A 71,721-nucleotide genomic window follows, 5' to 3' on the forward strand; every position below is an offset into this window, starting at 1 on the left:
GTAATTTGTAGAAGTTTAGAATTGAGCCATATGTGATGAAAGTGAAGATTCGGAAAGATTTTAGGGTCAGAACGTAATTATGAGAAGAATGAGTAAGAAACGAAAATTGTTGGGGTGAAACTAGAATTATGAAAGATGTGGGGGTAGAAGAGAATTTAAGAAAAGGAAAAGGGGGCACACGAAAATTTACACAAAAAGTAAAAAAATAAAAGGAAAAAAAAAATACCTCTCCCCGGCAACGGCGTCAAAAACTTGACACGGCTTAAAACTATTTGATTTACTTTCAAGTATAAGAGTGCCTAGTTATAATATATCTCGGTGAGTCTGAGGTCGATCCACAGAGAAAAGATTTAATTTGTTTTTTTTTTATTTTATCTAAAATTTGAAAATAAAACTTAAATATAAACAACTTAATTTAAATAAAACTATGAAATTGAATAAGTTAGGGTTGTGGATTCACTCTTAGTAGTAAATAAAACTTAATAAATTCTTTTTGCCATTTTTTAGATTTTTTACCCAAAAGATTAATTATATAAATTATTATTTTTTTCCCTTTAATTTTATAATGGATTAAGTATTCATTGTGCCAAAATTTAATTTGTCTACAATAAGTCAAAATACCATTTTACCATACCTTATATTTAGATAAAAAGAATTTATTGTGCCAAACTCCCTTGTTTGTCTATAATAAATCAAAATCTCATAATATAAAATATGTATAAAATTAAATAGAAAATAATTTAATTTATAAAATTAAAAATAGAATTTCATTAAATCATATTTATTTCCTAAGAGTTTCACCTTCCCCTAACTATTAATATTTAGCTAAACATTTTTTTTTATAAAGGAAATTACTAAAATTGAAAAACACATAATTAAAAATGGAATTTGAAAATTGAAATAAAACTAATTTTATTGATTGAAAATAAATTACAAAGAGAGATGAGAAGAAGAATTTGGCGGAAAAGAAGAGAAGAAAAGGTGTGTAGAGGTGTCTTCACCCCCCCCCCCCCCCCGCCTCTATTTATACTAATACATGGTAAATCCACACCACACAAAAAAAAAAAAATCTAATTACATCTTAACCTTACATTTGTCCCACTAATAAAACATAAACCTAACTTATCCACTCAAGCATATCCAACACATTCCACTAAAATTACCATACCTAATATGATAAAAACTTATAATTTTACAATTACAACATTTACCGTGGTAAAAACGTAAAAAAATATAACAAAAGTCTTGGATCCTCCTCGACAATGACATAATTTCTCGGACTTCCGGAATCCAAATTTGACATCCATGCATTTGTTCGGAGCCTCAAATTGCATGAAATTATTATTTTTACCGAATAAACACACAAAAATACACAAAATCAAATATTTAGAAAAATAATTAGAAATTCACAATATGTTACACAATTACAAATAAAAATTACATTAATAAAACAAAATAACATTTTTATCCCTTAATAAACATACAATTTTTAACACTAATCAAGAAGCTCAAACCCTCACTCACGATTAAATAAACTTCCTACATTCACAACCAATTAACCTGAGTAAAAGAGTTGACTTTCAAATCCCACCGATAGGCCATAGAGTCGACGTCCTGGTAGTGGTTCTCGTCAATTCACAAGAGTTTGATCGAAATTATGAAAGAGCTAGTGTTGATTCTTGGCTTCAATTCCAACGAAAGGTGAAGCGGCAGGAAGAGGGAGGAAAGCAGATAGATACAGGTAATGACAAGTAATGTGTTGTTGGTGGTGGCTTGTGAGGTTTGGATCAAGATTCTATCACATCCTTCTACCACAGTGATGTTACTTTCTAGAAATCATTAACTAAGGTAATTTAATTAATTAACTATATTTAAATTTGTTAACTCTCAATATAAGATTTACTTACAAAAATGAACTCAAATTTGTCTTTTCATTTGATCACATTATGACCATTATTTTTTTTTTAGCCACCTAAATTACGTTGCCCGTGATTTTCGGACACAAAGCCATTAGGTAATTCAATTGATCAACCTACTTGTTTTTTTTTCTTAAGTTCATTTGCTTAATTATTCACTTTATTGACTTAATTATCATTAGTGGCGTCCGTGAGATTCTGGAGATTGCAACTGTATACACATGCATGACCCAACAATCAAGTGATCAACATAATAAATAATAGTATGAATAATCATGAAATAGGTAGGAGTCAGTTACTGAGAAATAATGTGCCATAATATAAGAAACTTTGCATCTTATAACTTTTCCAGCCTTTTATGATGCAGAATTTTCTAAAAGTTGAATTGCAATTCAATGTTTGCTTTTCCGATTATTTATTGGACAAAAAGGAATTTAAAAATCAAATTTTAGTGATTTTAAAATAATTGAACATGCTACCAACTCTCTTGTTAGAAGTTGTAATTTCCTTGATAGATTCTAGGCTTCCATGGACTTGTGAAGTATTAAGTTATCTCTTGCAAAAAAAATGTATTCACTCTACTAAGGGAACTAATTATTATGGGAAAGGTAATGTTTCTAATTCTAGATAATTTCTTTTTCTTTAATGCAGATAGTTATTTTAGCCTACATTTCTTTGTTAGTTGGATAATTCACATATATGCAAATGAATTATTTATTTCATTTACATATCTTTGCCAAAAAAAAATAACAATAAAAGCAATTTAATAAACTGATGTAAATGCTATTATTATTACTAATTTGCAGGCTATTTGCTATGACTTCGACAATGGTGTCTATCATAGATAACATTATTTTCTTTTCTAATTCTTTTGAAAGTATCAATTGAGAATTTATGCAAACTTTAGCTATTTTGCTATAGATTTGTTGTCAAAATAGCTGCTGAAAGTTTATAGGGACCTTTTTTTTTTTGGCTTTTTTGCAGTAAAAACAACCCTTGGTAAATTGCAGGGGTTGTTTTCACTATAGAACGGCAACATGACAACCTTTGTAGATTTTTAAGGGTTTTTTGCTGTGTTCTAAAGTCAAAACAACTCCTAGCAATTTTTTGGATTATTTTGTTTTGAAATTTTTTTTGAAAATTGTTGACGAAAGATGGGAACAACAGTATTTTTTTAAGAGGCTTGATGATGAGTTTGATAATTTGGCAAGTGTTACTAGACTAAAGTGAAAAAAGTTTATGTTGAGGTTGAAAGTTTAGGTGAGCAAATGCACATTTTGGTTGCTCTCGGGGTAAAAACTAAGAAATTGGAAGGAGTTATACAGGATTCTGTACAATTCAAGCCTGAAGAACAAAAGCATGAAAGCGGGATGATTTTGTAAATTCTTGAATAGTATATATCTCAACTTGCTTTTATACTATATCTGTGGCATTATTTTTGAAGTTTGACAATATTAATCTTGCGATTAACACTTTAATGCAAAGAAGGAATATACTCAGGATGAACTTAATGAGGTTCTTTTGGAGTGGGCTAACCATTTTTTCCACATCCTTGTCGCATTTGCAAAATAGTTAGTATGAGTATGAAACTGTAGATGCACCTTGTTATTATTTGTTACAATTTGTTGAAATTAAAGTTTTAGTGTTAAACTATAATGGTTGTTGTTAAGGATTGCAGTATAGATGTTTTACATTTGATAATATTAGGTATTTTGATTGATTTTGGTGTAGATTGGGTTGTGGGTATAGGTCGGAGTGTTGCTCTGTATATCGCTAGAATTAGAGTGCTGTTGGAAGATGGTGGGTTGTTACGCATGATTTGGAGTATTAGTTGGAGTGTTGTTGGGTATGTGGCTGGAATTATGATCAAGATGCATGAGCCTTAAGTGAGTGAATTTGAGGTTGGATTTTAAAGTTCACTGAAGCACTCAACTACTTACAACTTCTAAATGCATATGAAGTAATTACTGCCACAATAATGGAGGTATTGTTCAAATTTTTATTCTGAGACAAAGTCATCTGGGTTTTAACTATAAATAAAATCTGCATTTGCATATAGTCTTAGTGTCTCTAATGTCTGATATTTAAAAACTATGTCTAGCTCAGCTTAGGTGTTGATGCATTGATCAATTAAATCAACGATAAATAGACTACTAGCAAGATTAACATTATGATATCCCAGAAAATAATCTTCTGATGATTATAAATCCATTAGAGGTTTCATTTCTACTGATAGAGACGTTTCCAAGGAAACTGAGTTCATCTTTTTTTTTTCCATCAAAATAAGTCCTTAAAAAGAACTTAGTACCTTCGCTTTAGAATTGACATTTGTGGATCAGGAATTGGCTTGGAACACAAGAGAGGGGTTTAGATAATTAGCACTTGCAAATAATACAACTTGTGTTATTGAAAAAAAAATAATAACTCGTATTCTGACTTTAATTGTTTACAAAGTGAATTTACAAAAGTTATGTATATAATGAAATAGCTAGCTATCAGAGATTTAATTACATAACTACAGAAATATAGTTGGACTACATAATCTGCTTTCCTAAACTACAAAATAGGTAATGAAATACTTCCTTTTTAAAGATACATGATATTGCAAAAACCTTGATAGTGAAATTCAATGATAGCGTTGACTTGTGCAAGCTATGTTGTATGTTTTAACCGTTGGTGAATTTTCTTCTGTTGACCATTTATAGCTTGCTTATTACTCCCCCTCAAGTTGGCAAGTGACATACGATCTGGATGCTAAGGTTTTGTTAGAAATTGCGAAACATGACTTTCGAGAGAGCTTTGGTGAATACATCGACAATTTCCAAGGAAGAAGGAACTATTTTTGTCACCATTGAAGGAACTAATTTTTTCACCATCTCACCTTCTGCAACCTTTTCTCAATGAAAGTGATAACCAACCTCTATATCCCTGGAGAAAGAATGTAAAACAGGATTAATAGTCATATATAAAGCACTTAAATTATCACTAAGCAATTGAGGAGGTTGAGCAAGAGAAATCCTTATTTCACGAAAGAGATATGTGACCCATGTTAGCTCAGTTGCTGTCAAAGCAAGTGCCTTATATTCAACCTCTGCATTGGGTCTAGATACTATAGGTTGCTTTTCGAAGGACCAAGAGATACATTTAAGGCTTCGGGGTAACTTACTTTCAATTCTCTCTCTATGGTGTTATCTCGTCACATGCAATTGGGAGATATTGGAATTAGTGCCCATGATGGGCTAGATAGGCCTAAGAAAAGAAACATCTAGAAGCTTATTTTATAGAGAGTTTAATATAATTATTGCATGTCTAATTAGGCTTTGAGTGTTATGACGTCTTTTGATTGACTTCAATCACTCTTATTAGCTCCCATATAAACATACCTATTGTACTAAAATAGAGGTGCATGATGCTTGATTTCTTCAAGCGATGCTTATATATATTTAAAAATTGAGAGCTGCTTGCTTACATTTGATGGCCGTTCGGTGGCTATATAAAATGCAAAAAAATTTAACAGTGCCTTCATTTACCAAATTTGAGAATCCAGAGCAAACAAAGGAAAATGGAAGAGAAATAAGAAAGTGGAAAAGAGAAAAGAGAAGAAAAAGAAAATAAGAAAAATAAGAAAGAAGTCAAATGTGGGGAAAAGAGAAAAAGAAAGGAAAATGAGAAAAAATATTAGGGGAAATAGAATTGGATAGTTAGATCTACATTAAGTGAGTTAGTGGGTAATAAACACTACTAGAAAAATGGTCTTTACTGACACTTGGTTTGTGACACTTTATTACAAAGTATCAGTATTTGTATACATATGGGCCATTTTCCGTGTTTAACACATAAGTATCACAAATTAATGATACTATGGTGTCTGAAATTTGGACATCAGAAATCGCTCACACTAAAGTATTAGTAATAAAAATAAAATAATCATAATCATGTAACGGATGGAATTCGAACCGGGGACCTCGAACATCGGAACATTTAAGTTTAAGGTATCAGTAAAAGAAAATAAAATTTGAATCTCGTTCCAAACTGATATTCGAACCTAGGACTTTTCAAAGCCAAAGCTTTTAAGTTTAAAATTGAAACCGTTCTGACTTTTTGTTAGTTATGCTATTGAATTAGTAGAATATTATGTTTCTACTATAAAGAACTTGAAATGTATTGAGTGCGCCTGAGTGAAAATTTTAGCAGGTTTTGGCTGAAATTTTACTAGTAAATAATATATTTTCAGTTAGAAACGGTATCGTTTCACTTAGAAAAAATAAAGATAAGTAAAACGCATCGTTTTATCCTAACCCTAAGACCAAAATTGAAGCTAATTTTTTTCTAAGTCATTCACTCATCATTATTTCACCACTCGGTTCTCCTTCTCTGTCAAAGCTAAGTAAACCAAACCCTAAAATCATATCCCCCACTGTAATCAAACTTCACGTTGATCCCAACCAAGCCTGAAGCAGAGGAATTCATTTCTATCACGATTTGGTTCTCTCTCTCTCTTCACTGCGATAAATTCGTTTCTGAAGGTGCCATTTATTCATTTTTATTTATTTTTAATTATTATGTTTCCAATTTACAGTGCCTATTTTCCTCATGCATGTTGTTTTGTTGCGGTTTAACTATAGAATGGGTTTTAAAATTCTTAGTTTTTTCTGTAATCTGGATTGTTTATAATTTGGGACCTGGGAAAACCTAACATAGAGGTAAAGGTAACTGAAGTTCAATTATTATACTAGAGTTTTTAACTAAGAGTAGTTTTATAAGTGCCTGATTCAAATCAGTTTTCTTTCCTCTCTTTCTTTAGTTGCCATGTCACTGGACTTTGAATTTCATGTACACTTTAACTTGAATTGATGGATACAATGTCAATGCAGATTTGGGTTTTTCTCCTTTTCCCCATTTCTCGAAATTGCATTTAAAATTTTGCATGATGCTTTTAATTTTGGGCCTAACTTGTTCCATTTAATTAGAGCCTGATAAAGATACATATTCAATTCGGGTCAATTCATCTATCTTTTCCCTGTAATGCACTTGCTAGACTTAGTATAAATGCAATATCTCACATGCAAACCCTTCAACAAGAGATCAATCTTCTTTGATTTAGAATATTGGGAACATTTGTTAGTTCGCCATCAACTAAATGTGATGCATATTGAGAAAAATGTATGCAAGAGCATCTATGGCACATTACTCCATCAACCGGGGAAAACAAAAGATGGAATTAATGCTAGAAAAGATCTTACATATCTAGAGCTTAGAGAAAAAATTAACAAAGCATTTATTGCATTAGCTCCTGATGAACAAAACAAAGTCTTGCCCCCTGCCCCATACACTTTAAGTAAGAAGGAAAAAAAATGTTCTGTGAAACCTTGCAAAGTGTCAAAGTTCCTGATGGCTATTGTTCTAATTTTTGAAATATTGTTTCAATGGATGATTGTCGTCTTCATAGGGTTAAGTCTCATGATTGTCATACCTTGATGCAACAACTACTACCATTAGCAATTTGAAATTGTTTACCTCAAAATGTCAGATCTGTCATAATCAGGTTGTGCCTCTTCTTTAATTCTTTGTGTTCTAAGGTAGTAGAGCCCAATTCTCTAGACCAATTGCAAAAAGAACTTACAATCACCTTATACAATTTAGAACAATCTTTCATACCTGCCTTCTTCGATATAATGGTCCATTTAACAGTCCATCTAGTTGAAGAAGTTAGATTATGTGGCCTGGTTTACCTTCGATGGATGTATCCATTTGAGAGAGAAATGAAACCTATAAAGGGTTATGTACGCAACCAATATCGTCCTGAAGGTTGCATTGCAGAGTGCTATATTGCTAAGGAAGCACTTGAATTTTGTACTGAATACCTTTCAAACTGTAATTCAATCGGACTATCTATTGGTTGTGTAATTGATTTTACAGTCAAAAGGCCACTCAGAGGTGCAAATATTAAGGTGGTTAATGGCCCTACATTGGCGCAAGCGCACCGATGTGTTTTGGTGAACACCCCCGAGATTCTACCATACATAGAGTATGTGACTGAAAATTTGAACCTCTTTTTTATTTATTTTTTTTTCAATTTTATTAATTCTGTTAGTATAATTTTAGGGAGCATTTGGCCTTATTGCAATCAACTCACCCTCATCAATTAAAAAAGTATTTATGGTTGCCAACCGAGAACTCCCGTACGTTTGCTGATTTGCTAAAACAAAAGGTTAGATTAACTTCATTAGATCTAATAAAAGTATCCAAGTAAAGGCACACAAACTTTTCTCTTTAAACTAATTATTGTGATTTTATTAATTAAACAATAGGTAATAACTGATAAAGCAAATAATGTAGCGATTGACGAAAAAGTATGGTGGCTGGCAAACAAACCCCACTCAAGCGTGGTTACATATGATGGCTACAGTATTAATGGTTTTAATTTTACTACGAGAGATCGGGACAACAACCATATAACACAAAACAGTGGGGTTTATGTGGTTGCTAATACTTTACAGATTTCAAGTTCGAAAGACAAAAATCTTCATTCTGGGGATATGCCTTTTTATGGGGTTGTTAGTGAAATTTGGCAGCTTGATTATCTGGGGGTTAAGAACTTACTTTTCAAGTGTGATTGGGTAGATGATAGAGGGGTTAATGTTGATGAGTTAGGGTTCACTGTAGTCAATTTAGATCGAATAGGCTACAAATCTGACTGTTTCATTGTAGCTAGTCATGCAAAGCAAGTGTTTTATGTGAAAGATCAGTTAGATAATAGTAAATCAGTTGTATGTTCAGTGAGCTCAAAATGTAATTATTCAAATGAGGTCTTGTGTGATGGCATCGATGAGTATGCACCATTATCCAATAATTTTCCAGAATGTAAGTTAGGTTTGAGTGATGAGGAGTTTGTGTAAGATTAGTTGTTGATGTTTTTCTTGTAAATATTGGTGCGGAAAATGAATAATCCAACTACTATGCCTGATTACCACTACTTCCCGTAAGTCACCAACTAATTTGTTTTTTTTATTATTTTATTATTATATTGGGATATTAGATTGGTATCTGGTGCACTCATCCACTTTTATGTATTTGTAGGTTTGTTGGAGACATGACAGAAAAAGAGGAGCCAACATATGATCCAGATCTAGAAGGAAGACCAAGACGAAACCTTACAAAGAAGAAAGACCTGCAGAGAGGAGCTAGTGACCAGACTGAGGTTATGTACAATTCCTACGAAGTTCTAGTTGGAAAAAAGAGAAACGATCTGAGGAACTACATTGGGGTGATTGTACAGGAAAGAGTTCTAATTATATATGATGATTGGAGGAAAGTGCCACTAGACATCAAAGAGATGTTATGGACTCATTTTCAGGAAACGTTTAAGTTGAGTCTTAAGGCAAAAACCCAAGTATTCAAGTGGATGAGAATTGCATTAAGGGGCTTTAGATGTAAGTTGGCCAATGAATATATTTTGCCCAATGCAAACAACTTGAGTTCACTGAAAAAGCCTCCTCTTGAGTATGAAGGCATTAAAAAAGAGGACTGGTAGAGCTTTGTTGATAAGATTTTATCCAAAAACGTTTAGGTATGTTTAAAATTTCTATTAGTTAGATAATATTATTGAGTTCCTGTAACCATTTTAATCAATATCCGCTTTGTGCAGGAAAAAAGTAAGGCAGCAAAGGAAAAAAGAGCAAATAATATGTACAATCATCACTTGGGCAGCGCAGGATATGATGGGATGTTGCATAAAAGAGTAAGTATAATAACCACTCTATACAAACTTATGACATTTTCAATACAAATAATAGGATGATTCATAGCAGTTTTCAATTCAATTTTTGTTGAATTATTACAGTAGTTGGACCTCTGAGTTACTGAGCGCGAGATTGATTGCAGTGAAGCCTGATTATTGGCTCACAGTAGAAAATATAGAACTTATACACCTGAAGTGCAGCAAGTGGCTGAGAGAATTGTAAGTTTCCACCACCACTGTCATTATTTAACTTATTTGTTTTTTTATTCCTAATTTTGATCAAATATTTTTGTATTTATTTTGTAGAGTGAGCTAAGAAGTCAAGTTGAGCAGGGAACGTTCCAATCCCAAGGACCGAATGATATCCTAGGTGAAGCACTTCAAAAGAAGCCTAATGGAAGTCGGGTGCAAGGATTGGGTCAATTCATAATCCCATCCATGTATTTCAATGTTCCTGACCCCATGGAGTTGGCGCGAGAACAGAGAATGTATCAAGAGAGTTTTCAGTTTATGCAAGCTCAATTAGATCAAATGAATGCAAGGATAAACGCCTGCAACAACACTGAAGTTGGCAGTTCCAACTTTCCTAACTCCAAAGGTGGTTGCAGTGTTAAGATGGAGATAGATCGTCGATGACCTAGCAAAGTTACTCCAAAGTCAGTGACCAACAACCCCAAAGCTACCCCCAAGTCGGTGACCAAAGTTACTCCAAAGTCAGTGACCAATGACCTCACTGTTTGTCCAAAACTTGACAAAAACATCAACACACCTCCCCTGCCATCCCCTGCACAGAATCCACCCCCAGTAGATTGTGAAGCCACTTCAAAAATCACCCCAAGAAGATCTCCAAGATTAACTCCTTCAAAGAGAAAAGTGGATGGATTAAAGTCTCCTACAAATGTCGCGGTATATCTGTATGAACATAAACGAACAACAAAAGAATATGTTGTTGTAAAACCAGTGACAGCAAGGAAACTACTTCTGAGAAAGAATACTCGTGGAGCTGTGAAAGCAAGAAAAGAGAACAAAAGTTCACAAATGAATATCTTTTATTTGATGATTGAGAGCTCCCTGTCACGGACGATTATGATTGCCCATGATTTGAAGACTTTTGGTGTCTACTGGGAGAGTAGATTGGACAAGCAGATTTACAATGAAGTCATTGAGTTTACAGAGCTCTCAAATTCTATTTTGGAGATATGGATCAAGTAAGAAATAAAAAACTTGATTTATGTTTTTACTATGTTTTCTGATTTTGCAAATTGTCATTAATTTATTTCTTATATTCATGTCATGAAAGTTTCTTTTTTTAATAGACACTTGTATGAAGAGATGGATAATGGCAGTGGTGTTATTCCAATTCAATTTGGATGCATAGTTAAGTTACAGTCAAGTCAAGCAAGCTACCCAAATAGGTGTTCCTATATTTCAAACCTTTTGGACAAGATTCAAATAGCCCAAATAATTGTCTTCCCATATAACCCAGGGTATGGTTTATTTATTGTCTATTTTATTTTTTAACATAAATGATTTAAATTTATCTTGTAATCTGTTTTTTTTTTTTTTACTTGTTTGTTTAGTGACCACTGGGTGCTAGTAGCAATTGATATGGTGAGGCGAAAAATTTATTATCTTGATCCATTAGGTGATAATCCTGATGATGAGTTGAAGCAAATGGTGAATGAGTAAGTTTAATTAGTTTACTTAATTCTTTGTTAATTTTTTTTGTTGTAGATTAATTTGTTAACCATCAGGCAATTTCAAATCTAACAATCTTTTGCAGAAGATTTGTGTTTTTACCCTTGATAATGTATGTGGTGTTGGTGGAAGAAAAGTACTCTTCTCACGCACATTTGGATGTAAATCTTTCCTTATTTTTAATTCCTTCAAATCCATACGAGAATGAAGGCCATCCTTTGATTTTCCCTTTATATTGAGCAGAGTCCCAACTATGCTATCACATACATTCTTCTCTATATGCATCACATCCAAATTATGACGCAACAAAAGATGCTGAAAAATCAAGAACAATAAGAGTATCATGAGGAATTTATTTAGGCATTATCAACATAATTACAAAAAATTTATTCAATAGAATCATACCTGCCAATATGGTAAGTCAAAAAATAATGACTTTTTTTTTTCACACCGAGTATTTTTTTATATTCCTTTTGTTCTTTCTTGAACTTTTTCCCCAATCATTTTTTATGTCTTTTACCTCATTTAAAATTTGTGTTCCAGACATTATTCTAGGTCTTTCCTCAAGTTCTTCATGACCATTAAACCATGACTTTTTGAATCGGAGGGAATGGCCAGAAGGAAGGAAGCATCTATGACCCATATATACAGTTTTTTATTGTATTTTAACCTTTTTGAGCATGTATTAGAACTGCATATAGGACATGCTGCCTTACCTTTTGTGGCATATCCTGCCAAGTTGCCATATGCAGGAAAATCGTTAACTGTCCACATCAAAATTGCTTTCAAGTTGAAAACTGTCCTAGTGAATGCATCATAAACCTCTACACCATTCTCCCATAGCTGTTGTCGATCATCTATTAGCGGTTGTAGATAAATATATACGTCATTACCAGGTTGTTTAGGCCTTGGAATCAACAATGTCAACATTATAAATTCTTTTCTCATTCACAACCATGGTGGGAGATTGTAAGTTACTAACATTATTGGCCAGCAACTATATGTTGAACTACGAATACCAAAAGGATTAAACCCATCCGCTGCTAGACCTAACCTTAGGTTTATAGGATCTTTGGAGAACGAAGGCCATTTTTTTATCAATTGTCTTCCAAGCTAAGGTATCCACTAGGTGCCCCATTTTATCATCATTACTTTTATGATCATAATGCCATCTCAATTGTTCTGCCATTTTTGGTGACTCAAACATCCTTCTAAACCTTGGTATTATGGGAAAATAAGTCAACACTTTTGTTGGACTTCCTTTATGAATCTTTTTATTTCGACCATCTAACTTCCATCTAGAAGATCCACATTTAGGACACGTTTCACTTTTCTCTAGGTCATTTCTAAACAAGCAACAGTCATTATCACAAGCATGTATCCTTATACAATCTAGTTGAAATGGTTTCAATAACATTTCAACTGAACGAGTAGAATTCGGAATAGTATTTAATTCGGGTAACATATCACACAAAATCTCCAAGAGGTTATCAAAACTCTTATTTGAGTATCCGTACATAGTCTTGTGCTTATTTAAGACAGCCGCTGCAGATAACCTAGTGTACTTTGAGCAACCTGGGTACAATGGGATTTCAACATCTTCTACAAAATTCATTGGGCAGTTATCTTGCTGCTCATCAACATTTTCATGAATACCTCTATAATGGTCATCTACATCTCTAGACATGCTATATGTATTAGTCATTTCCACATCAATACCTTTTTTCCCTAACTGTTCCCCATGCCATACCAAGTAGTGTAAGACATATCCATCTCGTCTTTCAACAAATGCAATACAATTGTTTCACCATTTTGATGACATAGGTTTTGACATTTTTTACAAGGACATCTCACTAAACTTTGGTTTTCTACATTTAATGTTGCATTTTCCACAAACTTTTTTACTCCTTCACGATATTCTTTTGTATTTCTACAAATAAACGTAAAATATCAATTAAAATTAATAACATTATAAGAAAATAGGAAATATATAATTGTTATTTGGCGAATTAAAAAACCTTTTAAGTTGAACCCAAGTTTTGTCCATCATCTTAAAGTCCTCACTTGACCTGAGACCATAGAGCCATGCAATATATCAAAAAGAAAGGATATTTTTATTATTTTTACACCTAAAAGGAAAAAAAATGCAAGTAATAGAAAGCTTAAAGCTTTGTATTATTTTTATTATTCCTTTTGACCTTTTAAAGCACGTAACAAGCTTAAAGCTTTGTACATACCTGAGGGATTGATTTGAGAAGATGAACTTTAACTCAGCTACTTTTGACCGGTTAGAAAAAGGGGAAAGAGAAAGTTTAGAGCTGCAAAGAGAAAAAGATGAAAGGGATTTGGGGAAAAAATAATAAAATGCTTTTGGGGTTTTTCTTGGGGTGGGAAGAATGGGCGCCAATGTAGAAAAGTTAGCGCCACTTTAGAGATTTTTTTATAATAAATTCTATAACACTTAATAAAAAGTTATAAAGTAACTTTTTAATATTTATTTTATAACTTCTTTACAATTACGCTATCCTAAGTGTACATTTATTTAGCACTTTTAAAAAATGTCATAGTAAAATGTTATAATATGGGCGCCAATCTAATGAAATTTGGTGCCTAAAAAAGCATTTTTTTAACGATTTTTTTTTATTTCTATAGCATTTTAAAAATTTTATAATTTTTTTTCCAATAGCTTTTACAAAAAATGTCATAAAAACTATTAAGTAACAATTTATTTTATAACTTTTTTTACAAAACGCTATGCTAACTAACGTTTTTATAACTTTTAAAAAATATGTCATAATAGTAATGTTATACATCTAACAAAATTTCAGTTTAATAGCAATTTTTATGAAAAATGCTATAAAATGTATGATTGTGATGATATTCGATATAAAACGCTATAAATTAGTGCTATAATAAATCATATTTGTTGTAGTGGAATAACATGTTACATACCATGCATATCACATAATATTTTAGTGTGTATTATTTTCTCTTTAATGATTAATTGTATTGTGGGCATTTAAAGATATAATATTGTAAAATTTAACTAAAGAGTTGGTGTAACAAAATATTTTGATAAGGATATCAAATGAAATTTCAAATAAATTTCATTTTCACCTTAAATTTCAAGCGACCTGAATATATGCACTATGATTTATTCAGAGCAATCCGAAACCGAAATAATATGAGCTTTCAGTTTGATTAAAAGTTTTTCCCAATACATTCAGATTTCAAAACGTTTCAAAAGAAAGCTGAAAAAATATACCAATAATTGAAATGAAAAAAAGTTGGAAGGAGGTATCTAAAAGTCAATTTCAACGCCAATGATGTGTAATTCCACATGAGCAAACTAGTTAATTGCCATGAGAAAACGAAAAGAAAAGAAAAGAAAAGAAAGGTGCATAAAATTTAATTTGACAATAACAGCCACGTTCTCCCACCCCCCCCCCCCCCCAAAGCATAAATTTCATTTGACAATGATATCCTGATATCCATGACCTCAACTTGGGAAAGGAAAAACAAAAAAAAACTCCATCATAAAGAAATTTCATTTGACATATTATCATTTATCTTGCTTCGCTTCGTATCATTTGTGTATTTTATTGTCTTTGAAGCATATGATTTTTTTTGTTTGGTACTATGTTGGTGTTGTTTTAATTTCTATATTAAGAAACGTGATTGTTATATGGAAGACATATTTTGCAGAAATAATGGGATTCATTCTAAACCTAGACAATGACTAGCTAGTCGTACACTACAAGAAAATGGGACATTTCCGAGGGCAAGTTCCCTTGGAAATAGACAAAGACTCTCGGAAAAACTCATTTTCAAGTGGGACATGCCGTCGATCATCGTCGTATTAAGTTTTATCGGAAATATTGAGTTTCAGATGAGTCGTTGGAGAAAAAAAAAAATTTCCGAGGATGTTGCCGTCGGATATGGAATTAAATGCCCTCCGAAATAAGATAAGATAAACCTAGTTATTTTTATATTCAACTACAACATGCCCTCAGAAATAAAAGATACACTGTCGGAAATAGACTTATTTCATTAATTTTTTTTTTATTGTTGAAATATCTATATTAGGGAAGTAATGTAACAAACATAATAATAATATACGAAATATACTAAATGTAACTTCATTAATTGCAAAAATTCATAAAATCACATTCGTCATTCAAAAATGCAACAAAAATATCAATTTTATACTATCTTTTACAGAAAAAAAAATATATATATACCCAAGTATATACAAAATGATATCACCATATCTTAGATATGTTCAATCATCCTCTAAAACAACTTCAGTTTCTGAATCATTTACCTCAACTTCATCATCCTCATAACCATCATCATCTTCTCCCGTCAAAACAATGTCTTAGGTGAAAGAAGGAATTTTAATCATTATTATTACCAAAACAAGAACTTGTATGAAATATATCAAGAAGCTGAGACTAATGAGAAAAATATTGTAATAAAAACAACTTTATATCGATGCATAGTCTTCATTTCAAAAAATCTAATAATTATTCCATCATTCACCTATATTAGAAGCTTGTCCATAATTACTTAAGTTCATCAACTAATAGAGCAATGACAAGTCACCAATCATTTTTCATGAGAACTCAAAATATAGAACACTTCATTCACTTAATCTATTAATAAAATGAAATAAACAACTTATACCTTCTGAGATGATTCTTGTGCAGACTTTCCAAGAACAAGTTTTATCATTCTTTTCAACTTCTTGATTTCTTTCTCTAAGTCTTTTACTTTTACTTCCAAATTACTACATTGATGCTTGTTACCTCCTTGACTTGGAGAACCATACACATCCTTGCCTTTGATGCCTGCTCCCTAACCAACAACACGACCATGTGCTGCTTCTCTTGTCACTTCTCGAGATATTTTCCATTCATACACTGGCAAGCCTTGATCTATAACAGTGGATCTCATTGATTCCATTGTTTCCTATAATAAATACAAACATTTGTGTTAGTGCATATAGTAATGAAATCATGCAAATAAATCAGGAATATTATGAAAATTTAATAGCAAATACACACATGCATTCCTTTGCCTTGTTACTTGCCCATGTCCCCTTACATGAAACTTCTTGAATAAATCAAGGGGACTAAGTTAAGTACTTATTTGTTACTGCAATAAAGAATTGAAATTCAATGAGATCATAATAAATAAACACACTTCTTTTATGATCAAAGTCAAACATGTTCTCTCCCCATTTCTTTTCTATGCTTGGCCATTGGGATGAACTTGTAGTATGAATAAGTTTGGACTTGGTTCAATTCCTCTTGCTCGTTGTGCTTGTTTTCTATATATAATTTTTAAAAAAAGCATAAAATCAACTTGGTTATTCTAAACTCATTGTTGAGTACTAGAGCATTCATATGTATAAAGGGTAAAATTATCATTTTATACTCCAAGTCTCACTAACATTTTCATTTTTATGGGTTTAAATCCTCTAAGCTTTTATTAGGTGTGTTTTATATAAATTTAAGTATATTTTATGTATTTGAGGGATATTTTGGTCATTTTATGACTAACGAGAAGTCAGACAACAAAACTAATGGCATTTTTGAACTCATAATGGTTGAAAACCTTAGGAGAAGCATAAATAGATATTCGGCATAGGGTATTGTTCACATATAAGGTAATATTTACAAGTACAACACTGTTTCACATATACGGTATGATAATGTGGCATTGACCGATGATGTGGCAGGATGTTATTGGACTAAAATACTGATGTGGCATTGACTGATGATGTGGCAGCATCTTATGGGACCGAAATGTTGATGTGGTGTTGACTAATAATGTGTACCAACCAATCAAAGCTTGCCATGTGGCGCAATCCTGAGCGTACGAATTTTTTTCATTTGATAGCCATGATTTACCTATTGTATCTATAAATAGAGGGCTCCTCCGCCTAATTTGACACCCTTGAATCCATTTTCGAGCTCCATTTTTTATAATTCTCTCTCCATCTTGTATTTTCTACATATTTTAATAAAATTATCATTTTACCCCTCGTTCAATTATAAGTGGCTAGTTTATTTCAAGCTTGGGTTGAAGGTGAAGGCTAAACATGATCCATGGACTTAGGTAAGTTTATTTTCTTTTTCTCTCTGATTTATGTGGTTATTTTGACTCATTGTTGATAAACAGTGTATCCTATCTAGATTTTGCACAGTATACCTGCTCCCTAGTGAAGGATCGTTATTGTTTGGCACAATGAGCACTTAGCATCATAGTAATTAGAGAGAAAATTTCCCTATAATATTTTGTGGTTCGTCTTGACTCAGTATTGACAGAGAGTGTATCTAAGCTATTTAGTGGATGGTTTTGCCATGTTGTTGATTATTATCATCTGGCACAGCGTGTTCTTGACACCACACTTAGTGGAAGATCATTACCCCTTGCACATTGAGCGCTTAATGCCATATTTATTAGAGTGAGGATTATGAGGAGTTGAAATACCCCCTTCATGAATTAATTGGAACTAAAAACATAAATATTAAGCCTATGGTGAAATGTTGAGTATGAATTTAGAGACTCAAGCTTTTCATTTGCATTATTTTCATCTTTAATTCATTCTCGCCATTTTTTTTAAATCTTAAGATAAAAAAATTCACTCCCAACCAACTCACATATACACCTAGAAAATTAACCCTATGCATAATTAAATCTACATTCTCGTGGGACCGAACACAAAATCTATTTATAATAGATTCGTGCCCTTGCGAGTACAATAAAATGTGCACAACACCCATAAGAACAACTCATGTATAAAGTACATAGACAATATTTATAAGTTTCTTATTCCTATAATGATTCTAGCAACTATAATTCACTGATGAATTAAAAGAATAGCGAAACTTAAGAAAGATAATGACAGAAAAGTATTATGCTAATAGTCATTATTAGTACCTTCCACCCCTCATCCATCCATTTGTCAACCATTTGTCTCCATATTATCAGAGGCACATTAACGCTCTCCAACATATGGATACTAAATGCCCTTCCTGAACTCTAACATCTAATCAGGAAAATAAATTTCCATATGAATTTCTACGACATCTTTAAGCTTCTGCTCTGTACATGTATAACAAAATTGTGCTTCCTTGAAACGAGCAAATAGTGTTTCAAATTCTTCCCTTTGATATTCAGAATATTTAATATATGGCCTACTGATGCTATTGTTGAAGATGACACCAATTTCACGTGCAGCTTTCGATGTTATAATTCTTGCAATTTTTGAGAAAACGTATTAAGTAAATTTCCAGCTATTAGAACAAAAAAAAAAATTAAATGTAAACAACATACAAAACCAAGACATGAAGTTGATTTTACCTACCATCATATATCTTTAAAGTCATAACATGCCCTTGAGCAACTGCTTTGGCCTTTCCTCGACCATTTTTTTCTTTTTGCTACTTGAAGCTGGTACAAAATCAAATGAGATACAAATTAGCCATTAATTAAAATTTAATTGTGCATTAAACATTAAGTTAATACCTTCATCTATTGTAGTAAAACATAAAGCTTCACCACCAATTATAGAGCTAATTCAGTATCCCTGTTATGTGTGCTAGCTTGAGACTTTCCTTTGCCAGCAGCTATGTCATTTGATCTTGTAATTTTCATTTGTCTTTTTCCCTTCGTTAGTAGCTAAAGACTTCTTTTTGTTTATAGTTGGAGACTTTCCATTTTTAACCATTCTATCAAACCTTATCTTGAAATTCTTGCAAGCATTTTAAAGAATAAAGCATCATTAGAAGCCAATTAAACATTCAACAAAACTATTTCAAACAAACACAAATGGTAGAAACGGTTAGATTAATAATAGTTACAAAACCTACATGATAAAAAAATAATGCAGCATGCACGGTACAGAGTCATAATAAGTTACCATTTTTAACTAGCAAAAGGAAAAAGGGAATATTTTTTCTAATTTGCAAAGTGTTAAGCTCATTTGTTTTTCAATGCCTAACCAAATCTTATTCTTTCAAAACCTTAGCACATGATTCTCTGAAAAAGGTGCTAACTTCTATAAAAGCATCACAAATTTCTTTAAGTAAAACCTCTCGTATTGTAAGAGACAATAATCTCTTTGAGAACACATGACAATCATGAGTCTTCATGCACGGAATTTTATGCTCGAGTATATTCAGACATCTTAACAAATTAGCTGAATATCCATCTGGAACTTGCACATTCATAAGCCACTCACACAATCTTTATCTCTTTTCATTTGTCAAACTACAAGAAGCAATGGGGAAAATAGGTTTTCAATCATCATATTTTGGGTGAAGCTCATGCATTATATTCAAGGATTCTATATCAAGGCGACATTTAGGTTATCTTTTGTTTTGCCATCAATATTAAAAAGTGTGCCAAGTATATTATCCCGCATATTTTTTTTTCAATGCGCATGACATCTAAATTATGACACAGCAAAGGCGTTTCCAGTATGGTAACTGAAAAAAAAAACTATGTTTTTTCTAATTCTTGTGCTTTTCAAACCCATGAATGACTTGCTTTTTCCCTGTTTTACCAAATATTATTGGCCTTAAACTTTCAAGTTCATTTATCCCTTGCTCACCAGATGGTCTTTTCGGTGTAGCTTTCTTTTCTATCATACCATCAAATTGGCTCTTTTGAAATCTCTACTTATGTCCCAATGGCAAAACTCGACGATGCCTCATATAATATATTTTTGAAATGTGATGTAATCTATGATGAGCAGTCTTCTTAGCACAACATGGGCATGCCAACTTTCCTTTTGTGCTTCAACCAGATGTAAGATCATATGCAGGAAAGTCATTAATTGTCCACATAACAACTGCTTTCAATTGAAAATTTAAATGTGTGGAAACATCATAAGTATTCACTCCATTTTCCCACAACTCATTCAACGCATCAATTAATGGCCTTAAGTACACATCAATATCATTACCTGGGCCTTTTAGGCCTGGGATAAAGAAAGACATGAACATATGCAACTCTTTCATACACATCCAATGTGGAAGATTGTATGGAAATAAAAGAACAGGCCAACAACTGTATCCAAAATTCATATTTTCAAAAGGATTGAAGCCATCAGTAGCTAAACCCAGTCGAACATTACGGGGATCGCTATAAAATGACTCATAAATGTGATCAAAACTCTTCCAAACCTCATAATCTACATAATGCCTCAACAGCCCATCTTTAACACACTTTTCAGAGTGTCATCTCATGTGTGCAGCTATTTTAGATGACATAAATAACCTTTGAAGTCTAGGAGTAATAGGAAAGTAACATATAACCTTCCAAGAACATTTTTGGCTTTCCCTTCACCACCTTACCTTTTGTCTTCCATCTCGAAAGCCCACAAGTTGGACATTGAGATGCATTTGCAAATTCTTTATAATAGATTATACAATCATTCATACATGCGTCAATTTTTTCATAATGCAAACCATTATCTTTAACTATCTTTTTTGCATCATAATTACACTTAGGTAATTTTTCACACGAAGAAAATGCATCCTTCAAAATCTCCAATAATGTGTCAAAGGATTTGTTACTCCAACCATTAATTCATTTGACATGCATTAATGTGACAAAAAAAGATAAGGTGGAATATCTCATACAATTTGAATACAATGGTTGTTGTGCCTCTTCTAATAATTTATAAAAACTTAATGCATCATTTTTAGGATCTTGGAAAAACTTTCTTTGACTTGGCCAAACATATCATTATATCCACCATCACGACCATCATCACTATAACAGTCAGCATCATCATTATCACCATCACTATCACTATCACTATTACTCTTTCTATTAGGGTGGATGATTGATACACCCTCAAAGTGTTATAATATTTTTGATAACAGAGCATCTATAAGGTATACGGATAATAATATCCCATAGTATCAAGTAGTGTAGTCCAATCTCATCCCTTTATATAAAAGATGTCTTTCCACCTCGCTCTGAACTAATCTATACCTATTGGTACACTTAACGCATGGATATAGGATTTTTTTATCCTCATATTTAATGTGCTTTTTTTATCCTCATATTTAATGTGCCTAAAAGCATAATCAAGAAAATTGTTCACTCCACTAACATATTCACTTGTTGACTTTTCTAATTACATCCATGATTTATCAACCGACAACATGTCTGAATCAAAAAAACTATATGAAAGGCAAAATCATTATGCAAGCAGCAGCCACAGTAGCACTCAAGAGATATACTACATCATTTAAAGAAACAAAACCCTTTGCAGACTTTAGAGAACAAATTCTAACCTACAGAATATAATTAGAGAAGCAGCCACCACAAAGCACAGAAGCTTCTTTGTATAGTGGTACAACAATCGAAACCTTAAACATGTCCATTAGTATTAAAATTGTTGACATCAAACAAAAATGAAACTGAATATCATTTTTGCTGAGCTCTAAATATGACTATCACTAATTTTATTTTATTTTATTTTTGCTAAGCACTAACACTCTTGGATTTCCTTTGAATGTTCCTAAATATCATCTTTAATAACTAATCAAAGTTGACTTTCTAAAATAGTGTTTTTTAATCCTATAAAACAAAGCAAATAAATGCAAACTCGATTAACCAAACAAGACATGGTTGTGCACCCTGTGCTCCTAAATTATGCAAACTCTGTAGTTAATTACACATTAACTACACCATCGAGAATTATCACAAAACATATTTATTACAAATTCATGTTAATGGATAAAGTAATTACCAATTAAGTTTTAAGGAACTTGGTGAAATTCAAGTCATTAAGGCCCAAAAAGTAAAACTTTAATAAGATTGAAATGCAAGAAACGAAAGTAAACAACTGAAATAAGAATAAAAATTACAAGTATCAAAACTATAGATCAAGTGATGCCTACAAAGAGTTGATGAGTTGACTCAGAGAGACACATAAGATGCACAAAGTTGTGAATCTACAACTCTAAAACCCTAGAAAATTTATGATATGAAAGAAAAATCATGAAGAGGGAGATGGATTGGAGAAACTGTAGGAAAAGCTAAAAAGAGTTAAAAATTTGCAAGCTAAAAATTCTAAGTAAATTTACTTTGAGGTGCTTCTACATGCAAACAAGATACAGAGAGTGAGAGAGCAGCAGATGCTAAGCTAAAAATAGTGTCCCCATTTGTTCGTTTGAATTTTCTTTTAATCAATTTGTATTAATTACAATGTCTTATTTTGTTTAGGGGCTTTATTTACTACCAAAGGGTTGGGCTTTATTTAATTGGCTTTGTTACTTTTGTATGAACTAATAATATCTTATTTTTGTTTTATTTATATATTTTTTTTATATTTATAGGAGTTATTTATGTTTTATCTTTTTTATAGGAGGTTCAAGATTTTATTTTAATTTAGTATTATATTTCCTACCACAAATTCATTATTATCAGGGGCAAATTACCCTCTGAAAACTTTATCATTTTTTTAATGATTTTCCAACAACTCCTTTATGTCCTTGTAAAAAGTGCTTATTATCAAGGGTAAACAATGCCATTGGAAATATTTGTTCGATAATACAGCTTTTTGTTGTAGTGTGTTGGAAATGTTATGAAGAAAATCTAGACTTGAATGATAGTTGGCTATCTTTGTTTGGTGAGTTTGCACGTTACAAGATTGTGTGAGATGATTCTATTGTAAGCCTTTGGCAAGAGCGATACAGATTGGCATATTTGTTTCCAAAGGTTTGTTACTTGCCATGTTGATGTTGGATTGTGTTGGTGTGTTGATCTTTTCCATGTTGGTACGTGATTCGTGTGGCTGCATATGGTTCATGCACTGTGACTATTTGAATTCCGTGAATTCCACATGTGGTGGGCAATGTATGTTAACAGCCCCCTTGAGATCAGTTGGGTTATAGAGTGAATGCCAAGCTTGTGCTGAAAGAGGAAGAAAAGATCTTTACCCAGTGGTTTGGTAAGCAGATCTATAGTTTGCAACAAGAAGGGAACATGCTTGGCTTCAAGAAGTCCTTGAATGACTTCTTCACGAACGAAATGGACATCGATTTCGACGTGTTTGCTATGAGCATGAAGAAGTGGATTATGTGTCATGTTGATGGCGCTCTTATTGTTGTTGAGGAGGTGAGGAACATGTAAAGTTGAGACCCCGATGTCCTAAAATAAAGTAAGAATCCAAGTTAATTAAGCCATTTTGGGAGACAAATTAAGCCCGATATTCTACTTGTACAATGGATCATGCAACAATTTTTTGTTTCTTGCTACACCATGAGATTAAATTTGTCCCAAGGTAAACACAAAAGCCTGTTGTGCAACATTCTATTTCAAGGTAGGGTTGCCAAAAAAGTCCAAGTCGAGCTGCATGGATTGGGCCTGGATATGGGCTGAAAAATATGAAGCCCGTAGAAAAAGCCCGGGCTTTTTAATTTATAACTAAAAAATATATCAAATTAAAATACTATATTAACATTTTTTATACTAGTATTTACAGGTGGGCATGTATTGGTTTTGATTGGGTTTTAAGTAAACCCAAATCAAACCATAAAAGTTTGGGTTCGATCCAAACCAACTCAAATAATTTCAACCCAACCCATTTGGATTTGGTTTGGGTTTGGTTTGAATTTTATTATCAAAATATTTTTTATTTTGATAAATTTAATTATATAAAAATTATAAAAATTATAAATTGTTATTAATTATTAAATTGATACTAAAAAATGAAAAAATATAGTGGATAAAAATTATAAATAATGAATTTTACAATAACTGAATCCTTAAATTAAAGAATACTAGAAAATTAAAATAAAGTTTAATCACAAAAATCATTAATTCTCAATAAATAAGAACATAAACACTAATAATAAACTTCCACAAACATGACATCAACAGGTAAATTCAAAGAAAGCAAATAAAAAAAATTATGTGAGTGCCATTTAGTTAAAATAATAAAATTTCTTTAAGTAAAAAAATGTATCCTTTGACTTATAATTATTGAGATGATAATTTTCTATCAAATGGTGTTTTTTGTTTTTCAATAGGTTGATTGCTCATTAATTTCAAGATGGAGGATCAATGTCAATAAATCCCATCAAAATAAAAAAACGGAGTATTATTTATGCTACAATATCAATATAGCACACAAAATGTTAATTTTATTTATAACAAGGATTTATAATTTCTGTCACAATAATATTTTATCAGTGGCGAAATATTATTTTTCATAATTATTAATTATTTCCTTCCAATGGGCTAGGTAACTATGCCCTCAAAAACCATCCTAACATTATTACTATAATTTTCCTTAATTTAAATACAAAAACAACAATATGGATTTGGTGTTTTTCTTATTACAGTTAGAAACATAAAAGCGGTAATTATGTAAGTATAATATGAGTTCATAAATTAAAAAAAAAATGATTTCATTTCATCAAACACTAATTTCATCTCATTTAATTATTTACAGTAGCATTTATTTAATTCAGATTTGTTTTTACATGTTGTTTTCTTTTTCTAACTGTTAACAATTGATCACGCCGTGAACAATTTAATAATAACCTTTCACTTATTTTTTTTTTCATTTATTTCATTTGACAAGTTTGAGTTTTGGGGTTTTGTTCATGACTCATGGGTAAACCATACCCAACTCATAATGAAATGGTTTTTTTTATATATAAAACCCACATTTAACCCATTTTCATAATTTACCCAACTCAAACCATTTAATTTGGTTTGGATTTGGTAAACCCATGAATTGTGGGTTTATGCCCACCCGTATTAGTATTTGTGATTTATTATGTTGTGTTACTAATATCAAGCCTGGACTTTTTAATTTATAAGTAAAAAAATATCAAATTAAAAACTCAAATATTATATTAATATATTTTTTTATTTAAGCATATATTATCTATTTTGTTGGGTTACTAATATTTTAAATATTTGACTATTATTCTATTATGTATAGAATAATTATCTTTAATTTAATTTTTTTTACTTCATTAAAAATTTATTTAAAAAATAATGAAGGCCCAAGCCTGCCCAGTCTAAGTTTGGATGGGCTTTTGAATGGCATGGGCTTATTCTCAACAAGTTGGGCCTTGGCCTAGGCTTTAAAAGGCTCAGTTCAAGCCTATAGAATGGCAGCAAGACAGCCTTTGTAGATTTTTAGGGGCTTTTTGCTGTGTTCTAAAGTCAAAACAGCTCCTAGCAAATTTTTGGACTATTTTGTTTTGAAAACATTTTTTAGGATTGTTGAGAAAAGAGGAGAATAACATTAGTATTTTTTTAGGAGGCTTGATGATGAGTTTGATAAATTTGGCAAGTTTTACTAGACTAAAGTGAAAAAAGTTTATGTTGAGGCTGAAAGTTTAAGTGTGCAAATGCACATTTTGGTTGCTCTCGGGATAAAAACCAAGAAATTGGAAGGAGTTCTGCAGGATTCTGTACAATTCAAGCCTGAAGAACAAAAGCATGAAAGCAGGATGATTTTGAAAATTCTTGAATAGTAAATATCTCAACTTGCTTTTATACTATATCTGTGGCATTATTTTTGAAGTTTAACAATATTAATCTTGCGATTAACACTTTAATGCAAACAACGAATACACTCAGGATGAACTTAATGAGGTTCTTTTGGAGTGGGCTAACCATTTTTTCCACATCCTTATCACATTTGCAAAATAGTTAGTATGAGTATGAAACTGTAGATGGACCTTGTTATTAGTTGTTACAATTTGTTGAAATTAAAGTTGTAGTGTTAAACTATAATGGTTGTTGTTAAGGATTGCGGTATAGATGTTATGCATTTGATAATATTAGGTATTTTGATTGATTTTGGTGTAGATTGGGTTGCTAGGTATAGGTCAGAGTGCTGTTGTGCATATCGCTAAAATTAGAACGCTGTTGGAAGATGGTGGGTTGTTACGTATGATTTGGAGTATTAGTTGGAGTGTTGCTGGGTATGCGGCTGGAATTATGATCAAGATGCATGAGCCTTAAGTGGGTGAATTTGAGGTTGGATTTTAAAGTTCACTGAAGCACTCAACTACTTACAACAACTCCTAAATGCAAATGAAGTAATTACTGCCATAATAATGGATGTATCGTTCAAATTTTTATTCTGGGACAAAGTCATCTGGGTTTCAACTATAAATAAAATCTGCATTTGCATATAGTCTCAATGTCTCCAATGGCTGATATTTAGAAACTATGTCCAGCTCAGTTTCGGTGTTGATGCATTGACCAATTAAATCAACGATAAATAGATTACTAGCAAGATTAACATTATGATAACCTTGAAAATAATCGTCTGATGATTATTAATCCATTAGAGGTATCATTTCTACTGATAGAGATGTTTCCAAGAAAACCAAGTTCAGTTTTTTTTGGTGAAAATAAGTCCTGAAAAATAACTTAGTACCTTCGCTTTAGAATTGACATTTGTGGATCAGGAATTGGCTTGGAACACAAGAGAAGGGTTTAGATAATTAGCACTCGCAAATAATACAACTCGTATTATTGAAAAAATAATAATAATAACTCGTATTCTGACTTTGATTGTTTACTAAGTGTGAATTTACAAAAGTTATGTACATAATGAAATAGCTAGCTATAAGAGATTTAATTACATAACTACAGAAATACAGCTGGAGTACATAATCTGCTTTCCTAAACTATAAAATAGGTAATGAAATACTTCATTTTTAATGATACATGATATTCTAAATTCTTGATACTGAAATTCAATGACAGCCTTGACTTGTGCAAGCTATGCTGTGTGTTTTAACCGTTGGCGAATTTTCTTTTATTGATCATTTACAGCTTGCTTATTAGTCCCCCTCAAGTTGGCAAGTGACATATGATCTGGATTCTACGGGTTTGTCAGAAATTGCGAAACATGACTTTCGAGAGAGCTTTGGTGAATACATCGACAATTTCCAAGGAAGAAGGAACTAGTTTTGTCACCATCGAAGGGACTAATTTTTTCACCATCAGACCTTCTGCAACCTTTCCTCGAAGAAAGTGATAATCAACCTCTATATGCTTAGAGCGAGAATGGAAGATAATATTAATAGTCATATATAAAGCACTTAAATTATCACTAAGCAATTGAGGAGCTTGAGCAAGAGAAATCCTTATTTCACGAAAGAGATATGTGATCCATGTTAGCTCAGTTGCTGTCAAAGCAAGTGCCTCTTATTCAACCTCTCCATTGGGTCTAGATACTGTAGGTTGCTTTTCAGAGGACCAAGAGATACATTTAAGACTTCGGGGTAACTTACTTTCAATTCTCTGTCTATGGTGTTATCCCATCACAATCAAGTGGGAGATATTGGAATTGGTGCCCATGATGGGCTAGATAGGCCCAAGAAAGGAAACATCTAGAAGCTTATTTTATATAGAGTTTAATATGACTATTGCAAGTCTAATTAGACTTTGAGAGTTATAAAGTCTTTTGATTGACTTCAATCACTCTTATTAGCTCCCATATAAACATACCTATTGTATCTAGAATAGATGTGTATGATTCCACACACATGCAATGTTTTAGAATGAGCCAACTATATGCTTGATTTCTTCAAGCTATGCTTATATATATTTAAAAATTGAGAGCTGCTTGCTTACATTCGATGGTCGTTCGGTGGCTATATAAAATGCAAAAAATTTTAACAGTTGCTTCATTTACCAAATTTGAGAACCGAGAGCAAACACAGGAAAATGGAACAGAAATAAGAAAGTGGAAAAGGGAAAAGAGAAGAAAAAGAAAATAAGAAAAATAAGAAAGAAGACGAATATGGGAAAAGAGAAAAAGAAAGGAAAAGGAGAAAAAATATTAGGGGAAATAGAATTAGATAGTTAGATCTACATTAAGTGAGTTAGTGGGTAATAGATTTATGAAATTTAAGTAGTTATGATTTAATTTGTCTTATACGTATAAGTTTTTATATTAGTTCTAATAGTTAATTTTGAATCATGTATTTTAGGAGAAATCCAAGAATCTAAGAACCCACAGCAGCCCCAACGAACCCGGAGTGAAACAAGCTCTGTAGGGATACTATTATTACTATTATGTATTCCATGAAGCATTTATGTTTAGTAGTATGATTTAATATAATGTTATGATTACACGTACAAATATTATATGTTTGATTAAGTTATAAAATGTGATTGCCAATCGCCATATATGTGCCCTTCCTTATAAACTTCGTGCATGCATATTCAGAGTTAGACTACTCTGCCCGTGCGATGTAGTTAAATTCCATTGGGTATTGAGAGGTTTTTGCCCGGCTCTACTCATGCGATGATGATCCCAGTAAGTATTGAGAGTTATTTCCTTGGGTATTATTTGGTGCAGTTTTGTCATGTATGTATTATTTCCTATGTTTACAGATGCATTACTTATTATTATTATTATTATTATTATTATATATATATATATATATGGTTGCAAGCTCATTATTTTCGTATTTATCCCTTTTCCGCCAGGATTTCGCAAGATTTCGTGCTAATCAATTCTAGTCAATTAAAGTTGGGCCACGAGACGTATTGCCTCATGACTTGCATTTTGAGCACGTTTATGTTACTTATGTTTTTATGTATATATATGTGTAGGGTAAGTATATATAGTGAGATATGAATTGTGTAAGTTTTTAATATATATTTTTGGATGAGGTATAGAGGTTGTTATGTGTTTATAGTGGAGACCATTTTTATATATTCATGAATTAAATTTGTGCCGCGAGTTATAGTTATTAGATCGTATGATTCACCTTGGATCTGACATATAGGTGAGGCAAGCTGAGTCATGTGATAAGGGTGTGACAGATATGAAAACATGAAGAAGATATTAGAAAACACAGGGATTGAAAACAAGAGAAAATGGCAGTGGGCTCTGGCAATGTGATACGAGGGGATTTTCTTTTATTATAATTATCCTCCAACTATAAACATACAGTAGCGTGATGGTTTTCTTTGAGATTATCCTTTGTCTCTAATCAACTTGACATGATATAACTTATTGTGATCTACTTCCGCATTCAAGGATCAAAATGTATGTTTTTGGATATCCTATTAACTGTATGTTGAATATGTACGAATATCAACACTTATCGTTTTGAAGCTATCAAAAGATAGACTATAGTTTGCAATAAGAACAATGTAGGTTGAGATTTGTCAGTAGAAAGAACTTAGACATAAATTTTAATGAAGATGCCTAACTTTGAAAATTTCATATACGTTTAGTGAACGAAAAAGTCTGCATGTATTTAAAATAGCACAAAATTTAATGAAAAAATTCTTCGTGTTCAGTATTAACTCCAATTGCAGAAATGCAGGGTTGAGCAATTACTAATATTCTGGTAGTTGCGACTTCTAGAGAAATATAAATGTGGCGTAAACAAATGCAAAGAAAATATGACACAATAATTTACGTGGTTTGGAGTAAGGCCTACGTCCATGAGCAAACACTGGAAGATAATTCTACTAATAATGAAAATTTACAAAAGTGGGAGAAACTCTCAACACCCAAAACTCCAATACACTCAAATGGAACCTCACTAGAACACTCAAGTGGAAGCTCTCTTAAATCTCTTAAATCGCTTCACTTGCAATTGCTCTCTACTTCTCTCAAATTGGGATGCTTACAATTGCAAAATACTTCTCTATTTATAGAGAGCATTTTGCAAAACGTTGAGTCGAAACTTGCATTGCATGTATTAAAGTTATGCATATTTGTCAACAATTGCACGTGTAATTTGTTGCCATCTTCAATTTTCAGCATCATTGTTGGTTGATTTATATAATCAATTACTATCAATGCCAATGTGCAAGTATACACAACAAGTAATAAAGTGATAAGTATTCAAGATCGTCTCCACAGGGATTGATGTTGTTCAAAATGCTTAAGCAATCGCAATAGTGCAAATCAACTAAAGATCGAAACAAGCAATTGTCAAATAATTCTATCGCAATTATTAATTTCGATAGATGGAAATAACACAATACTGTAATGAAATAAACTAAGTTAAATGTGTCTAAGGTTCAATTGAGAATATAGTAGTTGAATGATCAAACTATCCTAATGGGGTGACTGTTGATTACCGAATTAGTACCAGTTGTTACAATAAGTGCTACAGCACTGGACAGAATAAATTTGCATTCGCAACTATCGCATGTTAGAAATCTCGTACCTTTAAATCTACTAACAATGACCAGTTGCTCATATATTTAAGGTATGGCTTTATAATCCTTAATCTCGCTGCCCTACAAGGTGAACACCTATGTCTAGGATATCACAAATCTTAATTTCAAGTATTGCCCTTATGGGATTTAAGTTAACCTAATCCAGGAAACTTGATTTAAGAACAAGTAATACTCTAATAATGTTCTCTAAGACATGCCCTTTTGCTGCTCTATCTTAACTGAAACTATTAAATGAGTGGTCAACTGAAATAACAGTTATGCTCATAAAAACTATTAGAGTATAATGCTACAGCAATACCATAACAACCTATAAGAACAGTCAAGAACCCATTGGATTATTTGTCACTCAACTACATATAAATTTAGTTCATATTCTAAATGAGAAAAGTAAACTTAAATATACTGATCACAGGATACATCCAAACAATTTCAAAGAAGAAAGATAATATGAGTTGAGCACGGTGAAAGACTAGAGAATCTCCTCGGCTCTTCAATGATGTTGAACAGTCCTCCTCAATCTTGATCTTCTTCTTCTTCTTGCCTTTGTAATTATTTGGATGGTAATCTCTCTGCCACTTTCTATGTGGTCCATACCTCCTTTATATAGTGTAAATTAGGTTAAAACCAAAACCCATGAGCGTGCATGTGTTTAAATTAGGAAACATGCATATCGTGATTTCATTGCTGACCCGTGCTTAATTTTCTCCCGCATTGCTCCCAGATTGCTGCAGCACTGGTTGCTCTAACATCCGCAACAACACTGTATTATTCCCGATTGTACTTTTCTTCTTTTGTGGCCATCTTCTTTCCTCCTCTTTCTCATCTAATGTCTTCACATCCCCTCATGAATTTAAAACCTACAATTTAAAACCTGTTTTTAGCACAAATTACTATGATTCAAGCAAAACTTGTTAAAACTCAACTAAAATGAATGTTTATGCAAAAGGTCACCAAAATGTAATCAAAACACATTATTTGCTCTCTAAATGGCCTTTATTCAAGTCTAGAATTGATGTAATAACTCTCATTTCCTAGAGTTATCACACCTCCAAACTTAAACTATTGCTTGTCCTCAAGTAATGACACATACTAACATTTCCCACAAACAAACATGCACACAACTTTAGCCCATAGTAAATCGGTTATAGACTTAAGCTTCTTTCTGTCCATAGTGTGTGTGTGCTTCCTTTTTTATTGAATTCCAGATATGCTGTAACATCACTAAAGGACTGCAGAAATTTCAACAGTGATATACTTTATTCATAAAAGGGGTAGCATAAATTTCACATATTCAAATTGTGATTGCTTTAACATTGATAATCTGGGGGATAATCAACCTCCTCACTGTAACATTTATTTTTCATGTGAATGTCAATCACTTGTAATGATGATACCCAATTACTCAAGCCATGCCCATATCAGGGTTGCTGCAGCAATATCTGTGGTATAATCTTATCTCAAGGTATCTTTGACTCAAGGCTGAACATGGGGCTCATGAACAGACCTGGCTATTCAATGCCTTAAATATATGACTTTTTTTTTAATTATATGCTACCGGACTACTCATAACTCTCGCTACCTTTTACACATTTCTGCATATGAGGTGCATACTCAGATCTGGTTACTCAGCAACTTAAGCCATTGGAGCAGAGTTTTATTTCATGAATATCACAGTAAATCAACATGCTTCTCCCTTCAAACTTAAGATATTTTCTATTATTTTGGCTTTGCTCTAGCAGTCTTATACAACTCAATCAAAGGCTAAGTGTTGGGATAAAATTTCACTTCTATCTATAACTATCTCTACTTGGCATTCTCATAACTACTGTATAGCACTCAATTTATCTTCATTAGGTTTTGAAATCCATACACAAATAACAGATAAAAGAGCTTCACACAACACAAACATAAACACATACATAAAACACATGCATTCGGAAACAACCCCCCCAAACTTGAGAGATGTTGTGTCCTCACAAGCAAACAAAATAAAGGCACACAAATGGACAAAAATTTTTTTTTTAGAACAAGAAAGAAACTAGTGAGATAAGAGTACTCCCCTGTGGTGGGGACTGCAGCCCATGACGGGATGCTATCAGCGCTTTTTAGATGCACTGCGCAGCTTATCCTTTGGTGAAGCCTTTGGGGAGGTGGCTGGCAACGTCTTTGTCTTTTTCGCTGCAGGGCTGGTGAGAGGAGTTGTGGCTGGGGTTGCTGTAGCAGTTCCTGTAGACGTACTGCCTTTTCGTTTGCTGGGTTGTCTTGGACTGGTGCGGATAGGCTGGCTAGGAGTTTGCTGTGGAGGCTTTTGAGTCAATGCGTCAGCTGCTTGGCCCTCGGCTATGATGGCAGCAATTACCTCAAGTAGTTGTGTGGCTTGCTCAGATGTAGGCATAGCTCTGGCTGCTGCAGAAGCCAGCTCAACATCGACTTGATCCATCTCATCTTCAGAGGCTAGAGGTGTTGCCATTTTTGCTTTACCCTTGTCATTTCCTTTGCCTACAAAGACTGGAATAGAAGGTTCCACATCAAGGTCTTTATTCTCCTCTTCTTGAATAATGTGCTGCTTCCTAGTTTTGGACTGGGTTGGGATGGGTGGTTCCTCACGTTCTTGCTCCGAATTAGCCTCTGCCTCTGAGGGTGAGCTATCAGTCTCAGACTTGTCACCTTCTTCCTCAGGTGGATCAGATGGCTCAGCATCTTCTGAGTCAACTTCTGCTGGTGGTTCAGTGGCAGCTTGTTCTGCTGGTTCATTTGAAGCAATAGCTTCTTCACTGGTTTCTGCTGAAGCACCTGTAGTGCTGGTGTCAAAATTATACTGCTGGAGCAGGGAAACAGGGAAGTTTTGGTGAGTACATTTCATATACAAAGCAAATTGGTGTAGTTGGCCATCCAGGTGTTGTAGATAACTCCAAAACCGATCAGACTTGTCACATTCTTCCTCAGGTGGATCAGATGGCTCAGCATCTTCTGAGTCAACTTCTGCTGGTGGTTTAGTGGCAGCTTGTTCTGCTGGTTCATCTGAAGCAATAGCTTTTTCACTGGCTTCTGCTGAAGCACCTGTGGTGCTGGTGTCAAAATTATACTGCTGGAGCAGGGAAGCAGGGAAGTTCCGGTGAGTACATTTCATATACAAAGCAAATTGGTGTAGTTGACCATCCAGGTGTTGTAGATAACTTCAAAACCGATCATTTTCCCTCTACTGAGCTTCCACACATTGATTGATATTGGTGCTGAGTGACTGGATGGTCTGTTCTAAGCTAAGAGTTCGTCGTGCTCCTGTGACAGCAGCTGGTTCAGTGGTTGTTGCAACACTCTCGCCAGCAACTCTCTCAATTGTACGTGCCATAAAGGCATCCTCATTCTTGACATGATAATCGCTGGCTTCAAGACAAACACCTGAAACTACACAAATGCTGGTGACAAGGGAAGGAAATAATAAGACAGCAGTTCGGTGAGTTTTGACTGCACACTCTCGGATTTCTTTTAGAAATGATGCTACTCACATCTATGGAAAGCCCTATAACAAGGACATATAGCAAAACCAATCTTTCTTATGAAACCGTAGTAGTGTGAGTGGTGGGCATAAGCCTCGATTTCAAAAATTTCACCCACACCTTAGCAATAGGTTTCAAATCTATCCTATTAACTACACGCCCTTCCTCGTTAGCCCATGATGCCCTTCGATGGTAAGAGTTGTAAAAATGGTGGTCCACTTTTTCGGGGTTAACTTCTCACACAATTTAGCATACTCACAAGTAATTTCAGCAGGTAAATTATAAAAAGCATTGATAACACGAGAGTCTAATGGAACAAGTGTGTTTCTTACCCAGATGTTACACTGATCAGGTCTTACAGAATTGGCATAAAATTCTTTTACTACCGACAGTACAGGATTGCGAGGGTGTTTGCAAAACTCTAGCCATCCTCGCTTTGCTGCAGCATTATGAATTGTGTACACAATTCCCGTGAGTTGGTCTGGAAATTGAAACCCTTTTTCTTCTAGAATCCTACGCGGCTTTATGAATTCTTCGTATTTTTCTTCGGCGTGGTAACTCTGGAACCGTGATGGATCTTTGAGGCAGCTTGTTGTTTTCTTATATCTCGGCATTGCTATAGCAGTAACAAATTAAGGCTACTGTTCCTGAGAGTAAAAAGAGAAGAAGAGGTTAAGAATTAGGAGAGTTAGATTTGTGGAGGAGATGGTGAATAGTGGCGTAGAGCACTAAGCACAGTGACTCCTTTTTATAGTGGACTTGCAATTGAAGATAAATACGATAACTAAAGATAAATGAGGGAAGAAAATATTTTTAAATTGATGCACAAATCCCAAAAATATCGGCTAGTAAAATTTGGCATTAATTTCAAAAATTTATTAGTAATTGCTATCCATATCCAAGCGTCCATCTGTCACGATTTCATCTCCAACGGTAAGTGAAAGGCTCCAGCTTTTAATTTTTTGTAACGGTAAAATTAGTTGCTGCAGCACCCATTTGCTTATTCCAACAACGGATACAGACTCCATACCAAAGCGTCTGACACGTGGTTTTGCCTCTGAATTCTGCCACCATACACTTTCAATTGTCACAATGGAAGTCAATTGTCACACATACTTTCCATAAATTCAAATTAGTTCGAGCATCTAAAAACAAAGAAATCAAATAATAGCAAAAGTAAATAAAATGCAATAATTTGAAAAAAGATAATAAATAGCTAGAATGAAATAACAAAAATTTAAATAATATGGTAAAAAGGGAGAGCTGTCAACTAAACCAATGGAGGTCAAAATTGGTTTGAAATGGTTGTCTCCCCAAAGGGCTGCCTCCCATAGAGCGCTTGATTTAAGGTCTTTCAGCCTGACCTTCCTTCATTGTTTAATAGCTGGGTTCTTTAAGGAGTAACACCTCCTTTAAACCTTCTGCTGCTGGATGTATGTAATGCTTAACCCTGTGTCCATTAACCTTGAATTCGTGGCCTGTTTGTTCATCTACAAGATCAACAGCTCCATGAGGGTAAGATTTTAACAGTTTAAACGGGCCAGACCAATGTGACTTGAGCTTTCCCGAAAACAATCTTAGTCTTGTATTGTGGAGCTACACTAATTGACCAAGGGTGAATTTCCTGTGTTGAATATGCTTGTCGTGCCAGTGTTTTGTTCTCTCTTTGTAGATTCTTACATTTTCATTTGAAAATAGCCGTAATTCATCAAGCTCACAAAGTTGAAGCTTCTTTTGCTCTGCTGTAGCATGCTTGTCCTAATTTAGTTTCTACAGTGCCCATTGTGCTTTATGCTCTAGCTCTAGGGGCAAATGACAAGCCTTGCCATAAACAATTCGGTAAGGAGACATACCGAGTGGAGTTTTGTATGCTGTTCTGTAGGCCCATAAAGAGTCATGCAAATGTAAAGACCAATCCTTCCTTGTTGGGTTCACCACTTTTTCTAAGATCTTTTTAATTTCTTTGTCGGACACTTCAGCCTGACCATTGGATTGTGGGTGATATGTTGTTGCTATCTTGTGTCTGACTCCATATTTCATCATTGCTGCAGCAAAGATTTTGTTGCAAAACTATGTGCCTTCATCACTAATAATTGCTCTAGAAGTACCAAACCTGGAGAAAACATTTTTTTGAAGAAAAGTCACCACGATTTTAGCATCATTGGTAGGTAATGCTGTAGCTTCCACCCACTTGGAGACATAATCTACAGCAACAAGGATATATAAGTTCCCAAAGGATAGGGGAAAAGGTCCCATGAAATCTATTCCCCAAACATAAAAAACTTCAACTTCCAATATGTTGGTCAATGGCATCTCATGTCTGCTGGTTATGTTCCCTGTCCTTTGACACCTGTCACAACATTTAACAAATTCATCAGCATCTGTAAAAATAGTGGGCCAATAATAACCTGATTGCATAACTTTGGTAGCTGTTCTGTGACCACTAAAATGTCCTCCATATGCTGTAACATGACATGACTCCAGTATATGAGGTATTTCTTCTGCTGCAACACATCTTCTTATTACTTGATCTGAGCATAGCTTATGTAAATGTGGGTCATCCCACTGGTAGCTTCTAACATCATTAAGAAATTTATTTTTCTCTTGGAACTTCAGCTCAGGTGGTAGCAACCCACTTACTAGATAGTTAGCAAAGTCTGCATACCATGGAGATTCTGACTGCTGCAGCATCTATGCTTGCTGTACTACCAATAGTTGTTCATCAGGAAAAGTTTCAGTGATGTCCTTCCTTGTCAATGTACTAGTGTCTGCTTCCAACCGTGACAAGTGGTCTGCCACTTGATTTTCAATTCCCTTTCTATCTTTAATTTCCAGATCAAATTCTTGAAGCAATAAGATCCATCTGATTAATCTTGGTTTGGCATTCTTCTTTGAAATTAAATATTTAATGGCTACATGATATGTGTAAACAGTTACTTTAGTGCCCACCAGGTAAGCTCAGAATTTGTCAAAAGCAAAAACTACTGCCAGCAACTCTTTCTCTGTAGTGGTGTAATTGATCTGAGTTAGAGTGAAAGTTTTGCTTGCATAGTATATGGAATGAAAAACCTTATCCTTTCTTTGCCCTAATACTACTCCCACAGAATGATCACTAGCATCACACATCAATTCAAATGGTAAATTCCAATCTAGGGATATAACTACTGGAGCAGTGATCAAGGCTTTCTTTAATTCTCCAAATGCTTGAAGGCACTCTTTGTCAAAGTGAAATGGTTTGTCATGCTCTAGCAATGAACACAGAGGCTTGGCTACTTTGGAAAAACCTTAATGAATCTTCTGTAGAATCCAGCATGACCCAAAAAACTCCTAATACCCTTTACTGAAGTTGGGGGTGGCAGTTTATCTATTACCTCTATTTTGGCTTTGTCTACCTCAATACCATCCTTGGATATCTTGTGACCCAGTACTATGTCTTCTTGCACCATGAAATGGCACTTTTCCCAATTGAGTACTAAGTTGGTCATCTCACATCTTTTAAGAACTTCTTCCAAGTTGTGTAAACAATTACTGTATGTTTCTCCAAAAACTGAGAAATCATCCATGAAAACTTCCAAAGTCTGCTCTACCATATCAGAAAATATAGACATCATGCATCTTTGAAAAGTTGCTGGAGCATTGCATAACCCAAATGGCATTCTTCTGAAGGAAAATGTTCCATAAGGACAGGTAAATGTAGTATTCTCTTGATCCTCTTGTGCTATAGCAATTTGGTTGTAGCCTGAATACCCACCTAAAAAACATTAGTATTTTTTTCCAGCGAGTCTGTCCAACATCTGATCTATGAATGGAAGTGGGAAATGGTCTTTCCTTGTGGCTTTGTTGAGCTTCCTGTAATCCATACACACTCTCCATCCAGTCACTGTCCTTATAGGAATAAGTTCATTCTTCTCATTAGCCATTACTGTTATCCCTCCTTTTTTTGGAAGACACTGAACTGAGCTTACCCATGAACTGTCTGATATTGGGTATATGACTCCAGTATCTAACCATTTAATGATTTCCTTCTTCACCACTTCTTTCATAATAAGATTCAACCTTCTCTGGTGCTCCACCGAATTGCTGGAACAGTCTTCTAACAGGATTTTATGCATCTATATTGATGGGCTGATCCCCTTTATATCTGCCATGGTCCATCCAGTTGCTTTTTTGTATTTTCCCAGCAAATCTACTGGGCTTTGTTCTTGACCTGCATCCAAAGTAGAAGAAATGATTACAGGGAGTGTGTTGTTTTGACCAAGATAAGCATACTTAAAATGTGAAGGTAACAATTTTAATTCAAAACTAAGAGGTGATTCAATAGATGGTAAAGTTATTTTTACTTCCCTGTCTGAAAGATTCAGGTGTTCAATAACCCTGTTGTGCCTACTAAATTGCTGTTTGTCCATCCAATCTGTTTGAATTGCTGCAATATCTTCCTCTTCAACCTCTTCAAAGGTGGTGACTTTGTTAAGTACATTACTGCAGCATCTGTCTATTCTTTCTGCTACAACAAGATCCACTACACTTAGGAAATTGCAATCTTCTATTTCATCAGGGTTTCTTATAGCCTCTAGTACATTAAATGTGACTTACTGATCATTCACTCGCATGGTCAGCTCTCATTTCTGCACATCTATCAAAGTCTTCCCAGTTGCTAGAAAAGGTCTGTCAAGTATAATGGGTACCTCTTTGTTAGCTTCAAAGTCCAGCACAATGAAATCCACTGGAAAAATGAATTTGTCAATCTTCACCAGTACATCCTCTATCTTTCCCTCACGATATGCATGAGATCTGTCAGCTAATTGCAGAGTGACAGTTGTTGGTCTGCACTCCTCTACTCCAAGCTACTTAAATATAGATAATAGTATCAAGTTAATACTAGCTCCCAAATCACAAAGCGCTCTGCCAGCATACCTAGTCCCTATAGAGTAGGGTATTGTAAAACTCCCTGGATCTTTCAATTTTTAGGGAATTTTATTATGGAGCATATGGCTGCTTTCCTGTATTAAAGCAACACTTTTAAACTCTCCCAGCCTTTTTTTTCGTGCCAATATATCTTTTAGAAATTTCACATAATTTGGCATTTGCTCCAAAGCTTCACCAGTACATCCTCTATCTTTCCCTCAGGATATGCATGAGATCTGTTAGCTAATTGCAGAGTGACAGTTGTTGGTCTGCACTCCCCTACTCCAAGCTGCTTAAATACAGATAATGGCATCAAGTTAATACTAGCTCCCAAATCACAAAGTGCTCTGCCAGCATACCTAGTCCCTATAGAGCAGGATATTGTAAGACTCCCTAGATCTTTCAATTTTGTGGGAATTTTACTCTAGAGCATATGGCTGCTTTCCTATGTTAAAGCAACAGTTTCAAACTCTCCCAGCATTCTTTTTCGTGCCAATATATCTTTTAGAAATTTCATATAATTTGGCATTTGCTCCAAAGCTTCCACAAAAAGTATGTTTATGTGCAGTTGCTTCAGCACTTCCAGGAATTTACTGAACTGCTTGTCTTGTTTTTGCTTCTGGAACCTTTGAGGGAAGGGTGGTGGATGTCTAAACTACTGGTTAGATTCAGTAGGTATCAACTCTGTTTGTTTAAATTGGTGCAGGTTGTGGCTACTGGTGTTGCAACTTCTTTTTCAGCAGGATCTGGTTGAATTTATTTTACAGTTGCTGTAGCTTGGTCCCTTACATCAGTGTCTTGATGGGGAGTCTGCTATAACATGCTTCCATTTTGAGTTGGTTTTTGAGCTGAATTGCATTCCATCCCATTTTTTGTCACCTCAATTGGGATATCAACATTCTTTCCAGATCTCAAACTGATTACTTTGCAGTGTTCTTTGCTCTCTCTCCTAGGGTCTTCTGTATTGCTAGGTAAGCTTCCTTGAGTTCTGCTGCTCATTGCTGTAGCTAATTGTCCCATTTGGTTCTCAAGGTTTCTTAAGGACACAGCTTGACTCTGCACAATTGCTTTATTCTTTGCAATGTACTCCTTGATTAGTACTTCTAATGAAGTGATTGGATCCTGACTGACATGCTTTTGCCCTTGACTTTGTTGATGAAAACCAGGTGGTTGCGGTTGTGTGCTTCTACTTAGTCCATTCAATGCTGGAGTATTTCGATTCTGATTGCTCCATGAGAAATTTGGGTGTTGTTTCTAGCCTGGGTTGTAAGTATTTGAATATGGGTTGTTATGAGGTTGTCGATTGAAGTTACCCACATAATTTACTGAGCCTGGATTTCCAAGACAATTATCAAAATCATGTTCTTCACCATAGTAGACATAAGAAAGTTCAGCAACTTGCTTTACTGTTGCTGGAGCAGATATCATGGCTTTTACCATGTTAGTCAATGAGGTTACTTGAGCTGATAAGGCTGTAATTGCATCAATGCTATGTACCCCTGCGGATCCTTTTGCTATTGGTTGCCTGGCTGAAGGCCACTGGTAATTATTATTGGCAATTCTTTCCAAAATTTCATAAGCTTCAGTGTAGGATTTGGATAACAGAGCTCTATTTGCTGAAGTATCCACCATTAACCTTGTACTCGGATTCAACCCATTGTAGAAAGTTTCCAATTGAATGCAACAAGGAATACCATGATGAGGATACCTTCTGAGCAAGTCCTTGAACCTTTCCTAAGCCTCGTACAAACTCTCATGTTCAAGTTGATGGAATGAGGTAATCTCATTTCGTAATTTTGCATTCTTTGTCGGTGGAAAATATTTCATTAGGAATTTATCAGCCAATTCATTTCATGTAGTGATGGAATCAGATGGTAATGAATTTAACCATGCCCTTACTCGATCTATTAAAGAATAAGAAAATAGCATTAGTCTTAAGGCATCTTGTGTTGCTCCAGCAATCTTTAAAGCATCACTTACTTCCAAGAACAATTTAAGATGGAGATGAGGATCTTCATTAGGCAGTCCATTGAACTGTCCCACTGTTCGTAACATTTGAAACATCATTGGTTTTAACTCAAAATTTACAGCGTCTACTTCAGGTCTGATGATGCTAGGTTGTACCACTTGTGAAGTTAGCACAACACTAATGCACCGGATCCCATCAGAACTCCACAGTTAAGCGTGCTTGGGCGAGAGCGGTACTCAGATGGGTGACCACTTGGGAAGTCCCCATGTTGCACCCCTCATTTTGCTTTTCGGTTGGTTAATTATCTTTTCGCGGCCGACTCCTTCACTTTTGCGTGCGTTCGCGGGTTTCGATCGCCGGCACGGGGTCTCCGGGGCACCTCCGACCCGCCGGAGAGCGTGAAAAGTGCCCCGGATGGGTGAATCGTGCGGCCGCGTCAGGGCAGGCGAGGGGGGTACGGGTTCAGTAGATTTTCAGTGCACATGCTAATGGGTGCAACCATACTAGCACTAATGCACCAAATCCCATCAGAACTTCGCAGTCAGGCGTGCTTAGGCGAGAGCAGCACTAAGATCGGTGACCTCTTGGGAAGTAAACGTATTGCACCCCTCATTTTGTCTTTTCGGCTGGTTAATCCTCTTTTCGCGGCCGACTCCTTCACTTTTGCGTGCGGTCGCGGGTTTCGATCGTTGACGCAGGGTCTCCAGGGCACCTCCGACCCGCCAGGGAGCGCGAAAAGGCCCCCGGAGGGGTGCATCGTGCGACGGCCGAGTCAAAGCAGGCGAGGGGGGCATGGGTTAAGTAGATTTGTAGTGCACATGTTGATGGGTGCGACCACTAGCACTAATGCACCGAATCCCATCAGAACTTCGCTGTGAAACGTGCTCGGGCGAGAGCAGGACTAAGATGGGTGACCTCTTGGGAAGTAAACGTGCTGCACCCCTCATTTTGTCTTTTCAGCCGGTTAATCCTCTTTTCGCGGCCGACTCTTTCACTTTTGCGTGCGGTCGCGGGTTTCTATCGCCGGTGCGAGGTCTCCGTTGCACCTCCGACCCGCCGGGGAGCGTAAAAAGTGCCCCAGAGGGGTGAATCTTGCGGCAGCCAAGTCGGGGTAGGTGAGGGGGGCACGAGTTAAGTAGATTTGCCGTGCACATCCTGATGGGTGTGACCACTAGCACTAATGCAATGAATCCCATCAGAACGTCGCTGTCAAGCATGCTTGTGCGAGAGCAGTACTAAGATGGGTGACCTCTTGGGAAGTAAACGTGTTGCACCCCTCATTTTGTATTTTCGGCCGGTTAATCCTCTTTCGCGGCCGACTTCTTCAATTTTGCATGCAGTCGCGGGTTTCAATCTTCGGTGCGGGGTCTCCAGAGCACCTCTTAATGCCGGGGAGCGTAAAAATCACCTCGGAGGGGTAAATAGTGCAGCGGCCGAGTCGGGGCAGGCGAGGGGGGCACGGGTTAAGTAGATATGCAGTGCACATGCTGATGGTTGCTACCACTAGCACTAATGCACCGAATCCCATCAAAACTCCGCAGTCAAGCGTGCTCGGGCGAGCGCAATACGAACATGGGTGACCTCTTGGGATGTCCTCGTGTTGCACCCCTCATTTTGTCTTTTCGACCCGTTAATCCTCTTTTTGCGGCCGACTCCTTCACTTTTGCGTGCAATCGCGGGTTTCTATCGCCGGTGCGAGATCTCTGTTGCACCTCCGACCCGCCGGGGAGCGTAAAAAGTGCCCCTGAGGGGTGAATCGTGCGGCGTCCGAGTGGGGCCAGGCGAGGGGGGCACGGGTTAAGTTAATTTGTAGTGCACATGCTGATGGGTGCAACCACTAGCACTAATGCACTGAATCCCATCAGAACTTCGCTGTCAAGCGTGCTCGGGCGAGATCAGTACTAAGATGGGTGACCTCTTGGGAAGTAAACGTGTTGCACCCCTCATTTTGTCTTTTCAGCCGGTTAATCCTCTTTTCGCGGCCGACTCCTTCACTTTTGCGTGCGGTCGCGGGTTTCTATCGCCGGTGCGAGGTCTCTGTTGCACCTCTAACCCGCCGGGGAGCGTAAAAAGTGCCCCGGAGGGGTGAATCTTGCGGCAGCCAAGTCGGGGTAGGTGAGGGGGGCACGAGTTAAGTAGATTTACCGTGCACATTCTGATGGGTGCGACCACTAGCACTAATGCAATGAATCCCATCAGAACTTCGCTGTCAAGCGTGCTTGTGCGAGAGCAATACTAAGATGGGTGACCTCTTGGGCAGTAAACGTGTTGCACCCCTCATTTTGTCTTTTCGATCGGTTAATCCTCTTTTCGCTGCCGGCTACTTCAATTTTGCATGCAGTCGCGGGTTTCGATCGTCGATGCGGGGTCTCCAGGGCACCTCTTAATGCCGGGGAGCGTAAAAATAGCCCCGGAGGGGTACATAGTGCAGCGGCCCAGTCGGGGCAGGCGAGGGGGGCACGGGTTAAGCAGATTTGCAGTGCACATGCTGATGGTTGCTACCACTAGCACTAATGCACCGAATCCCATCAAAACTCCGCAGTCAAGCGTGCTCGGGCGAGCGCAATACGAACATGGGTGACCTCTTGGGATGTCCTCGTGTTGCACCCCTCATTTTGTCTTTTCGACCCGTTAATCCTCTTTTTGCGGCCGACTCCTTCACTTTTGCGTGCAATCGCGGGTTTCTATCGCCGGTGCGAGATCTCTGTTGCACCTCCGACCCGCCGGGGAGCGTAAAAAGTGCCCCTGAGGGGTGAATCGTGCGGCGTCCGAGTGGGGCCAGGCGAGGGGGGCACGGGTTAAGTTAATTTGTAGTGCACATGCTGATGGGTGCAACCACTAGCACTAATGCACTGAATCCCATCAGAACTTCGCTGTCAAGCGTGCTCGGGCGAGAGCAGTACTAAGATGGGTGACCTCTTGGGAGGTAAACGTGTTGCACCCCTCATTTTGTCTTTTCGGTCGGTTAATCGTCTTTTCGCAGCCGACTCCTTCACTTTTGCGTGCGGTCGTGGGTTTTCATTGTTAGCGCGGGGGGCAACTCTGACCCGCCGGGGAGTGAGAAAACCGCCCCGGAGGGAGGAATCGTGCGGCGGCCGAGTCGGGGGAAACGAGGGGGGCACGGGTTAAGAAGATTTGCAGTTCACATGCTGATGGGTGCGACCATACCAGCACTAATGCACCGAATCCCATCAGAACTCCGCAGTCAAGCGTGCTCGGGCGAGAGCAGTACTAACATGGGTGAACTCTTGGGATGTCCTCGTGTTGCACCCCTTATTTTGTCTTTTCGGCCAGTTAATCATCTTTTCGCGGCCAACTCCTTTAGTTTTGCGTGCATTCGCGGGTTTCGATCACCGGCGCGGGGTCTTCGTGGCACCTCTGACTCGCCGGGGAGAGCGAAAAGCGCTCCGGACAGGTGAATCGTGCGGCAGCCGGGACAGGGCAGGCGACGAGGGCACATATTAAGTAGATTTGTAGTGCACATGTTGATGGGTGCGACTATACCAGCACTAATGCACCAAATCCCATCAGAACTTCACAGTCAGGCGTGCTTAGGCGAGAGCAGTACTAAGATCGGTGACCTCTTGGGAAGTAAACGTATTGCACCCCTTATTTTGTCTTTTCAGCCGGTTAATCCTCTTTTCACGGCCGACTCCTTCACTTTAGAGTGCGGTCGCGGGTTTCGATCGCCGGTGCGAGGTCCTTGTTGCACCTCCGACCCGCCGGGGAGCGTAAAAAGTGCCCCGGAGGGGTGAATCTTGCGGCAGCCAAGTCGGGGTAGGTGAGGGGGGCACGAGTTAAGTAGATTTGCAGTGCACATCCTGATGGGTGCGACCACTAGCACTAATGCAATGAATCCCATCAGAACTTCGCTGTCAAGCGTGCTTGTGCAAGAGCAGTACTAAGATGGGTGACCTCTTGGGAAGTAAACGTGTTGCACCCCTCATTTTGTCTTTTCGGCCGGTTAATCCTCTTTTCGCGGCCGACTCCTTCACTTTTACGTGCGGTCGCGGGTTTCGATTGTCGGCGCGGGGGGCACCTCTGACCCGCCGGGGAGTGAGAAAACCGCCCCGGAGGGATGAATCGTGCGGCGGCCGAGTCGAGGGAAACGAGGGGGGCACGGGTTAAGAAGATTTGCAGTTCACATGCTGATGGGTGCGACCATACCATCACTAATGCACCGAATCCCATCAGAACTCCGCAGTCAAGTGTGCTCGGGCGAGAGCAGTTGTAACACCCCAAATCTAACACGTGCGGAGCACGTGAAGAAGGAGGTTACTCACAAATCATAATCTTTACTCATAAGTTTCAAACTGAAATTCCTCCAATTCTTATTCAAATAAATCCATAAATCCAAACGTCAAATACTAAATAATCTCTCTCGAGGACATATAAAAATAATAACAAAAGTCTCAAACTCCAAATTACACGTTCATAATAAAAGTAACTAAATAGAAACACAAGTTTATTCCTCCTTTTATTCAATAGCAAACGGAAACTGGAAATCACTAACTTCAAAGCTCAGTGCACCTCTCAAAAGAAACTTAATCTGCAAAAAGTAATGACGAGGGGTGAGCCGTCAACTCGGTAAGTAAAACCATTCATAACACACTAGGCCTATCGATACCATAAATATTGCAAGCCTTCTTTTGTTTAAAGCATATATCATAATCCATAATTTTCATAAAACGATATATCACAATAACATAAGATAATTTCTTAATAATTCAGAATATTCAAAAGCATATTTACTTACGAATCAAATCATGTAATACGTATACAGAAAACAAACAGGTTAGCTCATGTCACATAGTGTCACCTATAGTCCCGGTGACCCGGCCAGAAACATAATCAGAATATCGTGTGCACACTCAGAACAGAAACCCAGTACTGGTCCAGACGGATATATCGTATATTACGATCAGAATCAGAATCAGACTAACTATGGACAATGAGCCAAAGCAATAAGAATCTCATACAATCATCAATAATTGAAATCAAACATAGGTACAAAACATTCGTATCAGTTTCATAAAAGTTCATATCAATAATATAGGCTTGCATAACATTTTAAAGATAACATCCTAAAAGGTTGTCATGTCATAAAAATAACTTACATATTCAAAAGCATTTATAAAATACTTTGTTAAAAAGAATGGTTTGAAAACATTTACATAAAGCTAATTTTGTTATCAAAATTAGTAATCCTTTAAGTAGTATCAAAACATTTATACTTATAATAATAATATCAAAATACTTATACATATCTAGTACATTAGGAATGAAGTTACTTACCTCGACAAATGAACTTGGATTAACACAGCTCTAAGCTTAGGCCACCCATAATTCTCAATGAAAGCCCAATTTCCATAATTTAATATGTATGGGAATTTGTGGCGTTACAATTTCTCCCCTCCTAACAAAAATTTCGTCCTCGAAATTAAAAGGTTACCTTATGCATGGAAGAGTTGAGGATACTTCTCCAACATTTCTGCTTCTCTCTCCCAAGTGGCTTCCTCAATAGAATGATTCATCCATCGTACCTTCACTAGGGGAATAACTCTATTCCTTAATACTTGTTCGTCTCGATCGACAATCTCAATAGGCTGTTCCTCATACGACATGTCTTCATTTATCTGAATCGGTTGATAGTCTAGCACATGTAAAGGGTCTGCAATGTACTTTCTTAACACAGACACATGAAATACATTGTGAAGCCTAGACAGACTTGGTGGTAAAGCTATGCGATAGGCCACCGGACCAATTCTCTCTAAAATCTCAAATGGTCCAATAAATCTAGGGCTAAGCTTTCCTGTCTTCCCGAACCGAAACACCCCTTTCCATGGCGATACTTTCAAGAAAACAAAATCTCCTTTTTCGAATTCCAACTCATGTCTACGACGAACTGCATAACTCTTCTGTCTGCTCTGAGCTGTTTGAAGACGTCCTCTAATCAACTTGATTTTATCAACAGTAATCTGTATTAATTCTGGACCCAAAAGTTTTCTTTCACCAACTTCATCCCAGCAGATTGGGGACCTACACTTTCTTCCATATAATGCCTCAAATGGTGCCATGCCAATACTCGAATGGAAGCTATTGTTATAAGCAAATTCGATCAACATTAGGTGCTCTTCCCAACCACCACTCAAGTCTAGGACGCAAGCTCGAAGCATATCCTCAAGGGTTTGAATAGTCCTTTCGGATTGCCCATCTGTCTGTGGATGAAAAGCAGTGCTAAATCTCAATTTCGTCCCCAACTCTTTATGTAAGCTAGCCCAAAATCTTGCAGTGAACAGTGGATCTCTATCAGACACTATTGACACTGGAACCCCATGAAGCCTCACTATCTCCTTAATGAACAACTTAGCTAGTTGCCCTACATTGTCTGTACTCTTCCTTGCCAAGAAATGAGCTGATTTCGTCAATCGATCAACAATTACCCAAATGCAATCACATCCCCTCCTAGAACGAGGTAATCCAGAAACGAAATCCATTGTTATGTGTTCCCATTTCCACTGAGGAGTAGGAAGCGTTTGTAAAGTTCCTGCTGGTCTTTGATGCTCAATCTTTACTTGTTGGCAGACTAAACACCGAGACACAAAAGCAGCAATATCTCTCTTCATATTCCTCCACCAAAAACTTTGCTTTAGATCACGATACATCTTAGTACTACCAGGATGCATACTGTAAGATGATTCATGAGCTTCTCTTAAGATCTCTGCCTTCAACTCTTCGTCTGCTGGCACGCATAACCTTTGTCCCAACCATAATCCATCCCCATTATCAAGTCTAAATCCGGGCTTATGTCCTTTGCTCACATCTTCACGGATTTTATTGAGTTCTATGTCGTTCTTCTGAGCTACCTTAACTCTATCAATTAGAGTGGGTTGGACTGTCAAATGTGCTAACACGTCTGCTTGCCCATGAGTAACTACCTCAATCCCACATCTCCTCAAGTCTTTTACCACATGAGATTGCATGGTGATAAGATGAGCCATGCACCCAGATGATTTCCTACTCAAGGCATCTGCTACCACGTTTGCCTTACCTGGATGGTAATTAATAGAACAATCAAAATCCTTTACCAACTCCAACCATCTTCTTTGCCTCAAATTCAATTCCTTTTGAGTAAACAAGTACTTCAAACTCTTATGATCGGTGAAGATCTCACAAGTCTCCCCATACAAATAGTGTCTCCAGATTTTTAGAGCAAACACTATAGCAGCCAATTCCAAATCGTGTGTTGGGTAGTTTTGTTCATGATTCTTTAGCTGCCTAGAAGCATATGCTATAACCTTACCATGTTGCATTAAAACGCAACCCAAACCTTTTCTGGAAGCATCACTGTAAATCACAAAACCTCCACCTTCAGAAGGGAGAGTTAAAACAGGGGCAGTCACCAAATAACTCTTGAGCTCTTGAAAGCTCTTTTCACATGCCTCATCCCAATTGAACTTCACATTCTTCTTAGTCAAATTAGTCAATGGTGCTGCTATGCTAGAAAATCCTTTGACAAAGCGCCTATAATAACCTGCCAATCCTAAGAAACTCCTTACTTCAGTCACACTAGCAGGCCTTTCCCAATTCACAATTACCTCCACTTTGGCTGGATCTGCTGAAATACCATCCTTCGTCACTATATGTCCCAAAAACATCACACGATCAAGCCAAAACTCACATTTCTTAAATTTTCCATACAACTTCTTCTCCCGCAATGTTTCTAATACAATCCTCAGGTGCGTCTCATGCTCCTTCTTACTCTTAGAGTAAATTAATACGTCATCAATAAAGACGATGACAAACTGGTCAAGATAAGGTTGGAAGATCCTATTCATCAAATCCATGAACGCTGCAGGAGCATTAGTTAATCCAAAAGGCATAACTAAGAACTCATAGTGTCCATAACGAGTTCGAAAAGCTGTCTTCGATACATCCTCACTTCTTATTTTCAATTGATGGTAGCCAGATCGTAAATCAATTTTAGAGAATACCGCTGCACCTCGTAATTGATCAAAGAGGTCATCAATTCGGGGAAGAGGGTATTTATTCTTGACGGTAACCACATTCAACTGCCGGTAGTCTATACACAACCTCATTGAACCATCTTTCTTCTTTACGAACAAAACGGGAGCACCCCAAGGTGACACACTAGGACGAATGAAACCCTTATCTAGTAATTCTTGTAGCTGGATCTTTAGTTCTTTTAATTCAATGGGTGCCATCCGATATGGTGCCTTGGATATAGGTGTAGTACCAGGAACTAATTCTATAGTAAACTCAACCTCTCGATCTGGGGGTAGTCCCGGAAGATCTTCAGGAAATACATCAATAAACTCCCTTACAATAGGTATGTCTTCAAGGCACGCCCCATCGGGATGGTCAGCAACTATATACGCTAAAAATCCTTCACACCCATTCTTTAGCATTTTCATTGCCTTAACCATAGAAATCAAAGCTTTATGACTCTTATGATTCCCTTGAAAATGAAATTCTTCCTCGCCAGGTAGGCGAAAAATAATTTCCTTAGCAAAACAATCTATTGAAACATGGTAAGGTCCTAACCAATCCATCCCCAAAATAAAATCAAAATCGTGCATCTATAAAGGTAGGAGATCCACAAGGAATTCTCTATCACACAATCTGATCACACATGACTTATAGACATGATCTATAAACTGGCAATCCCCCACAGGGGTACTAATTGTCACGTGAACATCCAGTGGTGTGATAGGCACATTAGCATAACGGGCAAACACACAAGATACAAATGAATGTGTAGCACCAGGATCAAAAAGAACTTTGGCTTATCTAGAGAATAAGGACAATGTACCTGATACTACATCATTGGACACCTCAGCATCTTTTTCTGTTAGTGCAAAAACACGCCCTTGCACCCTCGGTTTCTTCCTCTGCCCTTCGTTAGTCGGAGTATTTGTAGTCTCGCTACGTCTCTTTGGGCAATCCATAATCCTATGCCCAGATTCTCCACAAGCAAAACAAGCTCCAGTTTTCCAATGGCATTCACCAGGGTGCCTCCTTTCACAATGTCGACAAATGGGGTAGTTCCTCCGAGTGGTGTCACCAGTAACACCCTTGTTATCCCATTTGTTACCTCCACCATTATACTTCTGGGAGTGAGTGCCCTGCCTAAAGGAACTTCCATTTCGCGGTCCACCTTATTGATTCTTCTTATTTCTCTGATCCCTTGTAACTTGGGCTTCAAGAATATCCTTCTCCGCAAGAATTGCTCGGTCCACCAAATCGGCATAATTGTTAATCTTAAGGATGGTCAATCGCCCTTTAATGTTAGGACGTAACCCTTCCAGAAACTTCCTACACTTACTACCTTCATTAGCAACCAAGGTATGAGCAAAACGAGAGAGGGCAGTAAATTGTTCCTCATACTCCGCAACAGACTTTGTTCCTTGAGTCAACCTCAAGAAATCAGCCTCCATCTGATGTCGAGCTCGTTCAGGAAAATACTTTTCATGAAAAGCCTCCAAAAATAACTCCCAAGTAATGGGTGCATCTTGCAAGCCAGCCCTTATGAGACGAGATTTGGCATCCCACCAGTGGTCTGCCTCACCCTGAAGGACAAATGAGGCTAATATTACCCTTTGATCATCATTACAACCCATAGCCACAAATATCTTCTCCATCTGTTTTAGCCATGCCTCTGCAACCATGGGATCGGCAGTCCCCTGAAAGGTAGGTGGTCCCAATTTCTTAAATCGTTCTAAGTTCACCATAGCCCTATGATCTCTTGCGCCACCTTGCCTTTCAACTGGCACATTCTCTTGTGCCCCAACTCTGCCTCTAGCCATATCTTGAATTAACTTACTTTGTTGTTCCATCAATCTAAACATTGCGCGCATCATAGGATTTCCTTCGTTAGCCATCTCGTGCAAGGTTGGGTCAGCATCGTCAGCGATACCTAAAACATCTCTCGAGCTAGAGGCATGCCTAGCACCTCCCCTACGTGACATCTCTTGACTATAACACGGAGAATAAATAAATAATTAAAAAGGGTAAATAATTCATAGCTAAAGGTCGTGCAAGCGCGCAGAGTACTGAATAAGTAGTGTAACTAAGAAAATTTGATATTGTAAACAAGAGCAATAAATATTTCATTCTACGTTAATACCAAAGATCATATAACAAGAGTTATTACAAAGTCGCAAGCAACATAGAAAGCCAAAAAGACCAAAATAGAATTACTAGTCATAAATGATTACTCCTTGCCTTAAAATATTTAATCACTCTATTAACCTCAATAAAGTCTACAGAGTTTCATGTCCTACAGCCACAAAGTTCATAGGTGTACTCAACCGGATAGGAAAAGGATCTATTTTTACTTTCCTTTCCTTAGTCGTGACTCCATCTGTCTCGATTTCCTTAGGAATTCTATAAGGTAGTTTATTTAGACCTGGAGATACCCATCCTTTGCTATAGTAAGGCTTAAATCGAGGTCCTGTCCAAAATAGGCGACGTATTACAAGCTTATTCTTGTTAGCTCCCTTGCCATAAACACGTAGTCCACGTATAGCCTCATTGAGCTTCTTTCTTGAAGCTCCAGGTCCTGGAGGAGTATCGATGTAGACCTCTATAGTCCGTCTTAGTCTATCATCCATTCGCTGCTTATGAAGTCTCCTAAGATCTTTGACAAGAACTCCTCCTAAGATAAATTGTTCGGTCCTATCAATTTCTGTCCATCCCTTATTCTTGACACTTTTCATACCCATATTGTCCTTCTTCATGTCTACAAAACAAATGTAATCGATTTAATTAGACAATCTAATTAAACCGTAAAAGAAAGTCTACAGAATCCTAACCTAGTTGCTCTGATACCACAATTGTAACACCCTAAATTTAACACGTGCGGAGCACGTGAAGAAGGAGGTTACTCACAAATCATAATCTTTACTCATAAGTTTCAAACTGAAATTCCTCCAATTCTTATTCAAATAAATCCATAAATCCAAACGTCAAATACTAAATAATCTCTCTCGAGGACATATAAAAATAATAACAAAAGTCTCAAACTCCAAATTACACGTTCATAATAAAAGTAACTAAATAGAAACACAAGTTTATTCCTCCTCTTATTCAATAGCAAACGGAAACTGGAAATCACTAACTCCAAAGCTCAGTGCACCTCTCAAAAGAAACTTAATCTGCAAAAAGTAATGACGAGGGGTGAGCCGTCAACTCGGTAAGTAAAACCATTCCTAACACACTAGGCCTATCGATACCATAAATATTGTAAGCCTTCTTTTGTTTAAAGCATATATCATAATCCATAATTTTCATAAAACGATATATCACAATAACATAAGATAATTTCTTAATAATTCAGAATATTCAAAAGCATATTTACTTACGAATCAAATCATGTAATACGTATACAGAAAACAAACAGGTTAGCTCATGTCACATAGTGTCACCTATAGTCCCGGTGACCCGGCCAGAAACATAATCAGAATATCGTGTGCACACTCAGAACAGAAACCCAGTACTGGTCCAAACGGATATATCGTATATTACGATCAGAATCAGAATCAGACTAACTATGGACAATGAGCCAAAGCATTAAGAATCTCATACAATCATCAATAATTGAAATCAAACATAGGTACAAAACATTCGTATCAGTTTCATAAAAGTTCATATCAATAATATAGGCTTGCATAACATTTTAAAGATAACATCCTAAAAGGTTGTCATGTCATAAAAATAACTTACATATTCAAAAGCATTTATAAAATACTTTGTTAAAAAGAATGGTTTGAAAACATTTACATAAAGCTAATTTTGTTATCAAAATTAGTAATCCTTTAAGTAGTATCAAAACATTTATACTTATAATAATAATATCAAAATACTTATACATATCTAGTACATTAGGAATGAAGTTACTTACCTCGACAAATGAACTTGGATTAACACAGCTCTAAGCTTAGGCCACCCATAATTCTCAATGAAAGCCCAATTTCCATAATTTAATATGTATGGGAATTTGTGGCGTTACAGCAGTACTAACATGGGTGAACTCTTGGGATGTCCTCGTGTTGCACCCCTCATTTTGTCTTTTCGGCCGGTTAATCCTCTTTTCGCGGCCGACTCCTTTGCTTTCGCGGGTTTCGATCGCCGACGCGGGGTCTCCGGGGCACCTCCGACTCGCCAGGGAGAGCGAAAAGCGCTTCAGAGGGGTGAATCATGCGGCGGCCAAGTCGGGGCAGGCGACGGGGGCACAGATTACGTAGATTTGTAGTGCACATGCTGATGGCTGCGACGATACCAGCACTGATGCACCGAATCCCATCTGAACTCCGCAGTCAAGTGTGCTCGGGCGGGAGTAGTACTAACATGGGTGACCTCGTGGGATGTCCTCGTGTTGCACCCCTTATTTTGTCTTTCGGCCAGTTAATCCTCTTTTCGCGGCTGAATCCTTCACTTTGCTAGCGTTCGCGGGTTTCGATCGCCGGCGAGGGGTCTCCGGGGCACCTCCGACTCGCCGGGGAGAGTGAAAAGCGCTCCGGAGGGGTGAATCGTGCGGGGGCCGAGTCGGGGCAGGCGAGGGGGCACAGATTAAGTAGATTTGTAGTGCACATGCTGATGGGTGCGACCATACCGGCACTAAGGCACCGAATCCCATCAGAACTCCGCAGTCAAGCGTGCTCGGGCGGGAGTAGTACTAATATGGGTGACCTCGTGGGATGTCCTCGTGTTGCACCCCTCATTTTGTCTTTTTGGCCGGGTAATCCTCTTTTCGCGGCCGACTCCTTCACTTTTACGTGCGTTCGCGGGGTTCGATTGTCGGCGCGGGGCCTCCGGGGCACCTCCGACCCGCCGGGGAGCGTGAAAAGCGCTCCGGAGGGGTGAATCGTGCAGGGGCCGAGTCGGGGAAGGCGAGGGAGGCACGGATTAAGTAGATTTGTAGTGCACATGTTGATGGGTGCGACTATACCAGCACTATTGCACTGAATCCCATCAGAACTCCGCAGTGAAACGTGCTCGGGCGGGAGCAATACTAACATGGGTGACCTCTTGGGAAGTCCTCGTGTTGTACCCTTCATTTTGTCTTTTCGGCCGGTTAATACTATTTTAGCGGCCGACTCCTTCACTTTTGCGTGCATTCGCAGGTTTTGATCGCCGGCGCGGTCTTTGGGGCACGGGTTAAGTAGATTTGCAGTGCACATGCTAAAAGGTGCGACCATACCAGTAGTAATGCATCGGATTCTATCAGAACTCTGCAGTTAAGCGTGCTTGGGCGAGAGCAGTAATAAGATGGGTGACCTCTTGGGACGTCCTCGTGATGCAACCCTCCTTTTGTCTTTTCGGCCGGTTAATCCTCTTTTCGCGCCCGACTCCTTCACTGTTACGTTTGTTCGAGGGTTTCGATCGCCGGCGCGGGGTCTTTGGGGCACCTCCGATCCGCCGGGGAGCGTGAAAAGCGCCCCGGAGGGGTGAATCGTGCGGTTCCCGAGTCGGTGCAGGCGAGGGGGGCACGAGTTAAGTAGATTTATAGTGCACATGTTGGTGGATGCGACCATACCAGAACTAATGCACCGGATCCCATCAGAACTCTGCAGTCAAGCGTGCTTGGGCAAGAGCAGTACTAAGATGGGTGACCTCCTGGGAGGTCCTCGTGTTGCACCCCTCCTTTTGTCTTTTGGGCCGGTTAATCCTATTTTCGCGGCCAACTCCTTCACTTTTGCATGCGTTCGCGGGTTCGATCGCCGGCGCGGGGTCTCTGGTGCACCTCCGACCTACCGGGGAGCGTGAAAAGCCCCCCGGAGGGGTGAATCGTGCGGCGGCCGAGTCGAGGCCGGTGAGGGGGGCACGAGTTAAGTAAATTTGCAGTGCACATGCTGATGGGTACGACCATACTAGCACTAATGCACCGGATCCCATCAGAACTCCGCAGTTAAGCGTACTTGGGCGAGAGCAATACTAAGATAGGTGATCTCTTGGAAAGTGCTCGTGTTGCTATTAATTTCTTATCTTTTCTTATCTTTTTGAAGTTGTGAAAAGATAAACTATAGTTTGCAATAAGAACAGTGTTGGCTAAGTGTTGACGGTAGAAAGAATTTAGAGATAATTTTTAATAAAGATGGTTAATTTGGAAATTTTATATGCGTTTAGTGAATGAATAGTGTTGCATGTATTTAAAATAGCACAAAATTTAATACAAAAGTATAAAAAATTCAAAAAAAATCTTGTGCTGTGGTGGATTCTTTTCTTGTAATGAAACGTTTTATTTATTTTTAGTGATGGCATACTATTTTTTATATTATTTTTTTTTCTTATATATTGGTATTGTCAGCCAACAGATGAATAAATGGTAAACTATTGATGTGAAAAATCTCTGCCACCTTTTCGATTTTTTTTTTAAAAGATAGAGAGATAAATGATTTCAAATTAATCTTTTAACTCTCTTAACTTTTGTCAAATTTAAATTTGAATAGCCAACAAAATAAAATTAATTGAAAACTCTACCTCCGTACTCCGAGTGCAATTATTTTGACTCAAATGAATGTCTTAAAAATTTGAAAAAACAGACCAGCACATTGAATATATAAAATGTGCCTGTATATATATCACACCCTGCCAATCACGGTGTTATAATAATGGAATCATTGATCAGTAAATATATCTTACTGTCCTTTTCTCATGCGCATGCGTCATTACGAAATCAAAGTTAACAGTGTTATAACTAATCACATTTGAAAATATTCATATGAGGAGTCAAAGATGCTTGCAAACAGTTAGTCCACATTTGCGAGCAAGCGTGATTATATATAATGTGCTTCTCTATTATAGTGTGTGATCAATCAGGCAAGCTTAATTTAGCTGATCATCAGTATCTATGGATGCGAATCAAGATCAAGGAGCAAAAGAGTTGTTCCAAGGCCAAGCTCAACTGTATAAGCTCATGTTTAGTCATTTAAGCTCGATGTCACTCAAGTGCGCGATTGAGCTAGCTAGGCATAGCGGATATAATTCACAGCCACGGACGGGCCATCACTCTTTCTGTGTTGGTCTCGGCACTTGATATTCAGCCTACAAAAACGACTGGCCTATTCAGGCCATGCGCTTGTTAGTTCACTCGGGCTGCTTTAAAAAAACCAAAGTCAATGGGCAAGAAGAAGCATACGGGCTCACAGCTGCTTCTACTCTGCTCATAAAAGATAAGCCCTACTGTTTGTCACCAACTGTTTCAGTATTTGTTGACCCATTTTTTGTCGCTCCATATCAGTCTTTAAGTAGTTGGTTCAAAGGGGCTGAGCTCACGTTGTGGGAAACTGTTCATGGAATCAAGTTCTGGGAATTTATGAATCAAAACCCTGGAATAAACCAGCGGTTCAATGAAGCAATGGCCAGTGACACTGAAATAATGACAAGCTTTGTTGTCAAAGCCGAGTGCAAGCAAATCTTTGAAGGGTTGGGCACATTGGTTGACGTAGGAGGTGGCAACGGATCGTTTTCCAGAATCATCTCTGAAGCATTCCCTGGAATCAAATGCACTGTACTCGACCTTCCGCATGTTGTTGCTAACCTGCCTGAGGCCGACAACTTGAAATACATAGCAGGTGACATGTTTCAGTTTATCCCTCCGGCAGATGCCTTTCTCTTCAAGGTAACATCCAATTTTAAAAATTTAAAACGACTTCTTAACCGTTTTCGTGAATACCAGATGATTTATTTCAATTGTTCTGTGCGCAGCACATATATCCGGACGTTTGAATCTTACAAAATCAGGATTTGAATGATTCAAATCAGATTTAAAGCAACTGCAAAATGCTATACAACTCTAAATTTAATTAACATTTGGATTTTACAGAATCTAGAAGTTTAGGCTTGAGCATGACCATTTACGTAGTCATTCTCTAGTGCGCTTACCCGCATTTTTTCAAGTGTATATAACTATTCATTTCACATATGACAATTCATGATAATTTGTATTCTGAAAGAGTGTATATAATATAATATATTTTTGTAAACGAAGGAAACAGCAGCTTTGTGGCATTGGATTTATACGGTCCCCCGGTAATTAAACAAAAACAATTAACTTTTTATGCAATTATTGTTACCGAACACATTTTTAAATAATATATCCAACAGTGCATAGCAGTAGGTCTTTCGAAAACTCACTAAATTTAACATTAAAATATCAATATATTAATAAAAAAAGTTTATTCTTTTATCACATACTGAGTTGGTGGAATAATCCCAAGCAATTTTTTTCGGCCTGTACGTCAGTTTAGTTGCAAACAAATTTTAAAATTACAATAAAATAAAGAAATTGTGAGAATGGAACAGCTCCCCCTGAAGCTTACATTTAATTTAATTACAAAGCCCCACGAGCAGGCAGATGTTTATTTCAAAACCAAAAATGGACGAGGAAAAGGTTACCCAATTGAGAATCAGAGCATGCATCAGACGAGCTCAATATCATCAGACAATTTTTTTTTCTTTTTCTGCATATAAATTAATTATGTATAACATTGAAACTTATTTTTCCATAACTTATATGTATATGTACAAATGTGTGTGTTTATAGGCAGAGTAATAAAACGCTTTATCTACAACACTATAAAATTATTTTACAATATTTAAAACAACGAATCTGCATTCTAAAAAGTGTGATTTCTGTATGCATATAGATAGATCAAGGGGTGGGCAAAATCGGGTTCGGATCAACCCAATCGGATTTCGGATTGATCGGGTTGGAGAGAAATTCATCCGAACTCAACCCGAATTTCAGATCGGATCGGATCGGATCGGGTTGTATTCGGTTCGGGTCGGATCAAATCTAAAATTCGGATCAATTTCCGGTCAATTCGGGTTAAGGACAAAAAAGAGTTATTTTGTTAATTTTGGGGTTGTTTAATAATTATTTAATAATTACAATATCACTTTTATACAATTAGTTCATTTTAGTCCATTTCCACTTTCGACTTTCCAATGATTGTCATAAAAAAAATATATAAACTAAAATAGAAATGAAAAAGTTGTGAGCTTGAGGACTTGGTGCCGTGAATCTCGGTCTCGGTCTCGGTCTCGTTGGAAGAACAACCATGGATCACTTCGCGCGGGTCAAGCAGCAGCCGATGGATCAAGCGGTAATGGGTTTCATCGATGGCTCATGGCTTCACGGGTTTCGTCGGTGGCTACCGGAAAAGCAAATCCGATTGAAGTGAAGTGAAGCAACCGTCGATGCAGCAGCAAGCAGATCCTGTCGTCAATGCAGCAGATCTGGTCAAGTGGTGTGCTGCCTCTAGCCTGCTGCTGTGCTAACCGTTTGTGGTTATGTTGTTGCTTGTAGTTGTTTGAGTGAGTTGTGAGGAAAAAGAGGAAGAAGATAAAGAAGATAAAGAAGAGATTGAAGAGAAAGAACATGGAGAGTGTTGGTGTGAGGCTGTGAGGCTGTGAGCCATGGTGTTCGTATCTGCTGTGTAGCCATTTAGATTTTGTTGGTTTTTTTTTTTGTTTAAGCAACCCGATCGGGTTTTCGGATCGGATCGGGTCAAAGATACAACTCGATCGGGTTTCAAAGATTTAATCCGATCGGGTTTTATTCACGACCCGATCCGATCCGAACCTAAAAATTTTCGGATCAGATCGGGTCGGATCGGGTATTTTGCCCACCCCGACGCACAAACTGTTGGGATTTTATTAAAAAGAAAAAGTATTCTATATTTTAACTAAAATGTTAGATCAAACAACTGAACTGCACTATAAGTAGTGGATAGTAATTAAATGAGTGATTGGCATGGTTGCAGTTGGTTTTTCATGGATTAGGTGATGAGGATGGGTTGAAGATACTGAAGAAACGCAGAGCAGCAATTGCAAGCAATGGTGAGAGAGGAAAGGTAATAATAATAGATATTGTTATCAATGCAGAGGAAGAGGAACACGAATTAACCGAAACAAAGTTCTTGTTTGACATTGTGATGAGCGTTAACGCCACTGGAAAAGAGAGAACTGAAAGTGAATGGGCAAAGCTATTCTTCGATGCTTGTTTCAGTCACTACAAAATAACACCTATATTTGGCATGAGGTTCCTCATTGAAATCTATCCATAAAGAATTGAGCAACCGTATTCCCGCAAGTCTCATGTACAGCTTGATGGAATAGCAAAATATCGTTCAAGATTTAAGTGTACGTGGTAGTTGAAATGTCTCGAAATGACTAGAAAATGAGGTGACACGCGGGTTTAAATAGAGGATGAGTCACTCAAAACAAGTAACTGCAAAATAATTTATATTGGTACTTTGGATATTTACAATTAGGTTGTACATTAATGACAAATGATTCAAAATTTATCTTTGCAATGTCAGTAAAAAAAATAATTAGTAAAAAATTAAAAAAGTAAAAATAACCTATTCATATTAATGAGTAATATTACTATTAAAAATTAATATTTCAAAAGTATAACATCCCCACGATTCTTCTAAGCCAATCAGAAACATCATCAGCTAAGATTGTTTGATGTAAGACAAAATTGAAGTTTACTTATTTTATTTAGTATTTTAATTTTTTCAAGCTGAATTTATAATTGGACTTATATTTGGGGGTGCATGGATTCTCTTTTCCGGTTTACTATTAGAAAGATTATGTCACGGGTTTAATAATTTTTTATCATTAAAATCCTTATTTTATGCGAGGGTTTAATCTATCTTGATCACATTTCCACTGTGTTATTAAGAAAATCTTCAATTAACATGCAGTATAATATCCAAGTCAACTCAATCAAGAGGCTAATTAAAACTGAGGATCAAAAAGCACAATCAACCTTACATAACAAGCAAGAATAATGAAAGCCTTGAATTAATCACTAGCCGTTAGTCCTCTATCCGTTTCTTTTAATTTAACTAGGTGGAAGCCAAGAATCTTGAGCAAAACGCTATGCCCCATATTGTATATGTATCCAACAATTCGTCAATGAAACTTTTTTTTATGGTATCACAGCCAATCTTGAGAATCACAGACATGCATGGTTATTATGTTTCAATGAAAAAAAGTTTGCCACTAGTGAACCTCTTAAGAAAGTTGGCTTGCTTGATTGTAGATCAGTATACAAAAGAAATTCAAATCTATTTGTGATTATTTGGCTGCCATCAAGAAACCAGTGGAAGATGTTGATAAACAGTGGCAATTGGCACGTGGACTTGGACCAGACCTGAGACCTCTCAAGGTAGCGATGCTGGGAAATCCTCCATACCGTCAATTTGGTCCTTTTATATTACAAGGTTCAAAAAGTTGAATTAATTTTCTATTAATGCAAGCTAGTATCCAAGGTGGTCAATGGATCTAGAGATGGGGGAAAGAAAAAAAACACTTAAAGAAAGATGTAATTGATTGATTATGTTAAATGCTAGCTCATTTGTAAATTTGAAGGATAACAAAGACTTTATTAAAAGTGCAGTGTGATTATACAAAGAGTAGTGTTAGGCATCTTGAGATTTTATCTCAAATGATACGATATACATTAAGTGAATGATGGCATAGTTTAATTAACTCACGTAATATTTATGAAAAATTGTGAATCACTTCATGAAAAACATGTTACATACCATGCATATCACATAATATTTTAGTGTGTATTATCTTTTCTTTAATGATAAATTGTATTGTGGGCATTTAAATATATAATATTGTAAAATTTAACTAAAGAGTTGGTGTAACAAAATATTTTGATAAGGATATCTGATGAAATTTCAAATAAATTTCATTTTCACCTTAAATTTCAAGCGACCTGAATATATGCACTATGATTTATTCAGAGCAATCCGAAACCGAAATAATATGAGCTTTCAGATTGATTAAATGTTTTTCCCAATACATTCAGATTTCAGAAAGTTTCAAAAGAAAGCTGAAAAAATATATCAATAATTAAAATGAAAAAAGTTGGAAGGAGGTATCTAAAAGTCAATTTCAACGCCAATGATGTGTAATTCCACATGAGCAAACTAGTTGATTGCCATGAGAAAACGAAAAGAAAAGAGAGGTGCATAAAATTTAATTTGACAATAACAGCCACGTTCTCCCCCCCCCCCCCCCCCCAAAAAAAAGCAAAAAAAAGCATAAATTTCATTTGACAATGATATCCTGATATCCATGAACTCAACTTGGGAAAGGAAAAACAAAAAAAAAAACCTCCATCATATAGAAATTTCATTTGACATATTATCATTTATCTTGCTTCGCTTCGTATCATTTGTGTATTTTATTGTCTTTGAAGCATATGATTTTTTTTGTTTGGTACTATGTTGGTGTTGTTTTAATTTTCTATATAAGAAACGTGATTGTTATATGGAAGACATATTTTGCAGAAATAATGGGATTCATTCTAAACTTAGACATTGACAAGCTAGCCGAACACTACAAGAAAATGGAACATTTCTAAGGGCAACTACCCTTGGAAATAGACGAAGACTCTCAGAAAAACTCATTTTCAAGTAAGACATGCCGTCGATCGTCGTCGTATTAAGTCTTATCGGAAATGTAAAATTTCTGATGAGTCGTTGGAGAAAAAAAAAATTTCCGAGGATGTTGCCGTCGGATATGGAATTAAATGCCCTCCGAAATAAGATAAGATAAACCTAGTTATTTCAGCTGCAACATGCCCTCAAAAATAAAAGATACACTGTCGGAAATAGACTTATTTCATTAATTTTTTATTGTTGAAATATCCATATTAGGGAAGTAATGTAACAAACATAATAATAATATACGAAATATACTAAATGTAACTTCATTAATTTCAAAAATTCATAAAATCACATTCATCATGCAAAAATGCAACAAAAATATCAATTTTATACTATCTTTTACAGAAAAAAAAATATACCCAAGTATAGACAAAATGATATCACCATATCTTAAATATGTTCAATCATCCTCTAAAACAACTTCAGTTTCTGAATCATTTACCTCAACTTCATCATCCTCATACCCATCATCATCTTCTCCCGTCAAAACAATGTCCTAGGTGAAAGAAGGAATTTTAATCATTAGTATTACCAAAACAAGAACTTGTATGAAATATAATCAAGAAACTGAGACTAATGAGAAAAATATTGTAATAAAAACAACTTTATATCGATGCATAGTCTCCATTTCAAAAAATCTAATAATTATTCCATCATTCACCTATATTAGAAGCTTGTCCATAATTACTTAAGTTCATCAACTAATAGAGCAATGACAAGTCACCAATCATTTTTCATGAGAACTCAAAATATAGAACACTTCATTCACTTAATCTATTAATAAAATGAAATAAACAACTTATAGCTTCTGAGATGATTCTTGTGCAGACTTTCCAAGAACAAGTTTTATCATTCTTTTCAACTTCTTGATTTCTTTCTCTAAGTCTTTTACTTTTACTTCCAAATTACTACATTGATGCTTGTTACCTCCTTAAATTGGCGAACCATACACATCCTTGCCTTTGATGCCTGCTCCCTAACCAACAACACGACCATGTGCTGCTTCTCTTGTCACTTCTCGAGATATTTTCCATTCATCCACTGGCAAGCCTTGATCTATAACAGTGGATCTCATTGATTCCATTGTTTCCTATAATAAATACAAACATTTGTGTTAGTGCATATAGTAATGAAATCATGCAAATAAATCAGGAATATTATGAAAATTTAATATCAAATACACACATGCATTTCCTTTGCCTTGTTACTTGCCCATGTCCCCTTACATGAAACATCTTGAATAAATCAAGTGGACTAAGTTAAGTACCTATTTGTTACTGCAATAAAGAATTGAAATTCAATAAGATCATAATAAATAAACACACTTCTTTTATGATCAAAGTCAAACATGTTCTCTTCCCATTTATGCTCTATGCTTGGCCATTGGGACGAACTTGTAGTATGAATAAGTTTGGACTTGGTTCAATTCCTCTTGATCGTTCTGCCTGTTTTCTATATATAATTTTAAAAAAAGCATAAAATCAATTTGGTTATTCTGAACCCATTGTTGAGTACTAGAGAATTCATATTTATAGAGGGTAAAATTATCATTTTATGCTTCAAGTCTCACTAACATTTTCACTTTTACATGTTTAAATCCTCTAAGCTTTTATTATGTGTGTTTTATTATAATTTAAGTATTTTATATATTTCAGAGATATTTTGGCCATTTTATGACTAACGAGAAGTCAGACAGCAAAACTAATGGCATTTTTGAACTCATAATGGTTGAAAATCTTAGGAGGAGCATAAATGGATATTTGGCATATGGTATTGTTCACATATTAGGTAATATTCACAAGTACAACACTGTTTCACATATACAGTATGATGAAGTGGCATTGACCGATGATGTGGCAGGATGTTATTGGACCAAAATACTGATGTGGCATTTACTGATGATGTGGCAGCATCTTATGGGACCGAAATGTTGATGTGGTGTTGACTAATAATGTGTACCAACCAATCAAAGCTTGCCATGTGGCGCAATCCTGAGCGTACGAATTATTTTCATCTGATGGCCATGATTTATCTATTGTATTTATAAATAGAGGGCTCCTCCACCTAATTTGACACCTTTGAATCCATTTTCGAGCTCCATTTTCTATAATTCTCTCTCCATCTTGTATTTTCTACATATTTTATAAAATTATCATTTTACTCATTGTTCAATTATAAGTGGCTAGTTTATTTCAAGCTTGGGTTGAAGGTGAAGGCTAAACATGATCCATGGGCTTAGGTAAGTTTATTTTCTTTTTCTCTCGACAAACAATGTATCCTATCTAGATGTTGCACAGTATACCTGCTCCCTAGTGAAGGATCGTTACTGTCTGGCACAATGAGCACTTAACATCAGATTAATTAGAGAGAAAATTTCCCTATAGTATTTTGTGGGTTGTCTTGACTCAGTATTGACAGAGAGTATATATAAGCTATTTAGTGGATGGTCTTGCCATGTTGTTGATTATTATCATCTGGCACAGCATGTTCTCGACACCACACTTAGTGGAAGATCATTACCCCTTGCACACTGAGCGCTTGATGTCATATTTATTAGAGTGAGAATTATGAGGAGTTGAAATACCCCCTTCATGAATTAATTGGAACTAAAAAAGAAATATTAAGCCTATGGTGAAATGTTGAGTATGAATTTAGAGACTCAAGCTTTTCATTTGCATTATTTTCATCTTTAATTCATTCCCGTCATTTTATTTTAAATCTTAAGATAAAAAAATTCACTCCCAGCCAACTCACATATACACCTAGAAAATTAACCCTATGCATAATTAAATCTACATTCTCGTGGGACCGAACACAAAATCTATTTACAATAGAATCGTGCCCTTGCGAGTACAATAAAATGTGGACAACACCCATCAAGAACAACTCAGGTATAAAGTACATTGGCAATATTTATAACTTTCTTATTCCTATAATGATTCTAGCAACTATAATTCACTGATGAATTAAAAGAAAAACGAAGCTTAAGAAAGAAAATGGCAGAAAAGTATTATGCTAATAGTCATTATTAGTACTTTCCACCCCTCATCCATCCATTTGTCAACCATTTTACCTACCAGCAGCCACAGTAGCACTCAAGAGATATACTACATCATTTAAAGAAACAAAACCCTTTGCAGACTTTAGAGAACAAATTCTAACCTACAGAATATAATTAGAAAAGCAGCCACCACAAAGCATAGAAGCTTCTTTGTATAGTGGTACAATAATCAAAACCTGAAACATGTCCATTAGTATTAAAATTGTTGACATCAAACAAAAATGAAACTAAATATCATTTTTGCTAAGCTCTAAATATGACTATCACTACTTTAATTTTATTTTATTTTTGCTGAGCACTAACACTCTTGGATTTCCTTTGAATGTTCCTAAATCTCATCTTTAATAACTAATCAAAGTTGACTTTCTAAAATAGTGTTTTTCAATCCTATAAAACAAAGCAAATAAATGCAAACTCGATTAACCAAACAAGAAATGGTTGTGCACTTTGTGCTCCTAAATTATGCAAACTATGTAGTTAATTACACATTAACTACACCATCGAGAATTATCACAAAACAACTTTATTACAAATTCATGTTAATGGATCAAGAAATTGCCAATTAAGTTTTAAGGAACTTGGTGAAATTCAAGTCACTAAGACCTAGAAAGTAAAACTTTAATAAGATTGAAAAGCAAGAAATGAAAATAAACAACTGAAAGAAGAATAAAAATTACAAGTATCAAAACTAGATCAAGAGATGCCTACAAAGAGTTGATGAGTTGACTCGGAGAGACACAGAAGATGCACAAAGTTGTGAATCTACAACTCTAAAACCCTAGAAAATTTATGATATTAAAGAAATATCATGAAGAGGGATACGGATTGGAGAAACTGTAGGAAAAGCTAAAAAGAGTTAAAAATTACAAACTAAAAAATTTTAAGTAAATTTACTTGGAGGTGCTTCTACATGCGAACAAGATACAAAGAGTGAGAGAGTAGCAGATGGTAAGATGAAAATAGTGTCTCCATTTGTTCGTTTGAATTTTCTTTTAATCAATGTCTTATTTTGTTGAAGGGCTTTATTTACTACCAAAGGGTTGGACTTTATTTAATTGGCTTTGTTACTTTTGTATGAACTGATAATATCTTATTTTTGTTTTATTTATATATTTTTTTATATTTATAGGGTTTATTTCTGTTTTATCTTTTTTATAGGAGGTTCAGAGATTTAATTTTAATTTAGTATTATATTTCCTACCACAAATTCATTATTAGCAAGGGCAAATTACCCTCTGAAAACTTTATCACTTTTTTAATGATTTTCCAACAACTCCTTTATGTCCTTGTAAAAAGTGCTTATTATCGAGGGTAAACAATGCCCTTGGAAATATTTGTTCGTTAATATAGCTTTTTTTTGTAGTGCGTTGGCAATGTTATGAAGAAAATCTAGACTTGAATGATAGTTGGCTATCTTTGTTTGGTGAGTTTGCACGTTACAGGATTGTGTGAGATGATTCTATTGTAAACACCATGAGATTATATTTGTCCCAAGGTAAACACAAAAGCATGTTGTGCAACATTCTATTTCAAGGTAGGGTTGCCAAAAAAGTCCAAGCCGAGCTGCATGGATTGGGCCTGGATATGGGCTGAAAAATATGAAGCCCGCATAGACTGGGCCTAAATAAGGGCCTAGAAAATGCCCGAGCATTTTAATTTATAAATAAAAAAAATATCAAATTAAAAAATTAAAATACTATATTAACTTTTTTTTATATTAGTATTTACGGGTGGGTATGTGTTGGTTTGGTTTGGGTTTACTTTAAACCCAAACCAAACCAACCCAAATAATTTCAACCCAACCCAAACCAACCCATTTGGATTTGGTTTGGGTTTGGTTTGAATTTTATTATCAAAATTTTTTTGATAAATTTAATTATATACAAATTATAATAATTATTAATTGTTATTAATTATTAAATTGATACTCAAATATGAAAAAATTATAGTGAATAAAAATAAAAATAATAAATTTTACAATAACTTAATCCTTAAATTAAAGAATACTAGAAAATTAAAATAAAGTTTAATAACAAAAATCATTAATTCTCAATAAAAAAGAACGTAAACTCTAATAATAAACTTTCACAAACATGACATCAACAGGTAAATTCAAAGAAAGCAAATAAAAAAAATTATGTGAGTGCCATTTAGTTAAAATAATAAAATTTCTTTAACTAAAAAAATGTATCCTTTGACTTATAATTATTGAGATGATAATTTTCTATCAAATGGTGTTTTTTTTTTTCAATAGGTTGATTGCTCATGAATTTCAAGATGGAGGATCAATGCCAATAAATCCCATCAAAAAAAAAAAAACGGAGTATTATTTATGCTACAATATCAATATAGCAAACAAATGTTAATTTTATTTATAATAAGGATTTATAATTTCTGTCACAATAATATTTTATCAGTGGCGAAAGATTATTTGTCATAATTATTAATTATTTCCTTCCAATGGGCTAGGTAACTATGCCCTCAAAAACCATCTCAACATTATTACTATAATTTTCCTTAATTTAAATACGAAAACAACAATATAGATTTGGTGTTTTTCTTATTATTGTTAGAAACATTAAAGCGGTAAATTTCAAAAAAATGATTTCATTTCATCAGACACTAATTTCATCTCATTTAATTATTTACAGTAACTCATGAGGCATTTGCATCTTAATAATCCTTTGTGGCATTTTATCTATGAGATATGCGATTGTTGAAACAACCTCGATCAAATGCTCAAATGGTAATAAAGATTCAGATAACATTGTAAAGGTAGTCTTTATTATATGTCTATGCTTCCTTTCAGCAGCTCTATTTTGTTAAGGAGTATAAAGACATGAAGTATGTTTGATGATTCCAGATTATTAAAGGTCTTGTTGGAAAATGATAGAGATTCTCTTTATTTTCTACAACAAAGTCAAAAGAGTGAAATTCCACTGAACAATTTATATCATCTATAAGTTTGTTAACTAACAAGAGGTTCTCTTTAAGTTTGAAAGCAAGCAAAAAAAATTTTGAAGTTTGATTTCCTATGCGTGGTATCACCAATATGAGAACTAGGTAAGTTTTGGACATTCCCTACAAAAATCTTATCAAAACATTTGCAAGGAATAAATTTCCTAAACCTACTAGTGTTATTTATCATGTGGGTAGTAGCTCCTAAATCAGGATAAAGTTGTGGGTCGTTCTCATCATGCAGATTCATGGCCACAAGGGCTTGTGGTACTGCCTTTTAAAGAGTAAAGTAGTAGTACCTTTGTTTATAAGCAGTAGCATTATGGTTAGTCTTGCCATAAATTTTATGTATTATACCTAATTTAGAATTATGTTTCCACTTATTGGTGTCTGTGTTGTAATGTTTTGGTGTAGGTGGCAGATTGGACCATTATTGTTGAACTTTAGCTACAGCAAAGAGTTGTTAGAGGGTAATTGATTCATGTTGAAAGATTGATTCATGTTGTTATGCCCACTGTTAAAGGGAAAATTTCCTCTTCCACGAAGGTTGTTGTTGAAGCATCCTTTTTGTCCTTGTCCTAAAAAACATTTCCCATGTCCACGTTGGCCAAAGAAAGCTTGCTGTGGATCCGCTTCTTTGCCATCATTTTACTGAGCGATCACAGTATGCTCATGGCTTTTTAAGGATGATAGGAATAATTTTAAACTTGGATAAGATGGCTTGGTCAACACAACCATTTTTAAGTCAACAGACTCGATTCTCAGTGCTCATGTTGTTGAAAAGACTTTGTCATCATCAGTCAATGGCTTTCCAATGGCAGCTAGATTTTCGTACAGGCCTTTGAATTTTTTAAGAAGTCGTCAAGCTTCAGGAAGCTTTCCTTAGGGAGAATAGATTATCTTTAAGCCAAGACTCATGCTCCTTCGTAGCGGGGGCTTGTACTCTTAAATGAAGAGATAAACTTCTCTTGTTGTTTGTCATCCAACTATTGGTATAAGGATGTCTTCCATCATCATTCCATGTAACCAAGTAAAATAGCCTATAATTGTCTGCTAAAATTGAAAAGGTAGGGTTAGTGACAAACTATCCATTATTTGGAAATTGTTTAGGGTAGTGCATCATTAGAGATGTGATTGGCGAGTCCTAGGTTGCTGATCAAGAGAAGGATTTAGGACCTCCATAAGAGATAATTGTTGCTAGAGAGTCTGACAGAGATTAGGTTGGCACATTGATGGACAATTTACCGAGAGAGTTTGGCCTCAATTTGAGTGTTACATAAAGAAGCATAAGCTCAGATACTATGGTAACTTTCAAGAGTATTGTATGTTGGATCCATCTCATTTTGGTGGTCCAAGCCGAAAGCTTCCATTAGATTGGGTGTTTAAGTAATTAAAGAAAGATTGGTAGGCTAAGTGAAATTAGCGTATATAATTTATAAAGGCAAATAAATGAAAGCAGTAGTAACATGAGAAGAACACAAAAATGTGAGAGAGAGAGATGAAAAAAAATGCAATGGCCCACTATATCAATTTGTGTTCAAGGGTTTCAATATTTGATTAGGCGATCAGAAGCAGAATTTAACTCCATTTTCTCCTGAAATACCTACTTGTTAGAGAGACATATATTAGAGTGTTGTTGTAAGTCAAGATTATTAAGATTCTTGATGTTGTTAATCTCAAGTGTTATCTAGAGAAGAATTTGTGTTCTTGTCCCATTATTTATATAGTGGAAGGTTATATCAGACCGCAATCCTATAATATTTCCCGATTTGGGTTTTCTTTGTAAAAATATGTGTCTTGTGGTTGATTTATTGCATTAAATTGTGTTGGTTTTTTTTTGTGTATTAATTCGTAGTACACATCAACTTTTAATCACACAAAGAGGAAAATAGTTTGTTTTTACTTTATTTGCAACTATTTGTGTGGGTCCCTTTCCTAACATTATGAATGACTGAATGCTTTTGATGTATTTTCTTAATGTACAAGAAGGATTATGTATTTATACAGGAGTTGAGGAATTATATATGGAAGAAATATATTACAGAAATAATGAGATTCATTCTGAACTTAGACATTAACTAGCCGTTGGTTATGTTATGAAGAAAATCTAGACTTGAATGGTAGTTGGCTATCCATTTTTTGGTAAGTCTGCATGTCACGAGATTATGTGAGATGATTCCATTGCAAGCCTTTGGTAAGAGCAATACAAATTGCCATATTTGTTTCCAAAGGTTTGTTACTTTCCTTGTTGATGTTAGATTGAGTTGATGTGTTGATCTTTTCCATGTTGGTACATTACGCGCGTGTCTGCATATAGTTCATGTGTTGTGATTGTTTGAAATCCATGAATTCCACATTTGGTGGGCAAATTTTCCCACCACATAAGAAGAGGATAGATGACTGACAATTTGTGACGTATTTTGGGCAAATTGACTTATATCATTATAGTATGAACGAATCGTGATAGAATTTTGGTCTGTCATAAATCGATGATGGTTTTGTTATAGAATTATTGTCTATAAAGAATTTATGATAGAATAGTGATAGAAATTTTTTCTATCAAGAAATTGTGATAGAAATATAAATTTGACCATGTTTGACCAAAATTTTGATTTAATATTTTATTAAAAGAAAAAGAAAAAAAGGTGTATTATAATTTCATTGATAATTTAAATTATATGAAAAAGTAAATGAAGGAATTGAACGGTGAGTTTTATCAAAATGCTACAAAAAGTACACCTCTCCAAACCTAAGAAATTGAAACCTAGAAGCTCAAACCCTCACTCACGATTAAATAATCTTCCTACATTCACAGCCTATTAACCTAAGTAAAAAAGTTGACTTTCAAATCCCACCAAGAGGCCACACAGTAGATGTCTTCCTAGCGGTTCTCTTCAATTCACGAGAGTTTGATCGAAAATTATGAAAGAGCTGGTGTTGATTCTTGGCTTCAATTCCAACAAAAGTGAAGCGGCGAGAAGAGAGAGGTAAGCAGATAGATACAGGTAATGACAAGTAATATGTTGTTGGTGGTGGCTTGTGAGGTTTGGATCAAGATTCTATCACATCCTTCTACCACAGTGATGTTACTTTCTAGAAATCATTAACTAAGGTAATTTAACTAATTAACTAAATTTAAATCTGTTAACTCTCAATATAAGGTTTACTTACAAAAATGAACTCTAACTTGTCTTTTCATTTGATCACATTATGGCCATTATGTTTTTTTAGCCACCTAAATTACGTTTGCCTGTGATTTTCGGACACGAAGCCATTAGGTAATTCAATTGATCAACCTACTCTTTTTTTTCTTAAGTTCATTTGCTTAATTATTCACTCTATTGACTTAATTATCACTAGTGGCTTCCCTAAGATTCTAGAGATTGCAACTGTATACACATGGATGACCCAACAATCAAGTGATCAACACAATAAATAATAATATGAATAATCATGAAATAGGTAGGAGTTAGCTACTGAGAAATATTGTGCCATAATATAAGAAACTTTGCATCTTATAACTTTTCCAGCCTTTTATGATGCAGATTTTTCTGAAAGTTGAATTGCAATTCAATGTTGCTTATCCGATTATTTATTGGACAAAAAGGAATTTAAAAATCAACTTTTAGTGATTTAAAAAGAATCGAACATGCTACCAAGTCTCTTGTTAGAAGTTGTAATTTCATTGATAGATTCTAGGCTTCCATGGACCTGTTAAGTATTAAGTTATCTCTTGCAAAAAAAAAAAAAAAAATGTATTCACTCTGCTAAGGGAACTAATTATTATGGGAAAGGTAACGTTTCTAATTCTGGATAATTTCTTTTTCTTTAATGCATATAGCTATTTTAGCCTACATTTCTTTGTTAGTTAGATAATTCACATATATGCAAATGAATTATTTATTTTATTTACTTATCTTTGAAAAAAATAAAAATAAAAGCAATTTAATAAACTGATGTAAATGCTATTATTATTACTAATTTGTTGGCTATTTGCTATGACTTCGACAATGATGTCTATCATAGATAACATTATTTTCTTTTCTAATTCTTCTAAAAGTATCAATTGAGAATTTAGTGCAAACTTTAGCAATTTCGCTATAGATTTATTGTCAAAATAGCTGATGAAAGTTTATAGGGGCTTTTTTTTTTTTTTTTTTTGCTTTTCTACAGTAAAAACAGCCCTTGCTAAATGCAGGGGCTGTTTTCACTATAGAACGACAGCAAGACAGCCTTTGTAGATTTTTGAGGGGC

At 35.8% G+C, this 71,721-nt stretch overlaps 2 protein-coding genes, 5 non-coding genes and 13 pseudogenes across 7 annotated transcripts; 18 read left to right on the plus strand and 2 right to left on the minus strand.

Moving 5' to 3' along the window:
• Positions 1-32,671: 32,671 nt before the first annotated feature.
• LOC112099328 (proteoglycan 4-like) lies at positions 32,672-33,706 on the minus strand. Its single transcript, XM_024186818.1, has one exon. The coding sequence runs from the start codon at positions 33,704-33,706 to the stop codon at positions 32,672-32,674; it is 1,035 nt and encodes a 344-aa protein (XP_024042586.1).
• Positions 33,707-40,668: 6,962 nt separating this feature from the next.
• LOC112101602 lies at positions 40,669-40,776 on the plus strand. Its single transcript, XR_002907630.1, has one exon. It is a non-coding gene; the product is annotated as a small nucleolar RNA R71 (small nucleolar RNA).
• Positions 40,777-41,105: 329 nt separating this feature from the next.
• On the plus strand, positions 41,106-41,224 carry LOC112095467 (annotated as a pseudogene).
• A 213-nt stretch (positions 41,225-41,437) lies between these two features.
• LOC112101604 lies at positions 41,438-41,556 on the plus strand (annotated as a pseudogene).
• A 217-nt stretch (positions 41,557-41,773) lies between these two features.
• On the plus strand, positions 41,774-41,890 carry LOC112101618 (annotated as a pseudogene).
• A 217-nt stretch (positions 41,891-42,107) lies between these two features.
• On the plus strand, positions 42,108-42,224 carry LOC112095494 (annotated as a pseudogene).
• A 549-nt stretch (positions 42,225-42,773) lies between these two features.
• On the plus strand, positions 42,774-42,890 carry LOC112101568 (annotated as a pseudogene).
• A 217-nt stretch (positions 42,891-43,107) lies between these two features.
• LOC112095480 lies at positions 43,108-43,224 on the plus strand (annotated as a pseudogene).
• A 550-nt stretch (positions 43,225-43,774) lies between these two features.
• Positions 43,775-43,891, plus strand: LOC112101589 (annotated as a pseudogene).
• Positions 43,892-44,101: 210 nt separating this feature from the next.
• LOC112095535 lies at positions 44,102-44,220 on the plus strand. The gene has a single exon (XR_002903911.1). It is a non-coding gene; the product is annotated as a 5S ribosomal RNA (ribosomal RNA).
• A 217-nt stretch (positions 44,221-44,437) lies between these two features.
• LOC112101644 lies at positions 44,438-44,556 on the plus strand (annotated as a pseudogene).
• Positions 44,557-44,773: 217 nt separating this feature from the next.
• On the plus strand, positions 44,774-44,890 carry LOC112095451 (annotated as a pseudogene).
• Positions 44,891-50,126: 5,236 nt separating this feature from the next.
• On the minus strand, positions 50,127-50,936 carry LOC112099332. Its single transcript, XM_024186837.1, has one exon. The coding sequence runs from the start codon at positions 50,934-50,936 to the stop codon at positions 50,127-50,129; it is 810 nt and encodes a 269-aa protein (XP_024042605.1).
• A 2,298-nt stretch (positions 50,937-53,234) lies between these two features.
• On the plus strand, positions 53,235-53,353 carry LOC112095547. Its single transcript, XR_002903925.1, has one exon. It is a non-coding gene; the product is annotated as a 5S ribosomal RNA (ribosomal RNA).
• Positions 53,354-53,567: 214 nt separating this feature from the next.
• On the plus strand, positions 53,568-53,686 carry LOC112095487. Its single transcript, XR_002903861.1, has one exon. It is a non-coding gene; the product is annotated as a 5S ribosomal RNA (ribosomal RNA).
• A 217-nt stretch (positions 53,687-53,903) lies between these two features.
• LOC112095559 lies at positions 53,904-54,022 on the plus strand (annotated as a pseudogene).
• Positions 54,023-54,155: 133 nt separating this feature from the next.
• LOC112101664 lies at positions 54,156-54,274 on the plus strand (annotated as a pseudogene).
• Positions 54,275-54,491: 217 nt separating this feature from the next.
• On the plus strand, positions 54,492-54,610 carry LOC112101560. Its single transcript, XR_002907592.1, has one exon. It is a non-coding gene; the product is annotated as a 5S ribosomal RNA (ribosomal RNA).
• A 216-nt stretch (positions 54,611-54,826) lies between these two features.
• On the plus strand, positions 54,827-54,945 carry LOC112101631 (annotated as a pseudogene).
• An 865-nt stretch (positions 54,946-55,810) lies between these two features.
• Positions 55,811-59,039, plus strand: LOC18031899 (annotated as a pseudogene).
• The last annotated feature ends 12,682 nt before the right edge of the window (positions 59,040-71,721 follow it).

This window comes from Citrus clementina, unplaced genomic scaffold (assembly GCF_000493195.1).
Source record: "Citrus clementina cultivar Clemenules unplaced genomic scaffold, Citrus_clementina_v1.0 scaffold_9, whole genome shotgun sequence".
Classification (NCBI taxonomy): Eukaryota; Viridiplantae; Streptophyta; class Magnoliopsida; order Sapindales; family Rutaceae; genus Citrus; species Citrus x clementina.

Coding starts and splice junctions, on each gene's coding strand:
- LOC112099332 (XM_024186837.1), bottom strand. CDS start 50,936: ATGTCACGTAGGGGAGGTGCTAGGCATGCCTCTAGCTCGAGAGATGTT.
- LOC112099328 (XM_024186818.1), bottom strand. CDS start 33,706: ATGAAATGTACTCACCGGAACTTCCCTGCTTCCCTGCTCCAGCAGTAT.